At 38.2% G+C, this 69,741-nt stretch overlaps 1 protein-coding gene across 1 annotated transcript; it reads right to left on the bottom strand.

The window, feature by feature from the left end:
* Nucleotides 1–391: 391 nt before the first annotated feature.
* RAB21 (RAB21, member RAS oncogene family) lies at nt 392–44,307 on the bottom strand. The gene is made up of 7 exons (XM_058742029.1): nt 43,920–44,307; nt 31,344–31,403; nt 30,483–30,590; nt 26,720–26,783; nt 19,532–19,586; nt 18,978–19,066; nt 392–3,398 (listed from the first exon to the last, which is right to left on the bottom strand). Exons 1-7 carry the CDS (start codon nt 44,067–44,069, stop codon nt 3,256–3,258), a joined length of 669 nt encoding a protein of 222 aa, XP_058598012.1. The 5' UTR covers nt 44,070–44,307; the 3' UTR covers nt 392–3,255.
* Nucleotides 44,308–69,741: the final 25,434 nt, after the last annotated feature.

Consider the following 69,741-nt stretch of genomic DNA (forward strand, 5'->3'; position numbering starts at 1 on the left):
GAAAATTGCAAATCATATTAAATAGTATGCCAATTCATTTTGTGTATGTTCTAAATATTTGGTACAATGCATAACTTGCCTTATTTAGAAATGATAATGTATTTCAAAACAATTATAAAAATGTCAGGTTGTAGAGTTTCATATCTACCTGACTTCTAGTCTACTCCTCACTAACCTCCTGTCATATATCCCAAATTTTATCTTTTCTTGCTGAAAACCTAAATCATTCTTCTTTCTTACTCTAATGCCAAATAAAGTGTAATCATTAATAACATATAGCTAATATTAAAAACAAACAAAAAAAAAAGGACTTCAATTTAGCTATAACAGCCATAGCTTTAGGGTGTTTTCAGGTGATTTCCCCAGAACAAAACAAATTCAAACACTCATATTTCATACAATCACATGATGCTTTTTTTTTTGAGATTGCTGTTTACCCCCAAATTGTTGCAATATACATTTTTAAAAACAATGATCTTCCTCTATAATCACAAAGCAAAACGAGATGCAGAATACTCATCATCATTACAGAAACGATTGTATACTTTTAACATAATATTCAGGTATTTTTAATGACTATCTTATACCAATTTTTAATTATATATACTAAATGTATACACTTACTAGTTGAAAAATATATTGGTTCTACCTACCTACTACTTTTAATATACAATACAACAACTCATGTCTTCTTCCTAATAGTACAATTCATAAGGACAGGAACACAAAAGATATGTTAAAGAAGTGAAGAAAGTATCAGAGAAATTTGCTCAGCCTTAGTTTCTCATCTCTTTATCGCTCCTTTATGCACATACTGCAATTGGCTGGTCCTCTTTCATTCCTCCTTCATCCCACCTAAAGAACTCTCAGACTTTAGAGCAAGGACAGGTATTCCCTATTATTTATTGTTGCTACTGAATTAGCTTAAATTACAAGGTGAAAAACAGAATGAAATGCTTAAGGTTAAGAATGATACACAAAAACTAAGGGAGAGAAAAGAAAAAAATATATGGAGAGTGGTTGTACCCCATCAATAATTATCTGGCAACTTTGGAGCAGAGGTTCTTATCTGGACTTAATATCATTAATATAGGGTCAAAAATTGAGAGTACAACTCTTCAATTATCAGGCTTTATGATTTTACTTTTTGAAATCAAGCTCAATTTCATCTCTCATTAGTTTAAAAAACAGTTCACTGTGAACAAGAGCTTCTTTCCCATCTGCACGTATGATAGTAGAAATGGCAAGGCTTTCTTAACTACCTGTGGAAGAACCAGAAGAGCAAAACAATTTTTCCTGCATTTATACTCATGATTCCTCTGGTCTCCCATGATGCCCTGCATAAACACAAACTTCATAGGAAACTGAGAGACTATACAATCAACAAAACAAAACAAAACAAAATAAAACAAATGTTAGCTTATCTCTCTGACTCTTCCCATACCATCCTCCCCAAACACACACAACAGAGAGAACAGTCTGTTGAGTTTGGGAAGGAGAGTAACCAAAGAAGATAAAGTGAGGGCTCACAGAACCCTTAATACTAAGTTAAAATTTTAACAGCATAGCATAAAGGTGTCAATCCATTCAACTTTAAACCCATTTGGGAAACCTTAAGCTCTTAACTTAAAAATATGGTAGTACTTCTTTAGTAACTATAACCTCTTTACATCCTCTTAATTGCTCATGCCAACGACTTTATTGCGTACTGCTTCTTGTAAGAAGTAAATCCAGGAACCATTCCATTTTATCTTAGACATAACATTTACTAGTTTTCCAAGCATGACAGAAATGGAAAAATATATATATTAGAACAAGAACAATGTATGTTAATTTCCACAATTTGTAATCCTTCTGTGAGCACTGTCTGATTCTATTAAAATTAACAAATTTAAGTTCAGTCCTATGCTTAGGAAAAAAAAAAAACCTAATGAGACTAATTTACAAAGTATACAAGAATATAATTTTATAATAAATCTTTCCAGTGTTTGCTATAACCACATTACATGAAATGTTTCCCTTCACAGAAACTCAGGACAGCTCTTATAAAATGGAACAAACTTTTCTGTGTTCATCTCTGGCAAGCAATGAACAAATACAATTTGCTCACAAAGGATTTAAAAGTGCTGCCCCAGGAGCAAGAACTACCCATTAACATGCTGTATGAATGAGTCTTGGTGAGTGGCAACTGTCTGGTACCTCTTCCTCTCTTCTGACACCAGTGAACCCATCTCATATAAAGCCTAAGAGAAAACTAAAGCCATTGCAGAAGTGAAATTCAGCATGCTCCACTCAAATACTTCTAAGGTAACCACTCTAAAACAAAATCAGCAGAATTCATCTCTTTTATCCAAAAAAATCCCCCCCAAACAAAAATAAAAACAAACAAAAAAAGCCCCCCCAAACCCCAACAAACCAAAGGGCAAATGCTGTTGTTCAATCATCAGAAAGACTTACAGAGGCAAAAATATGACAACAGCAATAATTCAAGTAAAGTATATGTGAAAATTGAAACACGCCACTTTCAAGTTAAGACAAAAGTGAAGGGGAGCTATGATCTTTATGTCAGAGTCAAAAAGCTTAGGCATTATCACCAAATGTTAATTCACTTTATAGTCATCAATGAGACTACTGTATGTAGTTTTGCACCTTGCGCTTGTAAAAGCAGATAAAATATTTAATATGTAATTTTACAATGTATTTTACCAGCTCAGCATACAGGTTGTATATAGATTATATCAAAGTAGTAGACAGTTAAGGGGCCTGTGCAAACCCTGCAAAAATAGTACTTCAGGTATCTGCTAATTTAAAAACAAAAAAAACAAAAAAAACAAAAAACAGTTTGCTGTTTAGAAGTGATACAATTCAAACTACCACAAAATACAAAGGGCTGCAAAAATGTATACCATTCCAACAACATATATAAGTTATTAAATAAAGATCTGATTTAAAAGAATATAAATGAAGCCTTTAAGTAGGTCTTTTCTACATGCATATTATTCCTTATTAAAGAAAAAAATATGTAAAAAGGCCATTGGTAATTGCTTTGTTAACATTTGTAGAAAAATGCCAATTCTCTGGTCACAAACTCCACTAAGTTTAGCACTTAAGGTCTCTGCAATGTTATAAACGTAATTTAAAATACTATTAATTCTATAATTCCATTGGTAAAATAATGTGACTTGGAATATGGCAGTCTTCATGTTGAGGGCAATGATCCACAGTTTGTTTGTTTAATCTCTTAAGTGTGATCAGTTATCCAGAAGAACAGCACCCTCCGCCACCGCTCTGGGCTTGAGGTTCATCATCAATAATCTGTACACCCCGCCTTGTGGCTCCTGGTTGACTGGAGCCATTGCCTTTTGCTCTCTCATCCACTTGTGCTGTTTCTATCATCCCTAAGAGAAGGAGAAAACAGAAATTTAAGACCACAATCTATGAATTTTCTCTCTCTATAATTTCAGTATGCCACCACAATAGCCATTTCTGACTTCCAACCAACAGGAAAACTAAATATAATGAACATTTTGTCAGCTCACTGAATAGCTTTTCCTGCAAGTTTAAAAAACTTAATAGCAACTGCATTTGTCCAGTTGCATAATGGCCACAGTGACATCAAGAGAGAGAAAAAGGTTTTACTTTGAACAAATGTCTGTATACAAGTAATACCCTCAAGATTTTCTAATATACTTGGCGATATGTCAAAGTTTGTATTATTTAGGGGTGCCTGGGTGACTCAATCAGTTTAGCACCTGCTTCAGCTCAGGTCATGATCTCATCATGGTTCATGAGTTTGAGCCCCGCATCGGGCTCTATGCTGACAATGCAGAGCCTGCTTGGGATTCTCTCTCTCCCATCTCTCTCTGCCCCTCCCTCATCACACCCTCTCTATCTCAAAGAAAAAAAAAAAAACTAAAAGAAAAAATTAATTAAAAAAAATAGTTCATATTATTCTAAGTACAACTGATATTTAGGGAACAAGATTTACTTGTCAACAAATAATGTAATACTTTTATGCAAATAATATTTGAAAGAATGAAAGAGTTTAAGATGAGGGAGGAAGAACAGAGCTGGAACACTCATACTATCTAACTTAAAGATATAGTACATAGTTACCCCAGTGGAGAGTGAGATATTGGTGAAAGGAGAGCTCTAAAGATCATGGAGCAGAGTCTGGAAATAGACCCCCACATATATACTCACTTGATTTTTTTTTTTTTTTAGTAAAAAAAAATTTTTTTTAACATTTATTCATTTTTGAGAGACCGAGAGAGACAGAGCACAAGAGGGGTGGTGGGGCAGAGAGAGAGGCAGACACAGAATCCAAAGCAGGCTCCAGGCTCTGAGCTGTCAGCACAGAGCCTGATGTGAGTGAGGCTCAAAGTCATGAACCATGAGATCATGACCTGAGCCAAAGTCAGAAACTTAACTGACTGAGCCACCCAGGCGCCCCTGGTCACTTGATTTTTGATGTACATGCCAAGATTATTCAATGAAGAAAGAATAATCTTTTCAAGAAACAGTATTAGAACTGAACATTTACATATAAAAAATAAACCTTGATCTATCTGTACCTCTGACCATATTCAAAAATTAAAAAATGAATTATGAACCTAGATGTAAAACATAAGGTGTGCACAGTTATCCAGAAATATCTAGAAAAAAAACATAGGAGGAAATCTCTGTAGGAAAAAAATCTTTGTGATTCTGATTTGGGCAAAGATTTCTCATATAAGACACAAAAACCACAAATCATAAAGAAAAAATGACAAATAAGACCTTATTAAAATTTAGAACTTCTGCTCTGAAGACACAGTTAAAAAATGAAAATATAAGGCACAGATTAGAAGTAAATATTCACAAAATACATAGCGGGAAAAACGAAGAAAGAAAAGAGGGAGTCCTTAGAACAATGGTTTCCAAATTTAGTTGTACAGGAAAATCCAACGAGATGAAATTAGAAAACATTACAAATTCTAACTTCTACTTATTTTTCTTCAACCTTTCAAAATCTCTATTTTTTGTTTTACAAAAATGTGTAAAATATATTAGTATTTCTGTATGTTCAATAGTTTTTAAACAAGCATATTAGAAATACTCAAATTTTTTTCTAGGAAGATATATGAAATTTATAACACTTCTAAGCTATAGAGCTAAAACCGTGGTACTCACAGTATGGTCTGGGGACCAGCATCATCGCCACACGGGTGCCTGTTACAAATGAAAAGCTCAGGCCCACACCAAACCGACTCTATCAAATATGTATTTTAACAAGATCCCCAAGCGATTGATATGTATACACAAGCAGCAAGAATACAAATAAACTCTCAAATTTCAGTGTGCATCACAATCATATGGAAAAATTGTTAAAACATAGATTTTAGGTACCACCTCCAGAGATTTTGAGTCAGTTGGTTTAGTAGGGCAAAAGAATCTTCATTTCTAAAAAATCTCAAGTGATACTGATGCTGTTGGTCAGGAGACCTCATTAGAGAATTAAAGCTCTACAAGAATTATGAATGACCTTCAGTTTTTTGTAAAACTGAAATTTACTCCAAAGTTTGTGTTTATGTCCATTTTTCTAGAGACAAAAACCATAGTTTCATCAAATTCTCAAGAGTGTGTGGTCCATAAATTAAGGAATATAATTTGACAAAATCATTTCAATCCAATATTCCACAGACTAGGGTTTTCCTAACTATGGTATACATTCTATTGGTGATAAACATTTTCCCTTCTCTCTTTTGAAAAACTTTTTAATCTGAAAAACTTCGAACATATATAAAAACAGAAAAAACAGCATAATGAAAATCCTTATGTCCATCATACAATTTCATCTATATTCAGCAAGCATCCCTAACACTATCTTTTTTTTTTTTTTTTTTTTTAACAATTTTTTTTTGAGAGACAGAATGAGACAGAGCACGAGCTGGGAGGGCCAGAGAGAGGGAGACCCAGAATCCGAAGCAGGCTCCAGGCTCTGAGCTTGTCAGCACAGAGCCCGACGCAGGGCTTGAATTTACAGCAGTTAAGATCATGACCTGAGCCGAAATCGAATGCTTAACTGACTGAGCCACCCAGGTGGCCCCCTACCACTATCTTGAATCAAATTCTAGACACATAATTTGATTTATAAATTATTTTAATAAGATCTCTAAAAAATAAGAACTCTTTTTTAAAAAGAACTTTTTTAGGGGTGCCTGGGTGGCTCAGTCGGTTGAGTGTCCGACTTCAGCTCAGGTCATGACCTCACAGCTCGTGAGTTCGAGCCCCGCGTCGGGCTCTGTTCTGACAGCTCAGAGCCTGGAGCCTGCTTCGGATTCTGTGTCTCCCTCTCTCTCTGCCCCTTACCCACTGGCATTCTGTCTCTGTCTCTCTCAAAAATAAATAAACATTAAAAAAAAAAATTTAAGTTAATATTCTGTAAAAAATAAATAAAATAAATAAAAAGAACTTTTTAAAAAAGCAGAATCACAATAACTATAATCACAACTTAAAATTTTTATAATTTTAAAAATAAAGAATAATTCAATTTACTTAAACTAAAAACAAACAAAACACTTCACCCATTTCTCCCCCCCCCCACCCCAAACCCCTGCCTCTCTGTTTTCTGTATCTATGAGATTGATTTTATTATTTACTTTTAGATTCTACATACAGGAGAGATCATGTTATTTATCTTTCTCTGACTTATTTCACTAGGATAATGCCCTCAAGGTCCATCCATGTTGTCACAAATGACAAGATGTTCATTCTTTTTTATGGCTAAATAACATTCCACTCTCTCTATATATACAGCACGTTTTCTTTATTCATTCACCCATTGATGGAAACTTAAGTTGTTTCCATATCTTGGCTATTGTAAATAATGCTGCAACGAATAAGGTTTATCTTCCCATGTTAATGTTTCTGTTTTCTTCCACTTACTATCCAGGAGTAGAACTGCTGAATCATGTCATAGTTCTATTTGTAATTTTTTTAAGAATTCCATACTGTTTTCCCTAGTGGCTGGACACATTTACATTCTACCAATAGTGCACAAGCGTTCTCTTTTCTTCACATCCTCACTAACACTTGTTTCTAGCCATTCATTCTAATAGGTATGAAGTATTATCTCATCTCATAAGTTTTGGTTTGTATTTCCCTGATAATTAATGATACAGAACATCTCTTCATGTACCTATTGGCCAACTCTGTGTCTTCTTTGGAAAAATGTTTATTCAGACCTTTGACCAATTTTTTAATTGGATTCTCTGTAAGGTTTTCTTTTTAATCTATTGAGTTGCAGGAGTTCTTTATATATTTTGGACATTAGCCCCTTATGAGACATGATTTGCAAACACTTGCTCCCATTTGGTAGGTTGCCTTTTTATTTTGCTGATGGTTTTCTTTGCTGGACAGAAGCCTTTTAGTTTGATGTAGTCTAATGTCTCTTTTTGCTCTTGTTGCATTTGCTCTTGCTGTCAGATTAAAAAAAATCATTGCTAAGACCTATGTCAAGGAGCTTACTGCCTATGTTTTCTTCTAGGAGTTTCAGGTCTTAGGCTTAACTCTTAAATTCATTTAAATTAATTTTTGTCTATGGTGTAGAATAGTGGTCCAGGTTCATTCATTTATATGGGACTGTCCAATTTCCCCAACACCATTTATTGAAGAGACAGTCCTTTCCTAGCTATATATTCTTGGCTCCTTTGTCGTAAGCTAATTGACCATATATGAATGAGTTTATTTCTGGGCTCTGCATTATTTCCCATTGATCTGTGTGTATTTTTCTGTCACTGTTTTACTATAGCTGTTTTACTATAGCTCTGTAATATAGTTGAAAATCAGGGAGTGTGATCCTCTAGCTTTGTTCCTCATCTCAAGATTTCTTTGGCTATTCAGGGTCCTTTATGGTTCTATACAAATTTTAGGGTTAGGTATTCTCCTTCTACGAAAAATGCCATTGTAATTTTTTTAAATGTTTATTTATTTTTGAAAGGGTGCAAGTGGGGGGAGGGGCAGAGAGAGAAGGGGACAGAGGATCTGAAGTGGGCTCTGTGCTGACAGCAGAGAGCCTAATGCAGGGCTTAAACTCACAAGCTGGGAGATCATGACCTGAGCTGAAGTCGACTGAGCTATCTAGGTGCCCCACCATTGTAATTTTGATAAGGACTGCACTGAATCTGTTTTGACTAGTATGGCATTTAATAATATTAATTCTTCTAGCCTATGAGCATGGAATATCTTTCCATTTATTTGTCTTCAATTTCTTTCTTTAATGTTTTATAGTTTTCAACATATAAGTCTTTCACCTCATTTTCATGAAATTCATTCCTATGCATTTTATCATTCTTTTAATGTTCATTTTTGAGAGAGAGAGAGAGAGACAGAGACAGAGACAGAGATAGAACGCAAGTTGGGGAGAGGCAGAGAGAGAGGGACACACAGAATACAAAATAGGCTCCAGGCTCTGAGCTGTCAGCACAGAGCCCGATGCAGGGCTCAAACTCAGAAACTGTGAGATCACCTGAGCTGAGGTCAGACACTTAACTGACTGAGCCACCCAGGCGCCTGTATTTTATCATTTCTGATGTAACTGCAAATGGGATTGTTTTCTTAATTTCTCTTTCTGATAGTTCATTATTAGTGTCTAGAAACACAACTGATTTTTGCTTATTGATTTCTTATATCCTACAATGAACTATATTTGCTTATTAGTTCTAACAGTTTTTTGATGGGAGTCTTTAAGGGTTTTCTATATATAATATTATCTGCAAATACTGACAGTTTTACTTCTTCCTTTCTAACCATATGCCTTTTGTTTCTTTTTCTTTGCCTAACTGCTCTGACTAGGACTTACAATACTATGTTGAATAAAAGTGGCAAAAGTGAGCATCCCTTGTCTTGTTCCTGATCTTAAAGGAAATGCTTTCAGTTTTTCTCCATTGAGTATGATGCTAGTTGTGGGTTTGTTGCATATGGCCTTTATTATGTTAAGGTACATTCCCTCTATACCCACTTGGTTAAGAAGTTTTTTTTATCATAAATGGATGCTGAATTTTGTCAAATACTTCTCTTGCATCTACTGAAATGATCATATGATTTTATCCTTCATTTTGTTAACATGGTGTAGCACAATGACTAAGTTATGGATGTTGAACCATCCTTGCATCCCTGGAATAAATCCCATTTGATCATGGTGTTATGATCTTTCCAGTGTATTGCTGAATTCAGTTTACTAATATTTTGTTGAGGGTTTTTGCATTTATGTTCATCAAGGATACTGGCCTGTAATTTTCTTTTCTTGTGGTGTCCCTGTCTGGCTTTGGTGTCAGGGTAATGCTTGCTTTGCAAAATGAGTTTGGAGGAGTTTCCTTCTTTTCTACTTTTTGGAAGAATTTGAGAAGGACTGGTATTCTTTGAATGTTTAGTAGAACATTCTTTGAATGTTTAGTAGAATTCACCAGTGAAGCCATCTGGTCCTGGATTTCTGTTTGTTGGGAGGTTTTTGATTACTGATTCAATCTCCTTACTAGTAATCAGTCTGTTCAGAATTTATATTTCATCATGATTCATTATTGGTAGGTTATATATTTCTAGGAATTTGTTGATGTCTTCTAGGTTGTCCAATTTATTGGCATATAATTGTTCACAGTAGTGTCTCGTGATCCTTTGTATTTCTGTGGTATCAGTTGTAAAGTGTCTGCTTTCACATCTTCCTCCCTCCCTCTCCTTCCTTCCTTCCTCCCCTCCTCCCTCGCTGCCTCCTTTCCTCCCCTTCCTTCCTGCTTCCCTCCCTCCCCTTCCTCCCTCCCTCCCCTCCTTCCTTAAACAAGGGGTTCGACATTCAATCCATCTGGGAAATGCTGGTTCTTCTCCTTTAATGTCTATTTATTTGGAGAGAGAAAGTGTGACTGGAGCAGGGGCAGAGAGAGAGGAGAGAGAGACAAAGAATCCCAAGCAGTCTCCATGCTGTCAGCACAGAGCCCTACATGGGTCTCAAACTCACGAACTGTGTATCATGATCTGAACTAAAATCAAGAGCTGGACACTTAATCAACTGAGCCACCCAGGCACCCATCCACTTTCATTTTTATTTATTTGAGCACTCTTTGTTTTTGGTGAGTCTAACTAAAGTTTTTAAAATTTTATCTTTAGGGGCGCCTGGGTGGCGCAGTCGGTTAAGCGTCCGACTTCAGCCAGGTCACGATCTCACGGTCCGTGAGTTCGAGCCCCGCGTCAGGCTCTGGGCTGATGGCTCGGAGCCTGGAGCCTGTCTCCGATTCTGTGTCTCCCTCTCTCTCTGTCCCTCCCCCGTTCATGCTCTGTCTCTCTCTGTCCCACAAATAAATAAACGTTGAAAAAAAAATTAAAAAAAAAAAATAAAATAAAATAAAATTTTATCTTTAAAGAACTAGCTCTTAGTTTCATTGATCTTTTTTCTTTCTTTTTTTTTTTTTTGTCTCTGCTTCATTTATTTCTACTCCAATTTTTGTTGTTCCCTTTCTTCCCCTAATTTTGGGCTTTGTTCTTCTTTTTCTAGTTCCTTGATATATAAAGTCATGTTGTTTCTTTGTGATTTTTTTAAAGTTTTATTTATTTATTTTTTGTAATATCTACTCCCAACATGGGGCTCAAACTCACAACGCTGAGACTGAGTCACATGCTCTTCCAACGGAGACAGCCAGGCATCCCTATATGAGACTCTTTTTGATTCCTGAGTTAGGTATCGCTATAAACTTCCCTCTTAGAACTGCTTTTCCTACATCTTATAAAGTTTGGTATGTTACATTTACATTTTTGTTTATCTAAAAGTATATTTTTATTTCTCTTGATTTCTTCTTCGCCTTGCTGGCTGTTCATTAGCATGCTGTTTATTCTCCACGTATTTGTGAAATTTTCAGTTTTCTTTGTGTAGCTAATTTCTAATTTTATACCATTGTGGTTGGAAAAGATGCTTGATATTTCAGTCCTCTTGAATTTATTAAGACTTGTTTTGTGGCATGATATACAATCTTGGAAAGTGTTCCAGGTGAACTTGGGAAAAATGTGCATTGTGTTGCTTTTGGATAGAATGTCCTCTAAAAACCTGTTAAGTACATCTGATTTAACATGTCATTTAAGGCCAATGTTTCCTTACTGCTTTTCTGTCTGCATATGTATCCATTGATGTAAATGGGGAATTAAAGTCCCCCACCATTATTTTTATTGTTATTTCTTTCTTTAGGTCTGTTGATATTTGCTTTATATATTTAGGTGCTCCTGTGTTGGGTGCACAAATATTACAAATGTCTTATCTTCTTGTTGGAATGATCCCTTTATCATTTATGCAATGCCACTGTCTCTTATTACAGTCTTTGTTTTAAATTCTATTTTGTCTGATATATGAATAGCTACTTCAACTTTCTTTTGGTTTCCGTTTACATGGAATGTCTTTTTTCATCCCTTCACTTTCAGTCTGTGTGTATCCTTACATCTAAACTGATACTAACAAACCGGATCCAACAATACATGAAAACAATTATTCACCATAATCAAGAGGGATTTATTCCTGGGATGCAGAGCTGGTTCAATATCTACAAATTAATCAATGTGATACACCACATTAAGAAAAAAAAAGGATAAGAACCACAATGATCCTCTCAATAGACGCAGAAAAAACCCTCAAGAAAGTAGGAATGGAAGGAACATTCCTCAACATCATAAAGGCCATATACAAAAGACCCACAGCTAACATCATCCTCAATGGGGAGAAACTGAGAGCTTTCCCCCTAAGGTCAGGGACACGACAGGGATGTCCACTCTCACTGCTGTTGCTCAACATAGTGTTGGAAGTCCTAGCCACAGCAATCAGACAACAAAAAGAAATAAAAGACATCCAAACTGGCAAGGAAGAAGTCAAACTTTCACTCTTTACAGATGATATGATACTCTATGTGGAAAACCCAAAAGACTCCACACAAAAAACTGCTAGAACTCATACATGAATTCAGCAAAGTTGCAGGATATAAAATACAGAAATTGGTTACATTTCCATACACCCATAATGAAGCAGCAGAAAGAGAAATCAAGGAATCTGTTCCATTTACAGTTGTGCCAAAAACCATAAAATACCTAGGAATAACCCTAACCAAAGTGGTAAAAGATCTACACACTGAAAAGTATAGAAAGCTTATGAAAGAAATTGAAGAAGACACAAAGAAATGGAAAAACATTCCACACTGATGGATTGGGAAAAAAAAAATATTGTTAAAATATTACCCATAATGGGGCGCCTGGATGGCGCAGTCGGTTAAGCGTCCGACTTCAGCCAGGTCACGATCTCGCGGTCCGTGAGTTCGAGCCCCGCGTCAGGCTCTGGGCTGATGGCTCGGAGCCTGGAGCCTGTTTCCGATTCTGTGTCTCCCTCTCTCTCTGCCCCTCCCCCGTTCATGCTCTGTCTCTCTCTGTCCCAAAAATAAAAAAATAAAAAACGTTGAAAAAAAAAAAAAATTTAAAAAAAAAAAAAATATTACCCATACTACCAAAGCAATCTACATATTCAATGCAATCCCTATCAAAATAATACCAGCATTCTTCACAGAACTAGAACAAACAGTCCTAAAATTCATATGGAACCAGAAAAGACCTTGAATAGCCAAAGGAATGTTGAAAAAAGAAAACCAAAGCTGAAGGCATCACAATTCCGGACTTCAAGCTACATTACAAAGCTGTAATCATCAAGACAGTATGGTACTGGCAAAAAAGCAGACACATTAGATCAATGGAACAGAATAGAGAACCCAGAAATGGGCCCACAAATATATGGCCAACTGATCTGCAACAAAGCAGGAAAGGATATCCAATGGGAAAAAGACAGTCTCATCAGCAAATGGTGTTGGGAAAACTGGACAGTGTGACATGCAGAATGAACCTGGACCACTTTCTTACACCATACACAAAAATAAACTCAAAATGGACAAAAGACCTAAACAAATGTAAGATAGGAAGTCATCAAAGTCCTAGAGGAGAAAATAGGCAACAACCTCTTGACCTCAGCCGCACCAACTTCTTACCTGACATGTCACCCACAGGCAAGGGAAGGAAACAAAAGCAAAAATGAACTATTAGGACCTTATCAAGATAAAAAGCCTTCATGCAGTGAAGGAAACAATCAGCAAAACTAAAAGGCAAATGACAGAATGGGAGAAGATATTTGCAAATGGCATACTAGATAAAGGGTTAGTATACAAAATCTGTAATGAACTCCTCAAAGTCAATACCCAAAAATAAATAATCCAGTGAAGAAATAGACAAAAGACATGACTAGACACTTTCCAAAGAAGACATCCAGATGACTAACAGACACATGAAAAAATGCTCAACATCACTCATCATCAGGGAAATACTAATCAAAACCACATTGAGATACCACCTCACACCTGTCAGAATGGCTAAAATTAACAACTCAGGCAACAACAGATGTTGGTGAGATGCAGAGAAAAGGGAACCCTTTTGCACTGCTGGTGGGAATGCAAACTGGTGCAGCCATTCTGGAAAACAGTATGGAGATTCCTCAAAACATTAAAAATAGAACTACCCTATGACCCAGCAATTGCACTACTAGGTATTTATCCAAAGGTTCCAAAAATACTGATTTGAAGGGCCACAGGCACCCCAATGTTTATAGCAGCACTATCGACCGCAGTCAAATCATGGAAAGAGCCCAAATGTCCATCAACTGATGAATGGATAAAGAAGATGTGGTGTATACACACACACACACACACAATGGAATACTGATCAAAAAGAATGAAATCTTGCCATTTGCAACAATGTGAATGGAAGAGTGTATTATGCTAAGTGAAATAAGTCAATCAGAGAAAAGCAGTATCATATTCCACTCAAATGTGGAATTTGAGAAACTCAACAGATGATCATAGGGGAAGGGAGGGAAAAGTAAGATAAAAACAGAGAGGGAGGCAAACCATAAGAAACTCTTAAATATAGAGAACAAACTGAGGTTTGGAGGGATGGTGGATGGAGGGATAGGCTAAATGGGTGAGAGTCATTAAAGACAGCACTTGTTGTGATGAGCACTAGGCGTTATATGTAAGTGATGAATCATGAATTTCTACTCCTGAAATTATTACACTGTATGTTAACTTGGATTTAAATTAAAAATAAGTAAAAATAAATAAATAAACCGAGTCTCTTATAGGCAGCATATACATGGGTCTGGTTTTTTTTTTTTTAAGACCTCTTTTTTTTTTTAAGTTTATTTATTTTGAGAGAGTGTGTGCCCACACGTGTGAGTGGGAGAGGGGCAAAGAGAGAGATAGAGAGAGAATCTCAAGCAGGTGCCACACTTTCAGTGCAGAGCCTAACCCATGCCTTGATCCCGTGAACCATGAGATCATGACCTGAGCTGAATCGAGTCAATGCTTAACCAACTGAGCCACCCAGGCACCCTGGTCTTGTTTTTTTTAATCCGCTCAAGCCATTCTATGTCTTTTGACTTGAGAACCTAGTCCATTTACATTTAAAGTAGTTATAGGTATGTTTACTGCCATTCTATTTTTTAGCTGTTTTTGTAATTCCTCTTTGTTTCTTTCTTCTTCTCTTGCTCTTTCCTTTGAGGTTTGATGACATACTTCAGTGGTATGCTCATATTCCTTTGTCTTTATCTTTTGTATATTTACTATAGGTTTTTGTTTTGTGGTTACAAAGAGGCTTACATATAACAGCTTGTGTCTATAATAATTTATTTTAAGTTGATAACATCTTAAAAAAAATTTTTTAATGTTTATTTATTTTTGAGAGAGGAAGAGACAGCATAAGCAGGAAGAGGCAGAGAGAGAGGGAGACAAAGAATACAAAGCAGGCTCCAGGCTCTGCGCTATCAGCACAGAGCCTTACGCAGGGCTCGAACTCATGAACCGTGAGATCATGATCTGAACCAAAGTCAGACACTTAACCAACTGAGCACCCAGGCACCCTGTTAAGTTGATAACATCTTAAACTTGATCCTACTGTAATGCTCAACATTATTACTCCCCTATGTTTCTGATGTCATGTTTTACATCTTTTCATCTTACGTATACCTCAACTAATTATCACAATTATGGTTATCTTTACTACTTTTGTCTTCTAACTTTCACACTAACTTTATAATCAGTTAATATACTACCTTTACTATTCACCTTCCAGTGAGATTTCATCTCTTATGTGTATTCCTGCTACTAATTAGCACCCTTCCTTTTCAGATATAAGAAGTCCCTTCAACATATCTTTAAGGCAAGTTTGGTGGTGATGAACGTTAGCTTTTGCTTGTCTGGAAAATCCTTTATCTCTCCTTCACTTCTGAATGATACTTTTGCCAGGTAGAGAATTTTTGGTTGGAAGGTTTTTTACTTACAGTATTTTGAACATATCATGCCACTCCTTCTGCCCTGTGAAACTGCTGCTGAAAAGTCTGCTGATAATCTTATGGGGATTGCCCTGTATGTAACAAGTTGTTTTTGTCTTGCCCCTTTTAATAGTCTCTCCTTGTCTTTTGACATTTTAATTATAATGTATCTTCAGTGTGGATCACTTTAGGTTTCTCTTATTTGGAACTCTCTGGGCTTCCTGCACTTGGATGTCTGTTTCCTTACCCAGGTTGGGAAGTTTTTAGCCATTATTTCCTCAAATAAGATTTCTGCCCCCCTTCTCTCTCTCTCTCTTCTTCTGGGATCCCTAGAATGCGAATGTTAGACTGCTTGATATTGTTCCATAAATGCCTTAAACTATCTTCACCTTTTTTCACGTTTTTTCTTTTTGCGGCTCTGACTGGGTGTCACTGCCTTGTCTTTGAGTTGACTGATCATTTCTTCTGCTTCATCTAGGCTGATGTTGAATACCTTTGGTGTATTTTTCAGTTCATTTACTGTTTTCTTCAGCTCTGACTTCTATTTGTTGTATCTTCCATCTCCTGTTGAAATTGTGAGGATCTTTATAACCATTACTCTGAATTCTTTGTAAGGTAAATTACTTACCTCTGTCTTATTCAGGTTTTTCCCTGAGGTTTTATCTTGTTCTTTCATTTGGAACATATTCCTGTTTCTTCATTTTGTGTGACTCTCCATGTTGCTTTCTGCATAGTAAATGGAACAGGCTGCTTCTCCAAGCAGCCTATTGTATTTTTAATAGCTCCCAGTAGTTGAGGATGTGCCAAGATGTATCAGTGTCCCAAATGGGAGGATCTCAGCACCTAGATTCAGGCTGACTGGAAGCCTGATCTTTAGGTATCAGCTTTTAAAAGTATGCAGATATACAGTCCTCTGGGACTGCAAGCAGAAGCCCCACTGGCTACCAGGGCCAGGTGATCTGGAAGTCTCCCCTGGGCAGTAGTCACTAAAATTAGGGCTCTAGACAAATGTATAAGCTCTTTCCTAGGTTATACTAGCAAGCCAGAACAAGGTAGAAGAAGAGCACAAAGATGGTGCCCACAGCCTACATTCCTTGAATGCAGTTCCACAGGCCACTAAATGTGTGCCAAACCTAAAACCTGCCCCTCAGGCCACAGTCATGACGATTAGCGAATGGGCCTCCTTCACAAAAAAATTGAGCTTGTGGATCTGTTGCTTCTTGCTGTGTCCTGTGGGTGGTGGCTGTTTAAGAGCTCTTTCTCTGTTGATTACAGTCCTGTGGGACCCACAGACATAGGCCCCACTAGCCACCAGAGCCAGGTAATATAGAAGGGTCCCCTGGCAGCAGTTACAAAAATTGGGGTGCCAGACAGGGGTATGAGCTCCTTTTTGAGTAACACCAATTATTATAGTCCAATAGGACTAAGAATATAAGCTCCCCTGGCCTTTAGGCCAGGTGATTAAGAGGTGTTTCCTGGGTGGCAGGTGCAAAAATTGGGGCACCAAATGTGTGCAAAAGCTCTCCTACCAGAGATACTGGTACTCTGGAGCACAGCAAAGTGGGAATGCAGCAAAGGAAAAGCATGAAGATGACACCCGCCAGCCTCCGTCCCAGGAGAGTACTCCACCAGCAGGCTCCTAGATGTGTGTGTTAGATTAGATGCCTGCCCTGCGGGCTGACACTTTTAAGCAGGTGAATCTCCTTCACTTTAAAACATTTTTTTTTTATTTGAGAGAACTAGAGCATAAACAGAGAAGGGGGCAGAGAGAGAGAGAGAGAGAGAGAGAGAGAGAGAGAGAGAGAGAGAGAATCTCAAGCAGGCTCCACACTCAGTGCTAAGCCTGACACAGGGCTTGATCCCATGACCCTGGGATCATGACCTGAGCTGAAATCAAGAGTTGGATGTTTAACTAACTAAACCACCCAGGTACCCTAAGCCTCCCTCACTTTAAGTTAGTGTGATCAGCTGCCACTGACCTAGGCCCTGGGGCAGGTGAGTCCAAGCACACAGCCCTTTAAGAACAGTTTTTCAGGGCACCCGAGCAGCTCAGTCGGTTAAGCAGCTGACTTTGGCTCAAGTCATGATCTCACTTTTCACTGAGTTCAAGTCCCGCACAGGGTGAGCTTGAGCCCTGCATTGGGTGAGCTTGAGTCCCGCCTTCTCTCTCTTTGCCCCTCACGGAATTCTCTCTGCCCCTTGCTCACTTGAGCCTTCTCTTCTCTATCTCAAAAAAAAAACAAACCCAAAAAACAGTTTTTCAGACTTTCAGTATTGTAGGTCTTGGGATGTGAGACACGCTGATTTTCAAAGTTAGATATTTGGGGGACTCATCTCATTAATGTCTTAAAAGTTGAGATGCCCACTGTGGGGTTCATAATCTTCACTCCTTACGGAGAAGCTATAGGTTTTGAGTTCCCTTTTAGTTGTGGGTCATCACACCAGGGATGTGGTTTATGGCAAGATTGTGTTTCAGCCTCTTCTACCTTCTTCAGTGTCATTTTCTTATTTGTCCAAGGTATAGTTGTCATTCAGTAAGACTTTATGTTTTTTAAAGAGGAAATTGTATCATATGTACCTTTAGACTCAGTGTATCAATGAGAAAAGGTAAGTTCAAGATCTTCTGATGTTACCATCTTGAAGCAAAACCTCAATAATTTCTTTCTTTTAATTTTTCTTTTTTTTTATATTTGAGAGAGCGTGAGGAAGGGGCAGAGAGAGAGGGAGCACTAGCAGCACAGAGCCTGATGTGAGGTTTTAACTCATGAACCGTGAGATCATGAACTGAGCTAAAACCAAGAGTCAGATGCTTAAACAACTGAACCACCCAGGCACCCATACTCAATGTGAGGCTTCAACTCACAACCTTGAGGTCAAAAGTCACATGCTCTACCAACTGAGCTAGCCAAACACCCCTTAATAATATCATCAAATATCCAGTGAGTATTCATATAGTCCCTATTGTTTAACAAATGTCCTTTTTCACTACTTTGTCGAATCAGGATCCAAATAAGGTCCATCCAGGGCACCTGGGTGGCGCAGTCGGTTAAGCGTCCGACTTCAGCCAGGTCACGATCTCGCGGTCCGTGAGTTCGAGCCCCGCGTCGGGCTCTGGGCTGATGGCTCGGAGCCTGGAGCCTGTTTCCGATTCTGTGTCTCCCTCTCTCTCTGCCCCTCCCCCGTTCATGCTCTGTCTCTCTCTGTCCCAAAAATAAATTAAAAACGTTGAAAAAAAAAAAAATTTTTAAAAAAACAAATAAGGTCCATCCAGTGCAACAGGTTGTTATATCTCTTAAATCTGTTTTAATCTGTATACTCTCCTCTATTTTTATTTTTGACAGTTATGTATTTATTTTAATGTGTATTTAGCACATATCATATCTGCTGATTTCATATCCATTAACTAGTGCTTGAAATAGAGCTAAATAGGTATTTAAGCTTTAAATAATGAGTTTAAGAAAAAAATATTAAGTAAATAATAGTGCTGTCAGATGTGATAAATCATCAGTGTGGTCATTAATTGAGACTATAAAACATCACTTAAAAAATATTACCAATATTTTTAAAAGAGCTATTTCTAAAATATACAAAGTCTGAATACACCTACTTTTACAAAGATCAAGAAAGAGTTCCTCAATTCCTTTGTTCTGTTTGGCTGAAGTATGATAATGTTTTGCTCCAACAGATTCTGCATACCTTAAAAAAAAAAGAGTAACGTCAGTGATTGATGCAAAAAATTTTTTCATGTTTTTGTCATGTTTTAAGTAGCAATTTTAGTGACTTATTACTAATTAACCCACATTTAGCGAAATTAAGATGCACTGAACCAAATTTTAATTAAGAACATGAGAATAACAACACTTGAAATATTTAAGTTAATTTGGAACCCAAATACAAGTTTTTGTGATTCACTATTTGCTGATAGTTTTCTTTCGCATCACTCTTTATATTTTTTACTGAAATCAAAAAGAGAAGTGAGAATGGAGTAACTTTAAATGTCAAAAGTCCAGAAATTACCAATGTAAATATGCTTCACTGATTCCAATAGCTCATTTTAGATTAAGAGGTTTCAGTATTACATAAATGGTAAAATACACTGTGCAAAGAAAAGGACTTCTACCAGGGAGTGACGGGAGGGAGGGAGAAAGGGTGATCACTTACGATTCTGCTTCTTGAATGGAAACATGTCTCTCCTTTTCCAAGTCTATTTTATTACCTAGTTTGAAAAGTAAAGATGCCAATTCTTAATATTGATTCATTTTTATAACAGAACTAAGTCAATTCTAAATACACAATTGCCATTTTAATCACCTGGAAAAATAATACAAATTCCCATCAAACTTCTACATGTCCTGAAACTATAAAGTTAAACCCTATAATATAAGGGCAGATCATGACTGTCAAGGTAAATGCCTCAACCTCCTTCAAATGGCTCAATGCAAATCCCTCCTGAAGCAGAGAAAATAACTTTTCCAAAGAGATGGGCACTATTCTTTGATTTAGGAGATAAGTGAGACAACATACACTTGGGAACCTATGATTCTTAGCCAAGTGTAAATGGTCCCCAGTCAACATAGAGACAGTCAATAATTAAGCAAGGCTATCTTACTATTCATGAAAGATATTAGGCTAACCTAAGGGTATTTGGTATTATGGCTCTTTAAGCATTTCACCACCACTGGAGAGGAAACTGCACTGTTTATTTAACATGAGAGAGCTTAATATATGCATATCATGAGAATTTAAAATTACTGAAAATAAGTTTAACTCTTCTTAAACAATGGGACGAAACCGAAATTATGCTAAAAAAGCCACCAGAATAAAAGTGAAGAAACTGCAAAATGCAGATTCCCTATTTAAATACAGAATAGAGGTTAAGGTGAGTTGGCTGGACAGACAACACTAAAGGAAGGATATTTCAAACAAATATCTTCTATTTTGACTTATAGAGGAAAAAAAGAAACTTTTGTAAATAAGGTCATCTTTTCTTGGGACATTAGAGAATCTAGATGATTTCAGATAAAGCACGATAAGCACCCAATGAAAGATGCTTACAACTGAGAAGTAGAAGCCCGGAGGTTCTGTACGTGGAGGACCTCAAATAAACTGAGCACCCAATTGTGGGCAGCTGCAAGTCACTATTTTACAACATAGCCAAAGCAGGAGAGGGAAACAGATTATACTAAAGCTCAGTGATTATCAACAAATTCTATAATGAACTGTTCCTTCTTTGGGGATTGTTTACCTTAGCAAGAAAACCATATTAATTCTGATTTTCTACATTCTACTTGTCAATAAAAATTTAAATTTGCTAAATATTACAGCCAATATAGCGGACAGTCACCAGAAGTTGTTTTATGCTATGAAGAAAGCAAAAAGCACCACCTAGTGGTCTGTGGTTCCAACAGAGGCACAAGACTGCCACGAGTCTCCGATCAAGAAGACTTTTGTCCCAATTACCTAAAACCCTATGAGCTGTTTTTCTCAATCTTTAATGCCTCTGTTTTCAAATTCCACCAGGATTATCAACATCTGTTCTTAAAAAATGAGGATACAGAAAGTAGAAAATTTGAGTACTGCCTCAAATGAATATTTGGGGGAAATTATTCAGACACTGCTATGATCTAATATTATCTAATAACATTTTAAACTTACCTAACTTTAATAAATCTGGTTATCATTAAAATAGCTATCTTAATAACCTAATTATTTTTTTAAACAAAAAATTTTTGTTTACTACTGGTTCTTTGAACAATCGGTATTCATAGGGAGTGACAGCACAGATTAAGTCAAAAAAAAAAACACATTGTGGTGACTGACATCCTTCCAAAACTCAAAATTTTTTTAGTGCCTACAGTTCTTTTAAAAGCAAGACATCTAGGGGAGCCTGGGTGGCTCAAATGGTTGAGCATCCAACTTTGGCTCAGGTCATGATCTCACAGTTCATGAGTTCGAGCCCTGCATCAGGCTCTGTGCTGACAGCTCAGAGCCTGGAGCCTGCTTCAAATTCTGTCTCCCTCTCTCTCTGCCCCTCCCCTGCTCATGCTCTGTCTCTCTCTCAAAAATAAAAACATTAAAAAAAAGCAAGACATCTAAAGGATTAAGGCTTTGAGGTTCGTATCTGTTTCAATATTACTATACAGCTATGTAGGGAACTTTCTAATAGACTTGAAACACCTGAAGAAAGATTACCAACAAGTGAAGTACAGTACTATAAAGATAAGGGGGAAAAATTGGCTGAAGCTATTGAAGAGGAAGGTGAAAAGCCACCCTGCTAAGAAGCAAAAACTTTTATTTTTTATAAAAACACATTTGAATTAAGATCATGGAAAGGATATACCCATTGCTAAGGGCAGATGGCCTAATAGCAATAAAGAGCTAGAAACCTGTTTTGCTGAGACCCAATGGTATGTGTCCTAATCAATCAAAGGAAGCCTTCAAAGGCTTTAACCCTGATAAAACTTGTTTTCCTGTCCTGGGTCACTTCATAACTATATAATTTGGGGAACATTACTAACCTCTTAGTATCACTTTGTACAAATGTAGCTAACGAACTTAGCACAGTTGATGTGAAAATACAATACATGTAAAAGGCCTAGTATGTAGTATATACTCAGTAATTAGCAGTTATTAATATCAGCCATATTCATCACAGTGAATGATCAAATGGAAAATTAACAGTGTTAGGAGAAAATTAAAGCCCATGATAGGCAACACACTTTTTACCACCACCCCACTAGCTTCATCTAGCTTATTTAGTTAATCCAACACTCTGGAAATCTTCCTTTAACATCCCCACCCCACCCCCCAAATTTAGTTAGGTTTGCTTTTGTGCTACCACAGCACTCTGTACTTCCCCTTTCATAGCATTTATTGTTAATATATAGTAATAGCTTGTTTTTCTCTCTCTTCCTACACATAAGCTCTGGGAAGACAAGGACCATATCTATTTTGTTCACTTATTCTTTTTTTTTATTTTTATTTTTTAAATTATTTTCTCACGTTTATTTTTGAGAGAGAGAGACAGACAGCACACGAGTGGGGGAGGGGCAGAGAGAGGGAGACACAGAATCCAAAGAAGGGTCCAGGCTCTGAGCTGTCAGTCCAGAGTCCAACACGGGGCTCGAACTCACAAACCATAAGATCTTGACCTAAGCTCAAGTCAGACACTTAACCAACTGAGTCACCCAGGCACCTTTGTTCACTTACTCTTGATGTAGCAGACAGACCTAAGTTAAAATCCCAGGTCTACCTCTAACTGGCTATGTACTTTGGAAGTATCAAGCTCTTAGCCCACTTCTCATGTGTGAAATGGAAATGGCAATGATACCTTCTTGTAGTATTGCCAGAAGACTTACTGAAATCATAAATGTGTAGTTCTTAGAACAGTACTTAGAACTTAATGGTAACTATTATTAAAAGTAACTATTTAATAAACATACAAATGTTAAGGACAGACTAGAAGCAAAATACTATCAAGCAAAGCAACCACAGCTAAGAATGCTAATCACTGAACTAACTAAAATTGAGAGGAAAAAGTCTTTGCTAGCCAAATATGGGGTTCTCCATTACTGGTTAATACATTGTAAGTGGTTTAGATAAGGACTATTTAATTTACATGAGAAAGCCAGGAGATGATATCATCAAACATAAAGATTCAGAAACATGATGAGTTGAAGTTCCTACACTTAAGTTTAAATAACTTAATTATACAACAACAAGATGGGAAAAGCTTGACAGAAGAGCGATACTTATAAAACAGTGATTCAGATTTTTGTTAACTATAATCTATGTAAAAGAAACACTGAATTGACATGGATGCTAATGCTAAAAAGTGTACGCAATCTTGGCCATTGTTGGTAGAATGATAACGGGAGAATTTTAAAGAGAGCTATGTAAGTATACACTGGCTCAACAATGTCTAGATTCTAGTGTTCAAGTGTAGAAAACACACTTATATACTGAAACAAACCTAGGAAAAAGGACTCAGGATGATGAGAATGCCTAGAAGTTAGACCAAATGAAAAACAAATGAAGACCTAGAGAAGTGAAGTGAAGACCTTCACTTCAGGTAAACCGTCCAAATATTTGAAGGACTGTGTTATGTAAAGGAAAAGGAACAAACATTTGTCAAATGCCTTCTCTATGCCAAGTGTTTATTATTCTTCACCACAATCCTGGGAAGTAGTGTTATTATTTTGAATTTAGTAATAAAACAGAAGAGAGAATAAACACTGAACTGCTATAAAAAATAGAATGAAAATCAATAGGGGATAAAAGAATGTAAATGGCTACCAGTAACAAAAGGATAAATTGTGGAATATTCATAAAGCACCAGAGAGCAAAGAATAAAATGAACTTGGGGCGCCTGGGTGGCGCAGTCGGTTAAGCGTCCGACTTCACCCAGGTCACGATCTCGCGGTCCATGAGTTCGAGCCCCGCGTCAGGCTCTGGGCTGATGGCTCGGAGCCTGGAGCCTGTTTCCGATTCTGTGTCTCCCTCTCTCTCTGCCCCTCCCCCGTTCATGCTCTGTCTCTCTCTGTCCCAAAATAAATAAAAAACGTTGGAAAAAAAAATTAAAAAAAAAAAAAAAGAATAAAATGAACTACAACTATATACAAGAACAGAGGGGAATCATGCAAACATAATGTAAAGCCAAAAAAACAAAAAACCAGATACAAGAGTTCATGCTATACGATTCCATTTATATAAAATTCAAATCAAAACTAGTCCATGCAGTAAAAAGTCAAGACAGTAAGTATCTGGAGGTGGGCGTTGGTGATGGAAAGGCAGCTGGGTTGGGATGAAAAAGAAACAGGTGAGCCCTCTAAGTTACTGTTTGAACAGATACATTGTGAAATTCTCCTTTTGTGGTAAGTGGGCTCTCAAAATTCTTTCATCACTGAATTACAACAAAATTCCATGTCACATTTGCCAACAGAAAAGGAGTGAGAGGTTTTTATACTTCATACCAATAATTATTAAACACTATATGATATTAAATGAGGATTATCTGATTCTACGAGGGGCAGTAAGCTACCAGATTTATTCCTAAACCTTCTTATAGTATGAACATGAACAATACACAGTTCAAATTATTCATAAGCTTTATTTATCCAGCTATTTTTTTAAATGTTTTTATTTATTTTTGAGAGACAGAGCGCAAGCAGGGGAGGGGCAGTGAGACAAGGAGACAGAATCTGAAGCAGGCTCCAGGCTCTGAGCTATCAGCACAGAGCCCAACAAGGGGCTCACAACTCACGAATCACGAGATCATGACCTGAGCTGAAGTTGGATGCTTAATCGACTGAGCCACCCAGGCGCCCCCTATCCAGCTATGTTTTAAAAAATGTTACTTTAGGGCTGCCTGGGTGGCTCAGTCAGTTAAGCATCCACTCTTGATTTTGGCTCAGGTCATGACTCCAGGGATCAAGCCCTGTATCGGGTTCTGTGCTGACAGTGTGGAGCCTGCTTGGGATTCTTTCTCTCTCTCTGCCCCTCCTGCTCATGTTCACACACTCTCTTTCTCAAAATAAATAAATAAAATTTAAAAAAGTAAAAAGTAAAAAAACAATACTTGTAACCTTGGTCAAATAACAAACTGGAGGCTTCTTTGACTTTATATGTTAGTCATTTTTTTCCCTCTTCTGAGAGATAACCAGAATCTCAAATAATCAAATCTTCAGTCATTCACCTACTGTGGCCACTTCCACTCCCAGTAAGTCCCAGTTACTAGACAAAGCCAGGCCAAACTCAGTAATGACTAGCTGCAGCTTTGGCCCAAACTCCCATGTAGTCTACTATTCCAGGGTTCTGTTCTGAAATACTCCTGCCATCTAGCCTACCATCTAGGCTTAAAAAACAGGCCAGATCATCCCTGTGTCCTCTTCCCCCAGACTTGCACCCTGAACTGGAACTGTAAAGTTTACCAATTTAATGGTGACACAATGTAAGAAATGTAAATTCTAGTTAAAAAAATATTCTTAAAAAAGCCAAACACACCCACATCAATCATTCCATTCTAAGTCCTCCACTAAACCCACCCTGGTTTTTCCGAGGCCATTTTTACCCTACCAGTCATGCAGAAAGAAAGCAAGCACTATGAAGTTATTCATCACAAGAATTAATAACAAAGCACAGGAGTCAGAATGATTTCAATTTGTACTCCATCTCTGATAGCTGCTTGATAATGGGCACATTATTAAATATCTCCAGGGATCAGCTTCCTCTATAAATCCCTCATAAGGTTATGAGGATTACATGAGATAATATCTACTAAGAACACAGGATAGTGTCTGGTATACTTTCCTGCTCAATAATTAGTTACTAGATCATAGAAATAATAAACTAAAGAAAAAGGGAACCAAAGAGAAATTCCAGAAGTCCAAGGATGAGTTCTACAGTTCCTTTATTTTTCCCATTAAGAATATTCCTCTGGGGCGCCTGGGTGGCTCAGTCGGTTAAGCGTCTGACTTCCGCTCAGGTCACGATCTCACGGTCTGCGAGTTCGAGCCCCGCGTCAGGCTCTGGGCTGATGGCTCAGAGCCTGGAGCCTGCTTCCGATTCTGTGTCTCCCTCTCTCTCTGCCCCTCCCCCGTTCATGCTCTGTCTCTCTGTCTCAAAAATAAATAAACGTTAAAAAAAAAAAAAAAATTGGGGGCGCCTGGGTGGCACAGTCGGTTAAGCGTCTGACTTCAGCCAGGTCACGATCTTGCGGTCCGTGAGTTCGAGCCCCGCGTCAGGCTCTGGGCTGATGGCTCGGAGCCTGGAGCCTGTTTCCGATTCTGTGTCTCCCTCTCTCTCTGCCCCTCCCCCGTTCATGCTCTGTCTCTCTCTGTCCCAAAAATAAATAAAAACGTTGAAAAAAAAAATTGAAAAAAAAAAATTTATAAAAAAAAAAAAAAAGAATATTCCTCTACACTAGTATCATAATCTACTCATATCCTTGGAGTCAAATTTGTCCTTAACTCAAAAATGTGCATAGTTAAATGTATAAAACAAGAATGCTTGCTGAATTCATTAGCTTTAATTTTATTTGAAATTAGATCCTAAACTCTTTTTTTCTAAAAAAAAAAATCTTACAGTGAAAAACTAAAGATCAAACTGAAGCAAGGCTGGCAGTTGAAGCCTTACATGATTAGTTTCCCGCCTGTTCCCCAAGGCCTTCCCTGAAGTTTGAATCTTCTGAAAGATCACTTCCAAATCCTAAATTATTCTAAAATATTTGAATATTAAAATGTCATTCTTCTTTTCTCACATAACTTTAAAAATGAGAATTACTTATTTGCTATTCTCTAATAAAACATCAGAAAATAGAGGACATATTTTTAAAAAAGTGATGATGCTTACCAACTATACATAAACAGATTTCATTTCCCAACATTTTCCGTAATTCTTTGACCCAGTTTTTTACCTGTGTATACAAAAGAGTATATATTAAAACAATTCCTGTTACAATGACCACCATTACAATATCCCAAGCCCCACCCTGTCAAAGTACCAAGAATTTGTCTAACAGCCCATATATTTAGGTGTTACTAGAAATGATTAATGTAGGATCATTTTTTGACAGATTATATTGCAAACTGCACACAAATATCCAATGGAACAATTTCTCTCTATATCTACATATAGTATAAACAGAGACACCTCTAATTATAAATTTTCATAAATCTTGCACAGATCCAAACAAAGCTAGTTACCCGAGCAAAAGCATGTCAACTCCAGCCTCTGATAATAACAGATGCTTGTAGAGTCACTTTGAACTTAAAAATATCAGGCTTAAAATTAAGTCCTTACTGGTTGGGGTGCCTGGGTAGCTCAGTCGGTTAAGTGTCCAACTCTTGATTTCGGCTCAGGTCATGATCTCACGGTTCCTGAGTTTGAGCCCCACATCAGGCTCTGTGTTGGCAGCATGCAGCCTGCTTGGGATTCTTTCTCTCTCTCCCTCTCTCTCTGCCCCTTCCCTGCTCATGCATGCGTGCTCTCTCAAAATAAATAAATAAACATCTAAAAATTTTTTTAAAAAGTCTTTATTGGTTCCAAATAGAGGGCACAGAGCTTCTGTATCACACACTTAAAAGGGGTAAAATGTATATGGACACCAAAAAGAGCGGCAAAATAAATTTTCATCCTTTAGTGTATGACAGTATTTTTCAACTTCAACAATACTGGTATTTTGGCTCAGATTAATTCTTTGTTGTGAGGGACTATCTTGTGCAGTGTATGATATTTAGCAGTATTCCTGGCCTCCTACCCACTAGATATCATTCAGTACTATCCTCCAGCTGTGACAACCAAAGATGTCTCCAGTCACTGTCACCTCCTGATAGAAAACCACGGGTGTACAAAGACTCCAGTAATAAATTCTTCACTATGGATGAAGCACAGCAGTAGGCACAGTTGAGAGTAAATTCAAATTAAGTAAATTAATCTTTTGAACTCATGATTTTAAATATATTGATTACAATAAAATAGGATAAAGAGCAAACTTGAATACCTCCTTTCATTTTTTATAATGCAATTTAATTTGTATGTAATCAAATCACACAGAACTTATACACTTTCCTAAAAAAAATTCACACACTTCTTTATATTATAAAAATTACATTAAATACGTGGTAAGTAAGCACTTATTGTGCATCTGGTCCTACAGTACAAATGTAACAGCTCCATACTCCTGCTCTCTGCAAGAATGCAGAGGAACTATCTTTAATAAACCCCAAACCTTTACAAAAGCAAAGGTAATCAATATTATCACCTTATCTTTCTCTTAGCACTGAACCATAGTTTTCTCAGTACAGCCACATCTTTTTGTTTCAATCACATTTGTATAAAATTTTCAGAGAAGCAATGAACTTCCATCCACAATTGATTTCACATAAGAAAAATTTAACAATATACAATGTACATCCTCATCATTTCAAAGGAACCATGCCAGAATCCAATTATGTATTACTCTACTCCCTCTACAGATATTACCACAATCTACTATATCTAACCAATTTTTTAAAAAAATTGTTACTCATCTGCAATTAGATCCCCTTCTGCAGGCATCTTATTCATTACCCCTATACATTCTGTGGTGAGTTAGAGATGGTCACAAATCCTTTATCTTCTTATCAAGAGACAGATTCTATTTCCCCTCTCTGTAAAGCAGGGCTAGACTTTTAACTTGCTTTGACCAAGAGAATGTGGCAGAAGTAATGCTATGCCAGCTTCGGACTTAAGAGGGCCTGGCAGCTACTCTTGGTATTCAGTTGTTATATAAGCAGCTTAGGCTAAAATATGGAATAATGAGAGAGCATGTGGAGAGAACACTGGAGGATAAGAAAACAGATGGAGTGGGGCGCCTGGGTGGCTCGGTCGGTTAAGCGTCCGACTTCGGCTCAGGTCATGATCTCACGGTCCGTGGGTTCGAGCCCCGCATCGGGCTCTGTGCTGACAGCTCAGAGCCTGGAGCCTGTTTCGGATTCTGTGTCTCCCTCTCTCTGTGACCCTCCCCCGTTCATGCTCTGTCTCTCTCTGTCTCAAAAATAAATAAACGTTAAAAAAAAAAAAAATTAAAAAAAGAAAAAAGAAAAAAAAAAGAAAACAGATGGAGTGAGAGGCCGTATGGGGGAGAACAGGCCTTCCTGGATGGTTTTTACCCAGCCAAACTCCAAGTTCAATGCAGCTGCATGAGTGCCACCACATGACCTGCCCAGTCAACCCACAAAATCATGAGATTAATAAATCATTGTTTTAAGCCACCAGGTTTTGGGGGTTTTGTTATACAGCAAGAGATAACTGGTCACTTTTCAACTTAAAAGACTCAACCTTCTCTTAATAAAACACTCAAACCATTTCTATTTATGCCAAAAGGTAGGAAGGGATAACAGATAACAGCCCCAAAATAAAATTTTCAAGTATCATTAAATCTACAAATTACTTATCATTTCATTTTTCTACTCCTTGAATTAAATTTTTCCACATGTAATAATCCAAAGACTAACTTGTATAGTTGCTTCATCTGTTAACTACTGGGAAACAAATGGAAAACACACACACACGCACACACACACACCTGAATGTATAACAGCAAGTAATTTCAACAGGAACAAACCTGAAACTTAAGGAAAGAAAACGTTCTGCCTTGGAAATTGCCCCTTTTAGTTCATACCCTTGAACATTTATTCTAAGAGGGGCTCTCAGAGAAAGGTTCAAATAAGCAATTAGTCACCATCCTGACGGTGATGAAAATTCAGAGGTAAGTTTAATGGTAACTTATTTTTGGTTCCAAACAACTTTAAAAATTCTACTTTTGTGGTGTATGTTTAAAAGAGGGGTAAAAAAAAAAAAAAAAAAAAAAAAAACTTTAAAATAAATACTACCTAGACTGTCCTTTAAAACTTGTATCTTCCAGGACACTTACTGAGAAGAAAGAGCTTAATTCGATTTAGTTCTTATCATCTTTCTTTTTTTTTTTTTTTTAATGTTTTATTTTTATTTTTGAGAGAGATATACAGAGTACAAAAAAAAATTTTTTTAAGGTGATTTAATGTTTACTTATTTTTGAGAGTGAGACAGAGCATGAGTGGGGTAGGGACAGACAGCGAGATGAAGACACAGAATCTGAAACAGGCTCCATGCTCTGAGCTGTCAGCACAGAACCTGATGCGGGGCTTGAACTCAGGAACAGCAAGATCATGACCTGAGCCAAAGTCGGACACTTAACCGACTGAGCCACCCAGATGCCCCTCTTCTTTTTTTGTCTTTACAATTAGAGAGCCCATGCAACCATACCAAGTATTCACATGCCTACTATATATGGAATCAAGAAATATACGTAATTTTTCTTTAACAGGGAGAAAAAAAGCCCTTCAATTTTTCTGGTTTTATTTCAAATTATTTCCCTTTCCTAAAATCTGAGAAAACATGTAATAAACTATTAATATCTCTGTTAATCAATTAAATACTGCATTAACAAATACTAGTGGTAATCATTTATATACAAACTATATTTTACTTTTAAAACCAAGATTAACCACATTAGTAAACAAAGGCATGTGAATGGAGACTTGAAAAATCAGTGTTGTTCTTCAAATCATCTACCTATAAGTAAATAGAATACCTTCTGAAAGGAATCTTCATCTGTTATATCATAAACTAAAATAGCTCCATTTGAATCTCTGTAGTAAATTGGACCCAATGCATGGAATCTCTCTTGACCTGCTGTATCCTAAATAAAGCAACAAATACTTATTAGATCAGAAGAAAAAAATAAATCTGCTATTGCAACTATAGTTAACTTTTAATTAACTGGAAAGTGGCGAAGTTACAGATAATCTCAAAGCACTGTTTAAAGGAAAAAGAACAGGTTACAAAAATTCTTTAGAAGTTATAACCAATAATGTTTTACCATTATACAAAGGTTACTTCTTCCCTCCCAACCCTCTTACTCCTCATCAATCTTCCCACACCCACTAAAAAAAAAAAAAAAAAAACAGTTCAATTGCCAGAGGATCAGAATGCCCAAGATGGCATTGTAAGCCAGAAACAGGCCTTGCCCTAAATTTAGGTTTCCCACAAAGGGAGAAAACAAGAAAGAGAGTATACACCAGGACCACTGGCCAAAAGGTAGTCTGATGCATTACCCTACTCTCTACTAGGCACTCCCTTGGAAAGCTGGAACATGAAAACACAGAGGGAAAATAGGACAGTCAGGCTGTTCACCCACCCTGTTCTTTCTCTGATATGGAATTCCTGAGTTTACTCTTCCCCCAACTCAAAGGTTATGATAAGCAATATTCGTGTATACAACTGTATAATTCTTAGCCTGATTTCATAAAAAAAAAAAGTTTATTAAAAAAAAGTTTCAGCTAAAGTTCACTTAAAAAAAGAAATTCAAATTCCTATTCTTTCAGCCAATTAGTTATTAAATTATCAAGAATAGCAAAAGACTTCACAAACTCAATTGAAAAGGTTAACTTACCCATATAGCAAGGTTTACTCTTTTCCCACCAATATTTAACTTCTTTGTCAAGAATGATGCCTAAGAAAAGAGATATACATTAAACAATATTTCATATGTTTCTTACCCTAAAAACTATAGATGGAAGAATAATCTCAATATGAAACAAGTTATCTGAGAGAAAGTAATCACTGATTTTTTATTAATGACTAAACATTACTTTCACTGAAGACAAAACATTAGTTATATCCTAATATAAAAAATAGTTTTTTGTTTTATGGACACAAGTTATGAAAAATAAGAAGAAAAAATGGTAATTAAACATTTTCCTAGATCTTCCCCATAAAAATTTCTCTTAGAGCATTGCATTTAATGTCACCTTACGCAATCACTGTAGAAAGAACTAAGAGATTTCTAAGTGAGATAAAACATATATTTACTGGTAGTTAACTGTATGAATACCAATATTACTTGAAATATTCCCGCAATCGGGGCGCCTGGGTGGCGCAGTCGGTTAAGCGTCCGACTTCAGCCAGGTCACGATCTCGCGGTCCGTGAGTTCGAGCCCCGCGTCAGGCTCTGGGCTGATGGCTCGGAGCCTGGAGCCTGTTTCCGATTCTGTGTCTCCCTCTCTCTCAGACCCTCCCCCGTTCATGCTCTGTCTCTCTCTGTCTCAAAAATAAATAAACGTTAAAAAAAAAAAAAAAAAAATTTAAAAAAAAAAAAAAAAAAAAGAAATATTCCCGCAATTATTTTATAATTCAATTATTTAATTCATATCTAATAATTATCTTAAGTACTAATGTCACAGAAATGAAAGGAAATGGTTCCAGCCTTCAAGGAGCTTACAGTCTATATACAGCAGAAATAAACATGTAAAGAAAAGTAGTATCATGTGACAATTGTTAAAATGGGAGGGTCTTGCCAAGTACACTCTAAAGACAGTACTGAGAAAGGAAATGTAAAGCCTGCCCGGATGAGGGAAGGCTTCAGAGAGAAGTTGATGGTCTCCCCTTTAGGAGTAGTATGGGTTTTCCCTGACAGATGGGTAAAGCCACCAAAGCCTGAAAAATGTAACTCCCTCCCCATGGAGAACTCCAAGGTAGTACGGTCAATGCCAGAGATGAGACTACAGAAAAAGACAAAGGCTGAACGAATTAAAAAAAAAAAAAAAAAGTGCTAGGGTTCCATGTCTAGATGTAGAGACTTTACTTTGTGGGTCTTAATAACACCTGTTCCAAGACTCTAGATGTCTTTTTTTTTAACGTATACTACAGTCAGATGTAATTGGGATATGCAGCACATTGCTCTGCATTCCCTCTGTACATTCATAATACACACTGGCACACTAAGATTCTGCCAAAAAACAAAAAAAAACTAACTGCATCTATACGAGCATTTCCCAAACTCATTTGACCTATTTTCCCCTAGAGAAATGCCTAATTCATCCTAAGGAATATGTGTTAAGAATAATATTGTTGATGATGGAGAATCATTGAAGGGATTTTAAGCACTGGGGCAGTATAAGATCTATATTTTAAGAGAATGACTCTGTGATAGGAGAGGAGGTTGGACTGGAAAGGACAGGACTGGACCTGGAAACAGGAGACTATTACAGAGTTGGGAGAGAAAAACAAAAAGGGCCTGAACCAAGTCCACAAAGATAGAAAAGAGAAAACAGAATCTAGAGTGATTGAAGAGGAAATATAATCAGAACCCAGAGTCAGGTGACATTTAAAAAAAGGAACAGAGAACCAAGTCCAAAGTTATGCAGAGACAGTCACATTTAGGTGTATCTATATAAAAGAAAGTACAGAGAAATAAGGTAAAACAGGTAAAAAGCTAAGATGGTGAATTATTACTGAAGGAGGAACCTAGATTTCAGGAAGTGCTTTCTGCTGTATGTATACCAAGGTAATTTAGAACTAAGAAAAAGCCAATGAATTTAGTGATTAACAAAGGAATACACAGATAGATACAAATGGCAGAGTGGAGATCAAATCCAGGAATGCCTTCCTTCAAAACCTTAACTACACTAAAGGTATTTTATTAAATGAAACAAAGATTACATAGAAAGGGGCATATATAAAATAAATGGCAAAATAACAAAAGAAATAACTTGGAAAATGAGAAGACCAAATACATATTTCCACAATGAATTTAAATAAAGGACCTCTCCCACTCATTAGAGCATAGGGGCTAAGAATATGAACTCTGAATCAGAACTGTGGATTTGAATCTTACCTTGCAACTTATTAGTTGTGTGACCTACTTGACATCAACCATTTTCATGGGTTCAACATTAATGCTATATGAAGAAACTCATAATCTGAATCCCACCCAAATATTTAATATATAGGTCAACTTAAATGCCTCTCTTGTCTCAAATATATTTAAAATTAAACTGATCTTCCTTACAAAATTGGCTTTCCATTCCAACTTCAGTATTTTGATCACATTCTCAAGTCACTGAGGTTTAGACTCTTAGAAATATTCTAAGTATTCTTCCTCCTCTGACATTCCATATTCCAAAAAACAAAAACAAAACTACCAAGACTTGTCTTCATATTTCTTCTGGAGTTCTCTGACAACCAATCTCATACTACTGTAACAACTTTGGTCTCACCTCACACTCTAGTCAACATGCCAAATTATCTTCCTAAAGTCTCCATGATTAAAAAAAATCTTACCATAACTCATTCAAGTATTCTAGTAAGATATCATTTTTAACAAGTTTGCTTGAACTATATCCCTGCTGGCAGCTAATATCAAAATAACTTTTTTGTCATGAGTTTTGTGAGGATTTCTCAATAGACAGGAATCAATTAGAGCTGATAAAGCTCCATCCTTTCCCTTTTTACCACTTCCTCGGAAACTTACCACCACCTTCCCATGGTGAGTTTAAGGGACAGTGTTGAGTCTCTCCTAAGGAACCCTGGATATACAATTTTATGGAAAGCTGCTCATCAATATTGATTATAAAAGAAAAAAGGAATAGCCTAAGTGTCCCTCAGTATGCAACTTTTAAAAGGTACACAGACAGCCCATCCATACAGTGAAACTCTACACTTTTATTTCTACTACTATTGCTAATACTAGCTAACAATTACCAAATGCTTACTTTCCACCAAGAACTGTGCTGAGTACTTTTTATAAGATCATTCATAAGCTTTTCCTTTATAAAAGTTAGGGAACCATAATCTACAACTAAAAATCTCTAAGTGTTATTTTTGTATCCAAGGGCCTCCACAATTGTCCATGTCCATAGCTTCTAGTATTTTTCCACTTACTTTCCAGCTTATATGGTTTATATACATTCCTCCAATTCTGCTTGTCCATAAAATTCCCCTCTAATTTGGATGTATTTTTTTCTCTATTTGAATCCCATCTATCCAAGTCCAGTTCATGACCCAAACTCCTCTTCCTTGAATTTTTTTTAAAGAGATTTTTTTTTTTTTTTTTTTTTTTTTTTTTTTTTTTGGGACAGAGAGAGACAGAGCATGAACGGGGGAGGGGCAGAGAGAGAGGGAGACACAGAATCGGAAACAGGCTCCAGGTTCCGAGCTGTCAGCACAGAACCCACAGAGCCCGACGCGGGGCTCGAACTCACGGACCGTGAGATCGTGACCTGGCTGAAGTCGGCCGCTTAACCGACTGCGCCACCCAGGTGCCCCATCCTCTTCCTTGAATTTTTAAGCTTTCTCATACCACCCATACAACCCACAATGAGTTTCTCTATCCTGAAGAATTACAGGGAACCTAATCTTTAATATATACCATATACTGCCTTGCTTATATTGTAAATTACCTTTTCATGGGTAGAAACATGTCAACTAGATTACACATTTTTATTTAACATGCTCATGAGGCTTACAATGAAATGGTCAGTATTCTAAGAGCTTTTCAATATTAACTCATTCAATGTCATAGTACGCTGAGTTAGATATAATTATCCAAATATTACAGATGTCGAAACTTAAGACACAGGAAGGGTATCTTGCCCAAGGTCACATAGGAAGTGACAGAGTAGGATTTGAAATCCAGGTAGGCTGGCTCCAGACACGACTCATAACCACTATGCTAGCATATCTTCCACACTGAGATCTGAGATAATACTTCTCTTATGGAAAAGGCAGAAGCCAGGGCTGACACACAAATACAACAGACATACAAATACTGTTATTACAGATAAACATATCTACAATGTACCTGGATAAATCGATGAAGGTAAAACTCAATTTATGAAGAGATGTGCTTCTAAAAGTTTCCTTGTAAATGTAATTATTTTATTTTGTATTTTTTAACTTTTTTAAAACATTATTTATTTATTTTTGAGAGACAGAGAGAGACGGAGCACCAGCAGGGGAGGGGCAGAGACAGAGGAGGAGACACAGAATCTGAAGCAGGCTCCAGGCTCTGAGCTGTCAGCACAGAGCCTGATGCGGGGCTCAAACCCACGAACCGTGAGATCATGACCTGAGCCAAAGTCACTGCTTAACTGACTGAGCCACCCAGGTGCCCCAAATCTAATTACTTTAACTCAAATATCTACTATATTATCCAAGGATCCTCACTAAATCTTTTTTTTCTCCTTCATAATGAACTACTTAAATCCCACTATATGGAAAATTCCTCGTGTAATATAAATTGTCCCATCCCATTTTATATATATTCTAAGTTTGTAATATGGTACAGACATTTTCTTAAAGAACAAATATCATCTGTTTTAAAAGCAAATACAATTAGATTGGAAAATAAAGGTGAAAGATTTTACATAATATCAAGATGGAATAGCAAAAAATTAAAAGGCTGACATTTGTCTTATCTTTTTTAACCACCTCTATGAGGCATACTTAATTTGGGCAGACCACTCAGATGCCACTTGTAGTTATACTTAATCTAGGGCAGCGGTTCTTAATTCTGTTACATGAAAGTGTAAGGGAGAAATGATCACGGGACTTCTTTGAGAATCTGATGAGAGCTATGAACTGATTTACTCCCAAGAAAACCGCTCACATACACATACCAAAAAACAATTTCACACACTTAACCCAAGGGATTTCTAAATCCCTGGCAACATCTCAGTGAAGAATCCCCAGTCTAGAAAGGGGAAGGGAAAGTGGCATTACAGTATCAATTCAAAAGGTTCTAGAAATATAGGAAGAAAATAAATAGTAAATATATACTGTGTGCCAAACACTAAGCTGGGCTTTCTCATTTACTCTTTGTAACAACCGTGTGAAGTAGCTATTTTACAGCCATTTTACAGTTGTGAACCCGAGATTTAAAGAAATACAGTGACTCACTCAAGGTCAGACAACTCATTTGGGTACTGCAGTGGGTAGAAGCCTGTCTGACTCCACAGTACTTTTTCCATTGCACAAAGCTGTTTATTCTAGAACATACACATTCCTAACCTGGCACTCCTCCACGTGGGACACTAAGTGTTCCTGGATACCAACTCAACTCACAAAAATATTCCCAGGGTAGGCACAAAGTAATGAGGATCAGAGTAATGGTAGATGTCCCACCTTATTCCTCCAAACCCTGAGTTACGGCACCACTACTTATAATTCCAATGACCTCATCTTCCAAACTTTAGGGGTATTAAATCAACAATTTCATTACCTGAGGCACACATCCGTCATTTGCACCTGATACTTATTTACCAGACATCTTATCCAAAAGCGTAGTGGATATTTTTTTTTTAAATCTCTATTAAAAAAAAAAAAAAGAATTATAGGGGCGCCTGGGTGGCTCAGTCGGTTAAGCGTCCAACTTCAGCCCGGGTCACGATCTCGCGGTCCGTGAGTTCGAGCCCCGCATCGGGCTCTGGGCTGATGGCTCAGAGCCTGGAGCCTGCTTCCGATTCTGTGTCTCCCTCTCTCTGCCCTTCCCCTGTTCATGCTCTGTCTCTCTCTGTCTCAAAAATAAATAAACATTAAAAAAAATTAAAAAGAAAAGAATTATAGAAAATAATAAGAAAAATTGTATCTGTCTTTTCATAACTTAATCATTTTTTGTATTTGTTGTTGTTATTAGCCAGATCACTTGCTGTGCTTCCTAATCGCTGGCAAAGTAATATACCTAAAGCAGCAAAGTAACTGAATTGTAGGCAAATACTTTCCTGTCTTTATTTATTATCTTTTAAGTTCAACATACCTTCATTAGTAAGTGTGTCTGTGTGTGTGCGTGTGTGTGTGTGTGTGTATGTGTGTGTGTATAAAACGAAACACTGACATTATTTTTGTTACAGTCACTAACACTGTTTCAGACTTAAGTGTTTAAAGTATCTATTACTTAATATGTAAGTACTAAAGGCATAAAAAGATTCAGGCAGATAATTTATAAAATAGTCCTCTGTAGCAAGGCAATAAAAATTAGCTATCAGAACACTAAGCTGCATTGCTACAATGGCAATCATTATCACAACATACAAATGTAACAAATTAACATGTTATGTCTTAAATTTATACAATGTTGTATGTCAAATGTATTTCAATTAAATAAAAGAAAGAAAACTAAGCTGGCTGCTTGAATACTTCATTCCTTGTCCTTAATTTCCATAAATACAAGAATCATAATCAGTTTACAGTCCAAGTGACTACTTTGAAAATAAGAGTCAAAAAGTTACTTCTCAGGAGTGGCTCAAAACACAAAACAGAAAATGGCAATCAGACATTATATATTAGGAACTTAAAACCAAAATTCAGAAAAACTATTTTAAGAAAAGAAAATCACCCACCCTCCATAACCTACATGTATCTAGTAAAATGCCAAGAGGGGGTGACATGAAGATTTCAACTATTGTTATTTTATAAAGATAATGTAGGGCGCTTGGGTGGCTCAGCCCATTAAGCGTCTGACTCTGGATTTCAGCCCAGGTCAAGATCTCACTCTCATGAGATCAAGCCCCCCATCAGCCGTTGAGCATAGAGCCTGATTAAGATTCTCTCTCTCTTCCCCCCCCCCCCCACCCCCGTCCCTCTCCAAAAGATAATGTAAATGAATTAACTGTTCAACACTGGTGTGGCTTCCAGAACTACTTGGAAGATGTTTCAGACATTCAAAACATTAATCTTACAAGTAAGCAAACCAAGATTCCTAGACTAGAGACTATGACGCCAAGTGTAAAATCAACTGCTAGAACCTGAATGCCAAGTTTTGCTCAGGAGGTTAAGGTGCATGGGGGATAAAAGTAGTAGACTTCAAGTTTAAGAAAACATGTACACCATTACCATTTGTGGGACCTCAGAAATTGAATACAAAGCTTAGTTTCTTCATTTGCCAAACTATCAGGATACTATCTGCCTAGCCAACCTTACAGCACTGCTTTGCTCATCAAGTGACAGCCACCTACCCGACTACACAAGGCAGACAGGCGGAATTCGAGTTAGGATTCTAAAACGGAAAATGACTGATCGTTCAGATTATAAAAATGTTACTTTTTATATAAGGGACTGGTGGAAAGTGCCAGAAAACACTCTAAGTCCACGATCTGAAAACACCTTCAAATAAGGGGGGGAAAGGGCATACAACGAAAGAAATGGAAGTGATTACCCAAGAGCACAGACATAAAAAGATATACCAAAGAGAAAAGGTAGTTACAATCAAAATGGCACAAACATTTAAGAATAAAATCAAGAAAGCTAAATGATGGTCAAAGTACCTTATTCTTTATATTCCCCAGCTATTACAATGTTTGATATTTAACATGTATGAAATAATCATTGACTTTAATTGCTTAGGTTAATCATGTAAGAGAGCTTGGGGACTCATTATATAAGATCAAGTTTCCTGAGCTAGGTAAAAGATTTTGAGTTCTTAGAGAGCTCACCTACAAGATTATGTCTTAATTATTAGTAACCTAGGAGGAGCTCTGCAAAAAAGGGAGCAGTGCTAAAACACTAAAGCATGGCCAATGTCACAATTTTCTAGAAAGAAGTTAATTTCCAGAAAAGCCAATCCCAGCCAAAACTCTAGAATGAATAAGCAAATATATATGTATATGTATAGTAATAATAAATGTATATAAAAAATAACATATATGTGTACATATATATGATTATATTAAGTATAAAATTATAAACAATTTTAAAAGACAATGTAGTGATCTTTCAGAGACAGCATGGGTTCTCAAAATAATTCATGCCAATTGTTCAGTAAGCACTGGCTGGCTTGTTCAGTAAGCACTGACTCTTGATGTCGGGACTGTAAGTTCAAGCCCCATACTGGGTGTAGTGATTACCTAAAAATAAAATCTTAAAAAAAAAAAAAAAAACTAAAATAAAATAAAAACCCTATAAGTGAGATTCTCCCATATTATAGATCAAGAGCCAGCTTACAAACGTTAGAATAACCTGCCAAGATCATAAAGGCTTATGAAGTAGGAGCCAAAATATGAAACCAAGTCTAACTTCAAAATCCTGTCCCTTTTTACCACATCATATGGCTTCCTAATGCAGAAACACAGTGTATCTTGTCTTCTGCAAGCATTTGACAAAGCATCTCATGATATCCCCTGTGGGCAAGACTGATGTAGCTAGGGCAAAAAGCTAGATTTATAATGCTGGAAGAACATTTTCATTAAAGGCTTTGTACCCACTAGTTAATAGCCCATAACAGTAAATCTCAGGCTGTTTTCTGTTTCCATTATCATTAATATGTACAACACTCCACCAGTAACTGTTTCTCACTCAAAGAGAAAGACTACGGCTCAAGCATAGTCTGAAAAAGCCCCACCCTAAGACTGCACAACTAAAGAAAAATACATCTCTGGTCACACATCACTGGACTATAATGAGACCTGCCGCAGAGCTTTGTCTCTCTTTCCCTCTGTCTCCCCTTTTCAAAGTCTTTATTAATGACCTGATGAAAACAATGAAGACATTCTTAGCAAATCTTCAGGTGACAAAGCTAAAATGAGTAGTTAACCCAGACAGTAGGGAACATAACCTTCTTTTTCTTTGCATGCCCAGAACCCAACCAAGTATCTGACCCACAGGAGCTCAACGTTTCTTGAACTTAAAATCAAACTTTAGAAGGACATTAACAGGCTTTAACCACTGGAGTAAATTTATCAAAGCCTATTTTAATGGTTCAAATACCTTAGGGACCCCCCAAAAAAAAAAAAAAAAGCTATAAAAGAAAAAAGATTTTGAGGGATGTAATGCCTTTTTGGGGAGGGGGATTAAGATTAAGACAGCAAGCCCAATATTAATAAATGTAGCAGCTGTCCACAAGCACATAGAATCTTTTCTATTTCAGTGTTGGAAAAGGATTCTCAATAGGGAAGGTGATAGCCTGTACTTTACTAAATTCAAAGCACACTTGGAATCATTTCTACAGCTCAAAGAATTACATTTTAAGGAAAGAGGACAATGATTAAATAGTGAAATGGTTTAGAAAGATGTCATAAGAGATTCCTTTAAAGGAACCAGAGCTGTTTACCCAAAAGATAAGACCAAGGGATATGACAGCTGTCCTCAACTATCAGAAGGGATATCTTATGTGATCAAGATTCAGAGGACAGAACTGGAAACTACAAGGAAAACAGATTTTGGCTTTATACACAGAAAAATTTATTGAAAATTAAAACTGTCCAAAAATGAAATGGGCCATCTTAGGACATAGTAAGTTTCCCACTTTCTGTACCAGTTCACCTCACCTCCAAGATGGTCAGACAAGAGTGAACAATCACTTGACTGAAATATTAAACAAAAGACTGAAACAGTGAACCATAAACTACCTTAGGTTTCCTTGGTCTCATAACTGTTTGAACATGATTCTAAGATAGTGTACCTTGCAAAACACAAAGTATGTCAAAAGATAGGTAGTAGGTATTCTGTTGAGAAAAAAAGAGGGACTCTTCCTCTGTTGTCTTCTGATGTTCTGATGCATGATTTCCTCTCCATTTAGAAATTAAAATTATACATGGTTGTTATTTAATAGGTCACAATTCTCTAAAAAAATTAAAATGAGAGGAACTGATATGTAAGAGAAAGAGATTAAATACTGCTTCCATACATTGGTATGCAACAAAATCCTCAATTCTACAATATAATCCAGACACTGTTTATGATAAGAGTTATATAAATACTAAAATCAGGACTGCTATGTTTTTGATACTGAAAATCTACCATAAACTTCATCCTTTCCAGTATAGTTGAAGTGGTCTCTAATATTTAAAAACCTTTAGGCTGCTTTTAGCTTCAAGGATGTTTTTGAAATGCATAATGAAGGTGCGATTTTTGGGTTGAAGGACTAAATTATCTTAAAGGGGGAGGCTCAATTATAATGATTTCCTCTTTTATGTAAGATTTGTAGCACAAAGATAACCACTAAAGGGGTGATTTACCAATATCCGGAGGCAGTGTGACTTACTTGCTCAAAATCCGAAGTCAGACCTGGGTTCAAATTTCAGCTTGGGTACCGTGCGTGACTTATGGCAAAATGACCGCCAGCAAATTATTCAACTTAACCAAGCCTGTTTCTTTGCCTGCAAAATGGGGCTAATAAAACTATCTACCACCTCAAAGGCTATAATAAGAATTAAATGACAGAAGAAAAGTACAGTACTCGGTACAGTAAGAATTCACTAAATGTTAACTATTGTTATTACTTTACCTAAATGAATTCCTAAGTTCCAAATAATCATAGGTATTTATCCTACAAATTCCCTTGATTTCACTAGCAACACAACAATAACAACTATTAAAATTGTGTAAGTGCTCTTGTACAAGGATGCAAAGAAAAAAAAAAAAAGGAGTTTCCTGACATTCAGTTTTTCAGATATTGTGCTTCACATAAGAGGAGTAAAAACAGGAGTAAAAATAGAACATGGAATCATCAGAGCATCCTTGTGAATTCTAGACTCAGTAGTTTAATAATAGCATCAAATATCAAATGTCACAACAATTAGGAGATTGTGTGTTCTATTAAATAGTGTCAATGTTCTTACACACTACACAATCACTAATGAAAGTCTACTGTGCAATTTGGGCCAGTAATAAAGATGGAGAGCTTACAACAGACCAAGTCCTAAGTGATTTTACGTATACTTGTCTTGACAACCTTATGAGCTAGGTTTTATTATTATGGCCATTTTAACAGACGAAGAAACTTAGGCTCAAACAGGTTAATTAACATGCCCAAGAACATACTAAATAGAGGGGCACCTGGGTGGCGCAGTCGGTTAAGCGTCCGACTTCAGCCAGGTCACGATCTCGCGGTCCGTGAGTTCGAGCCCCGCGTCGGGCTCTGGGCTGATGGCTCGGAGCCTGGAGCCTGTTTCCGATTCTGTGTCTCCCTCTCTCTCTGTCCCTCCCCCGTTCATGCTGTCTCTCTCTGTCCCAAAAAATAAACGTTGAAAAAAAAAATTAAAAAAAAAAAAAGAACATACTAAATAGATAACAGATCACAGAAAAATAGATGGAGGTGGAATATGAACCTGGACAATCAGGCTCAAAAGTACGCTCGATTTATGGGGCGCCTGGGTGGCTCAGTCAGTTAAGCATCTGACTTCAGCTCAGGCAGGAACTCACCGCTTGTGAGTTCCAGCCCCGCCTCAGGCTCTGTGCCGACAGCTCAGAGCCTGGAACTTGTTTGCGATTCTGTGTTTCCCTCTCTCTTCCCCCTCACACTCTGTCTCTTTCTTTCAAAAATAAATAAACATAAGGGGGAAAAACAGTACACTCGATTTTACTACCTGTAACTAAATGGAGAAAGTTAGATTAGTTGGGTATTTTTTTCTAACACGTGCAAACTGATTTCTTTGGAAGAGGGAGGAGGCTACAACTGCCTCAAAGGGCTGGCTTCACTCCCAATCTATGATTACATTTTAACACTTTTCCTACCAACCTTAAGGTAACTGCAGAAGAAAGCCGACCCTATGCTACAAGCAAAGAAAGTAAGTAGCAGCAGCTACGAAGCTGTTAGTTTGGGGACCAACTGTTGGCTAGTATTCACATGACGTTTCCCAGTGCATGTGGGTTGACCGACCTCACAGTATGACTGCCCCTTAAGTCAGACCCATGCAGGCAGCAAGGAAACTGCGTAACCCACGCCCGCAAGCGGTCATTTCAAAAACCCTCCAAAGATGACTCTTTCGCCAATCAGCAGGTTACTCGAAGCCAGGACAAAATGGAACTTGCGTAAACACTTAGTCATCAGTAAGCGCTGAAGTTACAAAGCACCTAGGTTCGCAAAATAAAATCCGCAGCTAAGTTCCTAATTCCGAAAGAAAGAAAAAGGGCAGACAGTCAGTGACTGTAGGGTGAAGGCACCTAGGGCACAAGCGGAAGTGAATCAAAGGGGAAAACTAGCCAAGCGATGGGGACTCCACAATATGCGCAGCCACACGGGGGACTTTTCAGGGCCCTTCCACTCCCTTCCCAACAGCCTGTCCTTAACGTCTACAGGATGCCCCGACCCCGCGTGTCCCTAGGACGCACTCAGAAAAGCATTCCGAAACGAAGACGACGGTGACAGGCCTGAGATCTGTAAGCCCAGATCCAGGGGACCATGGCAGCAAAGTCCTCATGGCCCCGGAGGGGTAGGGGCCCCAAGGCTCCACCTTCCGCTCCCTGGGGCCCGCACCTGCAGAGTGGTGATGTGCTTGTCGTTGAACTTGTTCTCGCAGTAGCGCAGCACCAGCGACGTCTTCCCCACGCAGCCTTCGCCCAGCAGCACCACCTTGAATGAGTAGGCTCTGCCCGCCGCCGCCCCTCCGCTGCCGGCCGCAGCCATCCCGTTTCCCCGCCGCCCGAGCCCTAGAGCTGCGCCGAGCTCCCCGCAGCCGCCGCAGCGCCTTCACAGCCGCGGCCGGCGCAGGCCCCTCCGCACCGACCCGTCAACCCGGGGCGCCGTCTCCACTCTCGCCTCCGGGCGAAGCCTGGAAGGGCCGAGGGAAGTCCGAGAATGAAGGGCCCCCCAGCCACCACGTCAGGCACCCGAGGAAAGGCGAAGAGCACTCCCTCTCCGCCTCCCTCTAATGGCGTCTCCTTCCTCCTACGTCACACTTCGGGTCACGTGACCGTGGCGGCCGCGGGCGGCCCCTGGGACTCGGCCCAGGAAAACGTGCCTGGACGTGGGTGGGGTTTCTGGAGCCTCTTCCCGGGGTGGAATTGGCTGTGACTGGCTCCGCGCAGTCTCCGGTTGAGTTAGGTTGTCTGCGGGTCACCACCACTCCGCAGTTGGTGGAAGTCTGCGGGATTAAGGGATAGATGACTTGAAGGAAGCCCAGCTCTGCTGGAATGTGGAAAGGCAGAACGTTATCGTTCGTGCCCAGGGAATGTCCACCAGGCTGATGACCCCTCACACCGGGGTCGCTGTAAGCCAAATCTACCAAGGTGCCCTTGAATCTCTTGACACTCTTGGTGGGATTCCAAATCATAGCTGTTGAACTTCTTTCAGTTCCGCAGACCGTCAGGGCTCCCCATTTTTCAGGTCTCAGTTTAAACCGAAAAGGCTCGCCTCACCGCCCATTCTTGTCCCTTTGTCCATCCCTCTCCTTCTCCCCCGGCCCCCACCCCTAATTAGGTATTTCATGACACCGGTGTACATACCTTCTTTAGCAACACTTCACGGAAATTACTTCGTTGAGTATTTGTCTCTCAGTAGGCTGTAGATTTGTTAAGGGCAAGAACTGTGTAAGACTGGCCCACCTTTGAATTTCTAACTCCTGTTCCAAGCACATAATAGGAATTCCAGAGATACTTGGGAATGAATGAATGATACATCTTAAGCCAGTATGTCTTGGCTCCCCAGTTTTTCTGTCTTCCATGAAGCTTCTGACATTCCATATTGATACCACCTTGAGAGAACTGACTTTTTGGATGATTGCTTATCTTTCCTGATCGGCCTCCCTCCTCTTTTATGAAACACACTCTTCTAAGAAACCACACAGGTGTTCTGAAATGTGGCAACTAGAAATCTAGTGTCACTCAAGCAAACATATTCTTTTTCATTAGACTCCTTTTGCACTTCAAACCTGATAGTCCATTCATTCAACAAATATTTGAAGGTGCCTACCATGTGCCAGGCACTGTACTGAACATGATACAACATCTCTATCATCAGGAGCTTACATTTTAGGGGTGCCTGGCTGGCTCAGTCTGTTGAGAATTCATCTCTTGATCTCAGGGTTCTGGGTTCAAGCCCCAAGTTGGGTGTAGAGATTGCTTAAAAAGAAAATCTTTTTTTTTTTTTTTAAAGCTTACATTTTAGCAGAAGACAAAAACAGTCAATTACATAATGAATGCTTTCATCTTGATAAAGCAGTTCAGAGTATCCTGCAAAGGTATATCAGGACTCAACCCATTTTGCATTCTAGAGTAATGCATGCATTTGGTTAGGAGTAATCTAGGCCAGAAGGGAGGATAGCTTTGCAAGTAGAGAGAACAGTATGTCCAACAGCGTTGACGTAGGAAGGAGCATCTAAAGTTCAGCAACTGAAAATGTGGTAAGAATGCAGAGAGGAAAAGAGCTCCAGATGAGACCTGTAAGGAAGCCAGGGGCCAATACTGAAAGAGCCTTTCAGCAATGAAGGATTTTAATCAAGGGGCTGACATAATCAGATTTAATTTAAAAAAAAATCACTCTGCCTATAATTTGAAAAATGGATTGGAAAGGATAACACTATAATCTGATGTGCTCTCTTCTGGGGGCTAGAACTGTGTCTTTCACATTTTTTAAATCTTCAGATCTTGGAATGTAATAAATAACATTTATTAATTACAACAAGTGAACACATAAATCTAAGCCTATAAAATACTAGGTTTGAGAAATGCTCTTGGACATATGGGGCTTTGTTAAACAGAATTGTCAAAACATTTTCCATTTTAAGCATCTAGTACTAGTAATTAACAATAGGAAGAGGGCACCTGGCGGGCTCAGTTGGAAGAGCATGGAACTCTTGACCTCAGGGTCATGAGTTCAAGCCCCATGTTGGGTATAGAGCTTACTTAAATAAAAAAAAAAAAAAACTTAAAAAACAAAAGGACAATAGAAAGAAAAAGTGTTCTCTCCTGTGAACTTGCTATAGACTAAACCCATTTGTTCCTCCATTTGCTCATTCAACAATCTTTGCAGAGTGTCATGCAAGATGTGTCTGCCTTCATGGAGCTTGATCGTATTTTAGTGTGGGAGGCAACACAGTTACAGTAATGTGTAGTGGCCATGTTTGATGCCAACCTGGCATCCATACCTCCTTCTGCTTTCAATCAGAATCTGGTCCTTGCTCAGGTATCCTCTCCTCTTGTGCAGCCCATATGCCCCTACCTTCTAGCTGGCTTTCTTCCCATTTTCCTGTGGTTCTTTCCAGCTTTCAGAGGCGACTATTCATGCATCTGAAGCAACAGTTCAGAGGCTTCGCCAAGGCAAACAAAACTGAGCTGTAATTGTAAGCACCGGCCACAATGGGGCACAAGCAGCTCAATGAAATTTACCAAGTTGGCTAGAGCACACCCAAGACTAACTCAGAAGTGCCTCAACATGAAAAAGAAAGAAACCATTGGGAGATTTTCTTCTGAGTTATAGAAAACGAGAATATTCCAAGAGACATGTAGTCTAGGAGAAGGGAGGAAGGGACAGTTTCCAAGGTGTTTATCCCTAAGGTGACAATATTAATGAAAAGTGTCTCCAAAAAAAAGTGTCTTGAGATATATATTTTTGTCAGAGAAGGAATTTAAGGGGCGCCTTGGTGGCTCAATCAGTTGAGCATCCGACTCTTGTTTTAGGCTCAGGTCATGATCCCAGGATCGTGATATTCATTCTCTCTCCCCACCCCCACCCCCCACCCCCGCCCTGCCCCTCTCCCCCTTTTGTGTGCAGTCCCTCTCTCTAAAATAAAAATTAAAAAAAAAACAAAACAAGAAGAAGAAGGAATCTAAGCCAAACTTCGAGATTCTTACAACTTACCAATTTCCACTAAAAACATACACTCTCAATAGTTAAAAAGGTAGGACAAGAAGCCACTTTGTTTACTTGTGATGTGTATTTTATTTTATTTAATGTTTATTTATTTGAGAGAGAGAGAGCAAGGGAAGGGCAGAAGGAGAGGGGGACAGAGGATCTGAAGCAGACTTTATGCTGACAGTGGGAAGCCCAATGTGGAACTCAAACTCACAAACAGAGAGATCATGACCTGAGCCGAAGTTGGATGATTAACTGACTGAGCCACCCAGGCTCCTTTGATGTTTATTTTATATTTACATTTATAAATTGTATTTTGAAATAACCAGAACATGAAGTTGTATCAGATGAAAGTGTTTGTTTGGCGTGATTGGCAATAGAATTGTGTACCAGCAATTTCTAAATTACTGAAAAGGTTCAGTTCGGAATGTTAGCAGTCTTGTTGAGTCAGGCCAGTATGCTTACTTCTTAAAACTAAATATCAGTAGTTATATAGAGCTGGAATTCTAAAGAGACTTGACCACTTCAACTAGGCCTGAATGACTATACTTTTCCATTTTCTTGAGTAATAAATCAGTATAGTGATGGAAAAGTCTCTTACCAGAGAAACTGTTTTGCCCTGGTGAAATAATTTGAGTGCTCTTATGAGAGATTTGTGATTTTGGAGGGCTTTCCAATGGCCATGGATGCTCTAATGGGAAGTTTGTAAGTATATATATACTGAGGATTATAACATTCAGTCCCACTTGCTTGAGTGTTTTCTCCTATTGGCTACTCACTCCTGCTTGGTAAGTTCTCATTTAAAATCTTGCCATTCCTCTATGCCACTTTCTAAGTACTTCCTAGCATATATCATTAAATATTACAATTACCTATTTATTTATCAGTATTACAGTCATAAACCCTATGGTAGTAAATATCTGTCTGCCTTGCTCACCATTCATTATACCCTGTGTCCAGAATAATGCCTAGAACATGGGAGATATAAAATAAATGAACAACCCTCCACAAATACCAGCTCTCTTATGCCTTCGTTTTCAATAAATCTTTATTTTTTCTTTTGTACAAACTTCCAATTCTTTGAGCCTCCATCTGCTGCTGACTCCCCAACCCTATTTGCGTATGTGTCCCTCCCTTGAATCATTTAGACTAAATTCCAGGTTGTGTGTAAACCCCATGAGGCTGAACCAAGAACAGCTGCTGAGGAAAGAACATTTACAGAGGAGCTATAATGCAGAAAATTCACCCCCATCCCCAGTCCATCTATCAGCCCTCTCTTGGTCTCTCCATCCCCCCTACTTCTAACTCCCTCATACCCTTGCCTTCCCTCATCACCAGGCTTGGCCTCCATATTGAGCAACTAAACTCTTCTTTTACCAACATGCTTTATTGTCTTATATCCTTATATTTCTACTGCATCATCACAGAACACCACCTTTCAAGTAAACTGGAAAAATTCTCTGAGCCACCTGGATTTTGTGCATCAATACAAATTCATAGTCATTAACTTCATTCTCAGGGCTACCTATCAGTTCCTTTTCTCTTCTGGCTTCAGCTTCCTCCCATACCCTTTTATCACTATTAGGCTTTCCTCATTCTACTTCTGGTTCTAATTTGAGGTCTTCATAATATTTCCTTATTATTCTTTAGTGTCGGTACGTCTGTACTGATCTTCCTTTTATTCCTGATATTGCTTATTATGTATTCTTTTTTTTTTCTTGGTCAGGCTCACTAGAGATTTCTCAATTTTATTTATGTTTTTTCTAAGAATTGGCTTTGATTTCATTGATTTTTCTCAATTATTTTTCAGTTCTCAATTTCATTGATTTCTACTCTTTATTATTTCCTGCCTTCCGCTTGCTTGGATTTAATTCGACCTTCTTTCTCCAGTTCCTTAAGGTGGGAGCTTAGATTACTGAATTGAGATCTTTATCCTTTTTTATTACAAGTATTTATAATGGCTGTATCCACAAATTTTAACACAATGTATTTTCATTACACACACACACACACACACACACATTTTACATTTCCCTTGAAGCTTTCTCTTCTTTGAGCAAATGCGGTTGTTGTGGAAGGCAAAATAACATCCCACTTTTCCTTCTCCCAGCCCGTAATTACTGGAACCTGTGAATATGTTAGGTTACACAACAAAGGGGCATTGCGGTTGCAGATGGCATTAATGTTGCTAATCATCTGACCTTTAAATAGTGAGATTATGTTGGATTATCCAGGCAGGCCCAGTGTAATCACAGGGATCCTTGAAAGTGGAAGCCAGAAGCAGAAAAGGAGATGTGACAACAAAAACAAGGTTAGAGTGATGATCCAGCATTGCTAGCTTTAAAGATATGGGAAGGGTATCATGAACTGAGTATGCAGATGGCACCTGGAAGCTGGAAAAGGCAAGTGGGGTCCCATGTTGTGTCTTACCTGTAGAACTGTAAGATAATAAATTTATTTTACTTTAAGCCATTAAAATTGTGGCAATGTGTTATAGCAACAATATAAAACTAATAGTTACTTATAAATGTGTCATTTAATTTCCAAATATTTGAGGATTTGCCATATCTTTCTGTTTTGGATTTATAATTTAATTGTCATCACTCAAGAACATCCTTCGTATGTTTGTTTAAATTTGTTTTAAATTGTCTTATGGTCAAGAATCTGGTCTTAGTGAACATTCTATTTATTTGAAAGGAATGTGCATTCTGTTGATGTTGGGACAAGTTTTTGTTTTGTTTTTTTTTTAATAAATATCAATTAGGTCAAGTGAATTGATAGAATTATTCAGATCTTCTCTATCTTTATATTGATTTTCTAATACTTCTATGACAAAGTCTCCAACCTCAATTGTGGATTTGTCTATTTCTCTTTTCAGCTCTATCAGTTTTTGTTTCGTCTATTTTTGAAGCTCTGTTATTAAGTGCATATACATTTACTACTGTTAGACCTTCTTGGAGAATTGACCCTCTATTATTATGTAATACCCCTCATTATTCCTGATGTCAGTCCTTGTTTTGAAGTCTACTGTGTCTGCTAGTAATATAGCTATTGCAGGAGCACCTGGCTGGCTCGAGTGGAGTGTGTGACTCTTGATCTGGGGTTGTGAGTTTAAGCCCCACATTGCATGTAGAGATTACTTAAAAATAAAATCTTAAAAAAAATAGCTATATAGCTGTTGTAATTCTTTTTAAACGCTGTATTGATTGTTGTTTGTATGGTATATCTTTTTCTGTCTTTCTACTTTTAATTTATGTTTATGGGTTTCTTGTAAACAGTATACGGTTGAGTCTTGTTTTTGTTTTGTTTTGTTTAAATCTAGTCTGACAACCTCTGGTTTTTAATTGGTATTCCTGGTCTTAATTAAACCTACAACAGGTACTCTCAGTAAATGACTCTGCTGAGATCACTAAAACTAGGTCAACAGGTATATTCTTCCTCAACTTCCAACTCTCCTACCTAATAATAAAAGCTACAATTATTCAGCATTTTCTATGTACCATACTTCTATTTACATGTATTTACTAATTTAATTCCATTAACAGTGCTATGAGGTGGGTACTATTAGTTTCTTTCCCAGTTTACAGAGAAGGAAGACCAAGATACAGAAAGGTTAAGTAACTTGACTGAGATCAGATTAAGAAACATTAGAGCCAAATTCCAAATGTAAACAGTATAGCTTTAGATAGTAATCTCACACTATATGGCCTCTCCATCTTTGAAGGAGTCTTCCACTTCAAATTCATTTTTAAATAAGATATCTTCATACATTATCTCCACTTTTTCAGTACTCAAACCACTCTATCTGTTTCCATAGCACTCCTCAGGTATAATTAAAAATGATCTCAATATTGCAAAATCCAGTAGACATGTCTTAGTTACCTGTTTGGCTCTCTCTACTGTATTTGACTTTATTAACCACTCCTATCTAAACTGGATTAGGAATCTCTTTTCACAATGCTCCCATAACGCCCTATATATATTCTTATTTTTGCAATTATATAATATATCGAAATTAAATGTTCAGGAGCTTGTCTACTTACTATCTCATAAGGCCCCTGACATCAGAGACTGTTTCTTATTTTTGTATGCCCAGTGCACACAAAATGCATACAATGTGCCTGGCACATTGTAGGCATTTAAAAATATTTAGTTAAATCAATGAATTAATGAAAACCATTTACTGATGAGTATATTATTTTTTGTCACTTCTATGCAAGCAAACAAAAAAACCTCTCAAAGGCACAGATTTTGTGAGCTACATTATTTATTAAGATCGACTAGAAAGGAGATGAAGCTTGGCTGAAACGCAACCATTCTTCTCTTCCCCAGTGGAATCCCTTAGGATGCTGGGGGTGGGGGGGGAGAAATTAACAAGATTTGTCTTCTTTATGTCCCTATAATGCCCCCCTAGTGTGGTTTTCATTAAAAAAACAACTTCCAGGGGCACCTGGGTGGCTCAGTCCGTTGAGCTTCTGACTCTCGATTTCTTCAAGTCACGATCCCAGGGCCATGGTATCAAGCCCTGCATCGGGCTGTGCAAGGGCTCTGTGCTGACAGCCTGGGGCCTGCTTGAGATTCTCTTTCTCTCTCCCTTTGCTCCTCTCCACCACTCACACTCTCTCTTTTTCTCTAAAAAAAAAAAAATTTTTTTAAATTTCCGGGAAACTGTGGATGTGACAGCATTAATAACATCTTTACTGCTTATATACCTAAGGTATTCAATAAAATACTTAGTAGAGTTAATAAGAGATTAGTAAAGCGGCTATGTATCAAAGCAATATACTAAATTCATTAGGTTTTTCAGTTTTCTGGCAACAAGCACCTAGAAATAATGAGAAAAATATTCCATGTTTTATTCATAATAGTGGAAAAATATAAAATGCTTAGGAAAAATATTGATTAAATATATGAAATCTATAAAATTTTATTGGTAGGCATAATAAAAAAAAAGTTAGACCTGAAGATATGGGAAGACACACTACATTCTTGGATGCGAAGTTAGCATTAAAATAACATTTTCCCCAAATGTAATATAAATATCTTTAAGTAAGCTCTATACCCAACATGGACCCCGAGACTCCATGACCCCGAGATCAAGAGTTGTATGCTCTACCAACTGAGTCAGCCAGGAGTCCCAGTAATGTATTAATTAGTTGTTACCCCGATTGTGTTTATTATAGAATTGGATAAAATATGCCTAACATATGGGAAGTTAAATGCTATATTTTAAACTTATTCTGGCTTCTTAAATTTTTTTTAATGTTTTTATTTATTTTTGAGACAGAGAGAGACAGAGTATGAGCAGGGGAGGGGCAGAGAGAGAGAGGGAGACACAGAAGTGAAGCAGGCTCCAGTCTCTGAGCTGTCAGCACAGAGCCTGATGCAGGGCTCGAACTCATGGGTGTGAGATCATGACCTGAGCTGAAGTCGGACACTCAACCGACTGAGCCACCCAGGCACCCCATAAACTTATTCTGGCTTCTTAAAATAAATTAGGAATCCTTCTAGTTTAAACAATAACTTTCTTTAAAAGGAACAGAATTACCTATTCTTTAGAAGTTGGGAATTCATCTGGTACTGGAGCCTTTTTCAAGTACTGAATTTTTTTTTTAAATCATCTTTACTATCTCTTTTATAAAGATTGTAATTTGCATACAGAGTGCACATATTTGGCAATTTATATTTTGCCAGAAAATTTTCCATTTCATCAAAGGCTTTCAGATTTGTTGTTATAGAATTGCTAGTCGTGTATTCTCATAATCCTTTTAATCTCTGCTGAATATGTTGTATGTCTTCTTTCTCATGTCCAATTGTGTCTATTTTTGCTCTCTCTCAATCAGACCCATGAGCTTATTTGTTTTTTTCTTAATATTTTTCTAGATGAGGCGTGTGAATGATCTATTCTCTGAATTACTGCACATTTTCTTTCTTTTTTTTTAAAGTCTATTTATTCTGAGAGAGAGAGAGAGAGCAGGGAAGGAGCAGAGAGAGAAGGAGATAGAATCCCAAGCAGGCTCCATGCTGTCAGTGCAGAGCCCCACACTGGGGTTCCATCTCATAAATCATGAGATCATGACCTGAGCCAAAATGAAAAGTAGGACACTTAACCAACTGAGCCACCCAGGCAGGCACCCCTGAATTACTGCACATTTTCCGTGATTGTTCTTTGGGGTGCCTGGGTGGCTCGGTTAAGCATCTGACTTCGGCTCAGGTCATGAACTAGGGTTTGTGAGTTCAAACCCTGCCTCCAGCTGCCTGCTACCAGAACAGAGCTTGTTTGAGATCCTTTGTTTCCTTCTCTCTCTGCTCCTCCCCTGCTCCCTCTCAAAAATAAATAAGCATTTAAAAAAAAGAAAAGGACTGTTCCTTCATTTGATGGGGCTAATTACATCATAGCTAAGTTAAAAATCTTGCCTTTTCCCATTGTAAAGATCCTATTCTACTGCCTTGAAGCTTCTGGAGTTAACAGTAAGTTCAATGCAAATCTGGTTCTTTTTTTCCTTTTCAGCAATTTGTTCTTTCTAAATGGTAGCAAATAATATTTTCTCTTTATTCATAGAGTTCAGGAATTTTTATCAGGTTGTGTATGTATATTTTCTTATCAATTCAGTCTACCCTGAATTCTGGGAGCCTTTTTAATTTACAAAATCAGATCTTTCAGCTCTCTTGAATGCTTCTTTTTGTCTGTCTAGAGTGCCTGTTGTTTATATGTTAGGTCTTTTGCCTTTCTGCTCTTAGTTGCTTGTTTGCCCTCTTGATTTCCATGTCTGCTTTTCTTTTGCACTTTGAGAGCATTCTTACACTTTACTTTCTAGGCCACTACAGTAACCAACCAATCTTTTTCAGTTTATCTACCAACATATTTAGTTGGAGATTTCTGTTTTATATGTTTCTAGTACTTTTTCTTTACTGCACTTGAATTTCATTAAGTAGTTTTAAAAAACAATGTGAGTTGTTCTCTTTGAAGAGATTATTTTCTGTTTATGACTCTTTTCCTGGTCTCACCTATATAGGGTGATTTTCTTCTCTTTTCTCTCTCTCTCTCTCTCTCTCTCTCTCTCTCTCTCTCTCTCTCTTTTTTTTTTTAATAACCTCTATGTGCAGTGTGGGGCTTGAACTCACAACCCAGAGATCAAGAGTCATATGCTCTACCAACTGAGCCAGCTAGGTACCCCCGGGGTGCTTTTGTTTTTCTTTCTTTTTTTCTTATTAGGGATCAGGTCTTGAAGGACTTGAAGTCTAATAAGTGGTTTTTTTGGAGGACTTGAAGTCCAATAAGTAGTTATTAGACTTGTACTGATAATGCAGAAAGCAGGCAGGTTATCACTTCTCTTCTGATTCCAAAAATGGAGACCTTATAACAAAGTAGATAAGAATGAAGACTTTGGAGCCAGATTGCCTCAGTTCAAATACAGCTCTGCTGTTTACTAATGATGTGGCCTTGGGCAAGTTACTCAAACTCTGAATTTCCTTGTTTATCCAGTGGGGAAAATAATCACAGCATTCTTGTGAGAATTCTAAGGGTCTACTTTTGTGAAATACTGAGAACACTTCCTGACAAGCATATTGGCTGTTTTTAAAAATTCCTTCTGAAAATGGATGAATATGTGGTGGAACAAAAACTGTTAAAACTTTGAGCTTTCTAGCTTTCCCTCCCAATTGTTCTCCTTTTGGACTACACATTTGAATCACCAAGAAGCTTGAGAAATTTTCTCGCTGTACCCCAGACTAATTAGATGAAATTTCTCAAAAGGGGAAACAAGGCAGTGGGAATTTTTAAAACTTCCCAGGGGATTCCACTCTGCAGCCAACAATGAGAGCCATTGCCTTAAACCCTACACCAAAGGCAATCCAGTGTTTGCTTCTTGAGCTACTCTTGTATTAGTCATTGTAGATATGATTTCTTCAGACAGGTTCTTTTGCTCTGCAGAGTACAGATCTTAAAGAGAAAAAGGTCTACAGAGTGAAGCTAAACGTCAGCTTCAAGGAACTTTGGAAGAACCTAGTTATTTTCCATTACACTAAGAGAGAACCCAAAGTCTGACAAGGCAAGGCTCTCTGGGGATCCAGTCCCTGTCTGCGCCTCTAGCCTCCTTACATCATTTCCCCTCTGCTCACTAGGTTCCAGCCTAGCCAGCCACCTTTGCATTTTTTTTTAATGTGTCAAGCTCTTCCTGTCTCAGGACTTTTCTTATACCTGGAATTGGCTATTCTTATACCAGGAATGCTCTCTACTCCCTACACTTTACCTGACCATTGCTTACTGTCACTTAGAAAAATATTTTGTGACCTTCCAATAAAATCAGTCCTTCTAGGGCCCACTATTCACCAACACTGAAGTTTCCTTCACAGAACCTACCACAATGTGTAATTATTTACTTGTGTGATTATTGGTGTAATGCCTGACTCCTAACTGGACTATAAGCTTTATGTTTATTTGGTTCTACTTCTTTATCTCAATACCTTATGGCTAATACTGTGCAATATACCCAAGAGCTCATAAATAAATATTTAATAAATCAATAAATGAAAAGGGGCGCCTGGGTGGCGCAGTCGGTTAAGCGTCCGACTTCAGCCAGGTCACGATCTCGCAGTCCGTGAGTTCGAGCCCCGCGTCAGGCTCTGGGCTGATGGCTCGGAGCCTGGAGCCTGTTTCCGATTCTGTGTCTCCCTCTCTCTCTGCCGCTCCCCCGTTCATGCTCTGTCTCTCTCTGTCCCAAAAATAAATAAAAAACGTTGAAAAAAAAAATTAAAAAAAAAAAATCAATAAATGAAAAGTGTTAGTTCTTGGGGCGCCTGGGTGGCTCAGTTGGTTGAGCGACTGACTTCAGCTCAGGTCATGATCTCACGGTTCATGAGTTCGAGCCCCACGTTGGGCTCTGTGCAGACAGCTCAGGGCCTGGAGACTGCTTTGAAATCTGTGTCTCCCTCTCCCTCTGCCCCTCCCACACTCACACCCTGTCTCTCTCTCTCTCTCTCTCAAAAATAAATAAATATTTAATAATGATAAAACAAAGTGTTAGTTCTTAATTCTGATCCATGATTAAAAGATTAAATTTTAGGGGTGCCTGGCTGGCTCAGTTGGAAGAATATGCAACTCTTGATCTTGGGGTCATGAGTTTGAGCCCCACTTGAATGTAGAGATTACTGGGGGAAAAAAAAAAAAAGCTTGAAATTTAGTCCTGAAAGGAGTTTTTGATCATCTGTTTCAAACAGTTTGTGATTTGAATGAAGAAACTGAAGTGTGTAAATGACTTGCCCAAGTATGTAAATGACTTGCCTAAAATCATTCAGCTAATTAGTGAGGGAATTAGGACTCATTCTCATTTCTTCCATTTCTAACTCTGATGAACTTTCTGGTACTAAGTGATTTGCTGCTGTAGATATAAAACAAGAAGCTCAAGAAAGTAATTTATATATATGGAATGAATGAAGATTTAATACACTCATCATTCAGAAAAATAATTTTTACTGAATGATAATATAAAGTAAGTGTTAGAAGATGTTGAAAACTGAACTGAGTGTTAGTTTTCAAATGAAAGAAGTGAATAAATAAAGACTTAGTTAAATCATTGTGAAAGGTTGTTTGCAATCCTTAGTCCAGATTAGATTACTATTTGGAATGTGTCCAGATTCTCAGAAAAGTGTGGCATCAACCAATAAAAAAGCAACCACTCATTAAACTCCTATACCTTGGCTAAGTGATTTGCATACACAAACCCCAAATAGCTACAACTTTGCAAAGTAGATATTATTATTCACAGATGAGAAAATGAGACTCATTATCACATAGTTCACAAATGGTTAACACTGACACCACATTGGTCCCACCTGACATGTAAAGAGCTTGGAAGTCATCACTTCCAACCTCCCAACAAGAAAAAAGCTGAACAAATTGAAACGCAACAACTTTTCTCAGATCTAGCAGAGAACTGAAGTCACAGGGCAAACTGCTGCCCTAAAAACTGAGAGACAGACAAATGGATACAGAGAATCACAGTTGACAGGGAGCAGAAGCCCAGGAGCAAAAACCAGCAGCTAGAGCCAGTATCAGTGAGAAAACTTTAAACTACAACTAAAAAGATTGTTGGAAACTCATTGCCGACTCACTTGAGAGTTTAAAACACCTAAGAGGCCCAGGATTAGGAAGGCCCTTACACTTTCCTAAATTTTACCATGAAGAGCTATACCAAATTTTCGCTGTAAGGAGCAGAGAAAAATCCCTTGAGGGACAGGAGGACAGTAATCATTTTTAGAGTGCTAAAGAGCTCTCAGTTCTCCTTCACAAAGTGGTCCTTCAAGGAAAACTGTTTTACTAAAGCCTAACTGACTGGGGTTTTCCCAAAGCCTAACCCACCTGGGGGAAGGGAAATACCCAACTCCAGCCTCCTCTAGCCTTTGACAAGGGGGAAAGGAAATACCCAACTCAAGCTCACCAGAAGATGGAGACTGAATTATAGGATTATATAACACTTCTCCCACACTTTGCCACCTCATCAAGAGGCCTTCTGAATAATAATAACTGGAGATTAAGGCTAAAAGAACTGCAAGACTCAGACTCTATTCTTAAATTCCTATTCTAGGAATACCCAAAGACAATAGGGGAGACAAAAACAAGGACCCTAGGGGAAATTTTAGTCTCCGACACCACAGCAAGCATTAAACATAGCCCAACTCCTAGCAGGTGAACATAAAAACTCACACCAAAGGCCCATACCTGGTATATCATGTGAGCTTTCAACAAAAAATTACAAGGCATGCTAACAGGTAAAAACCAACCTTAAGAGACAGCAAGCATCAGAACCAGATTCAGACATGGCAAAGATTTTGGAATTATGAGGCAAGGAATTTATTTTTTATTTTTTTAAGTTTATTTATTTTTGAGAGAAAGAGAGAGAGAGTGAATGGAGGAGGAGTAGAGATGGAGAATCCCAAGCAGGCCCTGCACTGTCAGTGGGGATTCTGACTCAGGGTTTGTACTCAGGAACTGTGAGCTCATGACCTCAGCCAAAATCAAGAGTCAGACACTTAACTGACTGACCCAGCCAGGCTCCACAAGACAAGGAATTTAAAATCAACTGATTAATATACTAAGTGCTTTAAAGAAAAAAGTGGACAATGTGGAAAATGTTGATGAGTTATATAAGCAGAGGGATGGAAATCCTAATAAAGAGTCAAAAGGAAAGGCTAGAAATAAAAAACACATAACAGAAATGAAGAACGCTTTTGATGGACTCATCAATAGACTGGAACCTGGGTGAGGGAAGAATTAGTAAGCTTGAAGATACGTGAGGCAAAAACTGATAGAATTGCAAGGAGAAATAGATATGTCCACTATTAGAGTTTGAGACTTCAGTAACTATCAGTAATTGACAGATGCAACAAGCAAAAAATCAGGAAGGATAGAGTAGAATTGAAGAGTGCTATCAATCAACTGGATGTAATTGACATTTATAGAATACTTCATCCAACAACAGCAAAATACACATTCTTCTTAAGTTCACATGAAACATGCACCAAGATAGACCACGTTCTGAGCCATAAAACACACCTTAACAAATTTAAAAGAATAGACATCATACAAAGTTTGCCCTTAGACCACAAGGTAATTAGAAATCAATAACAAAGATAGCTCGAAAATCCCAACATATTTGGAGATCAAACAATATACTTCTAAATAATACATGAGTCAGTGAATAAGTCTCAAAAGGAATTAAAAAATATTTTAAGGAGTGCCTGGTTGGCTCAGTCAGTAGAGCATGCAAGTCTTGATCTCAGAGTCATCAGTTCAAGCCCCACGTTAGGTATAGAACTTACTTCATAATAATAAAAATAATTTTTAAAATGTTTTATAATAAGTAAAAATTGAAATACAACCTGTCCAAAGTTGTGGGTTGCAGTGAAAGTTTATAACATTTATAACATTGAAATGCATTTTTCTTTTTAAGTAGGCTTTACATCCAGTGTGGGGCCCAATGTGGGGCTTGAACTCAAGACCCTGAAACCAAGACCTGAGGGGAAATCAAGAGTCGGACATTTAACTGACTGAGCCACCCAGGAATCCCTGCAATGCATTTTAGGGGGGAAAAAAGGTCAATCATCTGAGCTTTCAATTTAGGAAAGCTAGAAAAAGAAGAGCAAATTAAATCCAAAGCAAATTAAACCAGAGGAAAGGAAATACTAAAAATTAGAACAGAAATTAATGAATTTGAAAACAAAAACAACAGAGAAAATTAACAAAAAGTTGGTCCTTTGAAAGATCAATAAAACTGAAAAACCCCTAGTCAAGCTAACCAAGAAGAAAGGATAGAAATTAAAAAGAAAAAAAGAGGAGATACAAATTACCAATATCACAGAGGAAAGAGGTATCGTCACTACCAATCTCATGCACACTAAAAGGATAATAAAGGAATATTATAAACAACTATTCCCACAAAGTTGATAACTTAGATAAAGTCAACCAATTCCTTGAAAGACGCAATAAACTAAAACTCACACAAAAAGAAATATCTGTCTAGGCCTATGTATTAAAGAAACTGAATTGGTAATTAATAACTTTCCAAGACAGAAAGCACCAAACCCAGATGGTTTCACTGGTGAATTTATCAACCAATTAAGGAACAAATTTAAGGAACCAGTTCTCTACAATGATGTAAAAAGTAGAAGCAAAGGGAACACCTCCTAACCTACTCTATAAGGCCAACATTACTTAATACCAAATCAGAGACATTATCAAGAAAGGAAAACTATGGACTGATGTCTTTCATGAGCATAGTTTCTGTGGGTCAGGAATTCAGGAGCATCTTAGCTGGGTGGTTCTGGCTTAGAAACCCTCATGAGGGGCGCCTGGGTGGCGCAGTCGGTTAAGCGTCCGACTTCAGCCAGGTCACGATCTCGCGGTCCGTGAGTTCGAGCCCCGCGTCAGGCTCTGGGCTGATGGCTCGGAGCCTGGAGCCTGTTTCCGATTCTGTGTCTCCCTCTCTCTCTGCCCCTCCCCCGTTCATGCTCTGTCTCTCTCTGTCCCAAAAATAAATAAAAAACGTTGAAAAAAAAAATTAAAAAAAAAAAAAGAAACCCTCATGAAGCGGCAGTCAAGAATTTGGCCAAGTAGAAGACTTGACAGGAGGATTTATATCACATGGTGCTGGTTGTTGACAGAAGGCCTCAGTTTCTCCCCATGTGGGCCTCTCCACTGGTTGGTTAACTGTTTTCCTGACATGGAGGCTGGCTTTCCCCAGAATGAATGATCCAAAAGAAAGCAAGGTAGAAGCTGTAATGTCTTTTATGACCTCGCTTCAGAAGTCATATACATCATTTCCTCAATATCCTATTGGTTGCACAGACTAGCTCTATTCAGTATGGAAAGAGACTAAACCAAGAGCCATCTTAGAGGTTGTTTATGACAAGATACAATGGAATCCTTTTAGCAATGAGAAGAAATCACTAACACATACAACCATTTAGATGAAGCTCAGATATTATAATGAAAAAAAATGCCAGACACTAAAGAGTATGTACTGTACTCTATTTATATGATGTTCTAGAACAGACAAAACTAATCTATAGTTATTACCTCTGGGAAGGGGAGTGATTGACAGGAAATAACCAAGGGAATTTCTAGGGTGATAGAAATGTTCTGTATCTTGATAGGGTGTGCCTCACATGGGCGTATCGTTTGTCAGAGTTGTACAATTAAAAATACTTGTGTATTTCAATGTAGAAACATTTACCTCAAAAAATAGTCCCATAAGAAAATCAAGTGAGAATTGGGAATGAGTATACATGAATGTAGTATACATGGAACAAGAATGGCAGAATATTAATTATCGAAGCTGAGTGATAGATATTTCAGGGCTCATTATATTATTCTGTCTACTTTGTATGTGTTTCATCGTTACAAAATAAGTTTAAAAACTAAAGCCAAACTGTTTTGTGTAAAAGTTTATATTTTCTTTTGTTCTAAAATGCGAATTAAAGGGGCGCCTGGGTAGCTCAGTTGGTTAGACATCTGACTTTGGCTCAGGTCATGATCTCATGGCTTGTGAGTTTGAGCCCCGCGCCGGGCTCTGTGCTGACAGCTCAGAGCCTGGAGCCTGCTTCAGATTCTGTGTCTCCCTCTGTCTCTGCTCCTGCCCTGCTCATGCGCGCGCTCTCTCTCAAAAATGAATAAACATTTAACATAAAAATATATTTAAAAAATAAAAATAAATAAAATGCTAATTATAAGAGCATTTGTATCTTGTGAAGGCTGCATTTTGAATTGCATACCAACAAAGTCAGAGCACCTTAGTAACCCTGATTACGATTAGGTCACAAAAATCTGGTGGTGGAAGATGGGTAGTGAGAAAATCTTCCAGGAGCACATTTTTACCTGCTTTGTTAATTATGTAAAAATTGGTGAAACTCATTAAGCTCTTAGGGGAAGTAGGCCAGCAAACATGACATAAAGATAGCTAAGACCATGCTTCCTTTTCTCTTTTTTTAATTTTTAAAAAATGTTTATTTATTTTTGAGACAGAGAGACAGAGCATGAACGGGGGAGGGTCAGAAAGAGAGGGAGACACAGAATCTGAAGCAGGTTTCAGGCTTTGAGCTGTCAGTACAGAGCCTGACATGGGGCTCGAACTCACGGACCATGAGGTCATGACCTGAGCTGAAGTCAGATGCTTAACCGACCGAACCACCCAGGTGCCCCAAGACCATGCTTCATTTTAAGCCAATTTTTTCCCTTCTTCCACCCAAGGGAGGCTGAGCAGGGACAATGGTGATCTCAACATTTAGACAGCACCTACTACTTGTAATATTTCCTGTTTCTTTCCTCAAAGGCTTTAAGCGTATTTGGCTGTGGGTATGGGGATATGAATTAAGTGGAAGAGTAAAGGAATTTGTCAAGTGGACACAGAGATCATTTTACCATACTCCTATCACTTGAGGATCTAATTTTTAACATGAAAGTACATATGTCTACTTACAGATGCCAGTGAACCTCTGCCAGAACCCTCAAGTATGGAATAATGTGGAGATATGGGAAAGCATAGGATATATTCTAGGACTAGGAATAGTCTAGATGGCCTAGATACATGAAGGCCATGTTTGTAGGGGAATAACTATTGATAAGGCCAAAGAGCCTAGGGATCCTTATGCCTAATAGTAGGCACCCATTCTTCTCACTAGGAGAAAAATGGTACCAAAAGCTTAAGAATGAGGTTTTGGTTAAAATAGCGAAGTGTGAAAAAGAATATCTTTCTTGGGGCACCTGGGTGGCTCAGTTGGTTAAGCATCTGACTCTTAATTTTGGCTCAGGTCATGATCTCACAGTTTGTGAGTTAGAGCCCCGAGTTGGGCTCCGCACTGCTTGGGATTCTCTCTCTCCCTCTCTCTGCACCCCTCCTCTGCACCCCTCCTCTGCACATGTACGTGTGCATGCTCTCTCTCTCAAAATAAATAAATAAACTTAAAAAAATAGTATCTTTCTTATCTCTGGCGAAGTGAATTATATGGCACAGTTCATTTATATAATATTAGGAGTTATCTTTTTCATAGAATAATAGCAATAATAATAAATATAAAAGAGCAGAACTACCTTGCAGTTGCATGGCACTATAAACATGTCACATAGTAATGATAACACTGACTGCTTAATATATACTAGAGACTGTGCTAAATATGTTAGATGACTTAACTTACTTGATTCTCACAGCAACTTCATGCACTAGGTGCTGTTGATAGCCTCATTTTATGGATGAGGAACTTGAGATACAGAGGTCATGCAGCTACTGAGCAGAAGAACTAGGATTTGAATCCAGGGGACTGTTCTAGCTCCAGAGACTGTTGCTGCATTATTGCTGCATGTTCTATTAGTTTTCTGTGGGTGCTGAAACAAATTATCATAAACTTAACGGCTTAAAACAATACAAATTTATTGCCTCAGTGCTCTGTAGGGCAGAAGTCCTAAAATTAAGGTGTCAGCAGGGTTGCGTTCCTTTCTGGAGGCTCTAGGAAAGAACATGTTTCCTTGCCTTTTCCAGCTTCTACAGGCTGCCCACATTCCTTGACTTATAGCCTCCTTCCTCAATCTTCAAAACCAGGATCTCTCTGACTCTTCTTCTGTTGTCACATCTCTCTTTGACCACAGCCAGGAAAGGGTCTCTACTTTTAAGGGTTCATGTGATTCAATTGGACCCATTTGGACAATCCAGGATAATCTCTCCATCTCAAGGTTCTTAATCTTGAACACATCTGCAAGTCCTTTGTCATGTAAATAGGTTCTGAGGATTGGAACATGGACATCTTCTAGGGACTATTATTCTGCCTCCCCCACGTTTTCTCCAAAGGCTTTTCACATATATCACTCATGTGATATATGGCGGAATAGAACATATTCTGAACAATATGGCGGAATAGAAAATATTTATATAAGGTCATGTGGGTAGCTCAGTTGGCTAGGTGTCTGACTTGATTTTGGCTCAGGTCATGGTCCCAGGGTCATGAAATTGAGCCCCACATCGGGCTCTGTGCTGAGTGTGGAGACTGCTTGAGATTCTCTCTCTGTCCCTCTACCACTCTCCCTGGCTTGTGCTCTCTCTCTAGTGAAATAAGTAAATCAATAAATAATGTTTCTCTAAAACAAATAAATAAATAAGTAGATAGATAAATAAATGCATATCAATCTCATTTTTCCATATAGAGAGATGAATATTGTTTTTTGTCCCGAGATCGTAAAGCTAGTATTAGGGTCCTTTATGAATGGGTCACAATCTACCTCTTTGGCTTCATTGCCTTCCACCTAATCTCTAGTCTCAGTGAACTTTTTTTCCCCCCCTCAAAAAGTCATACCCCTTCAAAACTCAGTCTTTAAATGTGTTGTTACACTCTCTGGAGGGAGCATCTTGATTTGCCAAGCCTCCAAGACGACACGCAGCCGTCCATGGAGAACTTAACAACTTATTGCACATTTCCTGGGCTCCTCAGCCAGATCAGCATTATAAAGTGAGGCCAGAGAGGAGAAAGCTTCAGCAAGTAATGAAGAGTTTCTTTTCATTTTTTTTTTAAGTTTCTTTCTTTATTTTGAGAGAGAGAGCTTGTGAATGTATGTGACCAGGGGAGGCGCAGAGAGAGGGGGAGTGAGAGAATCCCAAGCAGGCTCCGAGCTGTCAGTGCAGAGCCCAATGTGGGGCTCGAACTCGTGAAACTGTGAGATCATGACCTGAGCTGAAATCAAGAGTCAGACACTTAAACCGACTGAGCCACCCAGGCACCCCCAAAGAGTTTCTTTAAAGTGAGTGGTAGCTGGACTGTGAATCCCACTTGGGGAGAAGACTTAAAGTGTACCTTTGGTGAGTGTTTCCTTTAGTTGGCACAGAGAGGACTAGTGCCCGAGTCATGCCTAAGAAAGTTAAAGCTGTGGGCGCCTGGGTGGCTCAGTTGGTAAAGCCCCACACTGGGCTCCGTCAGTGCAGGGACTGCTTGGGATTCTCTCTCCCTGTCTCTCTCTGTCCCTCCCCTCCCTCACTCCTCAAAATAAATGAATAAACATTTTTTTTAAAGGAAAGTTAAAGCTGACTATATCATCCTGGGGGCTGACTCTTGCCAGGGATTCCAAAAGGCAAGCAAATGCTTGACTGTCTTTGATGCTAAAGCCAGAGAGAGCCTGCTGCCCTGAAACTGGCCAGCAATTCCAGGCATGGTAAAAGCAAGACAGTTTTCCCAAGCAGCTTATGTAGGTCATCTGGTAAAACCCTATCATGAGGTTGTCTTGAATCCAGTGCAATAGGGGTGCCTGACAAGTGGGAATATCTCAGCAGAAAGAGCATGATGGCCAGGAGCTGAGGAAGTAAGAGTGGTAGAGTGTTAGAATAATGGCCCCCAGGGCATCACACCTCTCTATCATCTTTCTCCTCTACAGTGTAACTAATCCTTCCATGGAGCTGTGGGGTACATTTCCCCACCCCTTGAATTGTACTGGCCTTTGGACTTTTTTGACTAATGACTAGCAGAAATGACATCATGAGACTTTTGACGCCAGGCTTTAAGAGAACTTGCAGCTGCTACTTGTGCTTTCTTGGAACACTTGTGTCATCAGTGTAAAGAAACGCATACTGGAGGATGACAGACAGGTCACGTACAGAAGCCCAGCCAAGAGGCAAGTGCCATCCAGTGCCAGACATACAAATGAGGCCTTCCTGACTAGTACCTCAGCCTGTCAACTCTCTGCAAACCTGAGTGAGCCCAGCTGACATGTGGAACAGAATTTTCCGGCTGATCCTAACCCAAATTGCCAGCCACAAAACTAAATGCAAATAAATGGTTTTTGCTTTAACCCACTAGGTTTGGGATGGTTTGCATTAATAGATAACTGCTGCAGGCAGCCACTTGAACCAGAGATGCATCTGCTGCTTCAAGAACTGTCAAAAAGGGGCTCAGCAGGCAACCTCCAGATAGCCGACAAAAGCACCCCCCAAGCTAGCACCAGCCTTAATCTTCTATCTACCAAAATCATCCAATAACACCAGCTTAAGCCATCTGCCATGCCTAGACAACCAAACTCTTTACACACATCTCTTCTTCCTGCCTCTATCTCCCTTCCTACTTCCACACCAGTGCCTTAATCCGTTCAGACTCCTGTGAGAAAATAGCACTAGTCCCATTCATGAGCCTCCCCTCTCATGACCTAATCACTTCCCAAAGACTTCACCTCCTAATGCCATCACACTGGAGGTTAAGATTTCGATATGTGAATTTGGGGGACATACAAATATGCAGCCCATAACGAACAGTATCAGCAAACCTTCAATTTTGTCATTAGTCTCAGTTCAGCATTTAAAATAGCCATACCTGGCTTAAAAAACAAAAGCAAAAAAAAAAAAAATCAAATTTGACTTAGTCTTCTCAGCTTGGACCTGCTTCAAGCTAGAAGCCTGCTGTGGGAAAGGGGGACACAGTTCTCTATTCTCTCACAGCTCACCTACCTACTTCCCCACTAGTTTCTAAGAATAAGAGAAATGTCAAGGGTTTTCCAGAGTTTTTATAGAAGGTTATGGGAAGTTTTAAGGGGCACCAGAAGGCAAAAATAAAATCACTTAAAAAAAAATCATAGTAGACACACTGTATTTGATATTTGTTCATGGTGGTTAGTTACACACATTTGTCTCCCCCACTCTTATCAGATGGGCACTGTTCTTGTCTTATTCTTCTTTGATTCACCAACTTCAAACACAGTTCCTAAAGCATAGAGGTACCAAATGAATGTTTGTTTGACTGGAAGCTAAAACCCAGGTTTCCCTACTTTGGGATTAAACCCTCTATCACTGCTCAGGTGAGACAGGACATGAAATAGTGAGAAATATAAAACAGAATGGTATGCCTGGGACCAGACCCCTCAACAATCATGGTTTCCTCTACACCAAAATACACTCACAAAAGGATTTAGGTATTTTCTTTCCTTCTTTTTAAAGCAATAATCATCAAATAGAACATTCCATTTACTGTGATATTTATTTCATCTTTTTATTGAAATAATAAATGCATATAAATGTTTAGCTTGACACATTTCCACAAATGGATCACACTCATATAGACAAAACCCAGATCAAGAAACATGTTTTAGCACCTCAGAAGCTCCTCTCTTGAAACTTCCATTCATTCTCTATCCTCCAGGTAACCACTATCCCTGACCTCCTATAGCACAAATGAGTTTTACACATTTTTGTTCTTTATGTAAGTGAAATCCAAGTATGTATTTTTTAAACTTACTTTAGAGAGAACGAGCAAGTTGGGGTGAGGGGCAGAAGAGAGAGAGAGAGAGAGAGAGAGAGAGAGAGAGAGCAGGCTCCATGCTCAGTACAGAGCTTAACGTGGGGGTTGATCCCATGACCCTGGGATCAGGACCTGAGCTGAAATCAAGAGTCAGACACTCAACCAATTGAGCCAGCCAGGTGCCCTGAATCACAGTGTACATTTTTTTGTAAGTCTAATTTCTTTTGCTCAACTCATCTATACTCAGTGCAGGTGTAGCAGGTGTAGGCTGTTCATTTTCATTGTTTTTTTTTTCTTAATGTTTATTTTTTGAGAGAGAGAGAGAGAGAGAGAGAGAGCGCGCACAAGCAGGGGAGGGGCAGAGAGAGAGGGAGACACAGAATCCAAAGTAGGCTCTAGGTTCTGAGCTGCCCGCACAGAACCCGGCATGGGGCTTGAACTCACAAACCATGATGTCATGACCTGAGCTGAAGTCGGACGCTCGACCGACTGAGCCACCCAGGAGCCCCTTTTCATTCTCATTGTTATACAGCATCTCCATCCTGTGACCATTCCACAGTATATTAATCTGAGGTATGGCTGATGGGCATTTGGTAGTTTCCAGTTTGACCATTATGAAGGGAACTGGTATGAACATTTCTCTTGAGTATATGGCTAGGCATGGAATGAATGGGTCAAACTATGTATGTTCAACTTTAGTAGACGCTGCTGAATACTTACTTTCACAACATGGTTACACCAAATTTATATTCCCTCCAGCCCTATAAGAGTTGCAGCTATACTACATCTCCTTTAACATTTATTTTCTGTCATTTTTCATTTCAGCCATTTTGAGAGGCTGAGTGCCAGTGTCGGCTGTTCATTCTCATTGTTATAAACCATTTGCATCCTGTGACCATTCCACACTACAGTTTTTTTCCCTCCTCCCACCATCCAGTGTAGTTTTAATTTGCATTTTTCTGATGACCTAAAGAGGCACATACGCATATGTCTATTGTCCATGTGGATACTCTCTTTTATGGAGATGCTGTTCAACTCTTTTGCCTATACTTTATTTCTATACTTCATATTTCCATTTTCTATTTCCATTTTTCTTTTAAAAACTGATTTGCAGGTCATTGTTTTACATTCTAAATATGAACCTTTTGTTGGATACACATGGGCTGCTTTTCACTCTTAATAGTGTCTTGATGAACAGAAAGTTAATTTTAATATAGTCCAACTTTCTTTGTGGTTAGCACTTTTGTGTCCCATTTGAGAAATCATGATCCATGCTCCAGGGTCACAAAGTTCTTCTGTTTTTCTCAACACCTTTATTTAATCTTTCTCAGTTAGATCTGTAATACATCTGGAAGTGATTTTCTTTTTTTTTTTTTTTTAACATTTATTCATTTTTGAGACAGAGAGAGACACAGCATGAATGGGGGAGGGTCAGAGAGAGGGAGACACAGAATCTGAAACAGGCTCCAGGCTCTGAGCTGTCAGCACAGAGCCCGACGCAGGGCTCGAACTCACGGACCGTGAGATCATGACCTAAGCCGAAGTCGGACGCCCAACCGACTGAGCCACCCAAGTGCCCCTGGAAGTGATTTTCTATATGATATGAAGAAGGGGTCAAGATACTTTGTTTTCTTCATATGGATATTAAATAACCCAGCACCATTTACTGAAAAAACCATCATGTCCCCTCTGTACTGTATTGTGATAAATCAGGTGGCCATTTGCCTATTCCATCTCCCCCTTTAACAAAAAATACTTTATTAGTTAATTACAAAAACAGGAATACTCATTGTAGAGGATATAAAAAACATAGTTAAAATAAAGACAGTGTTAAAACTCTAATAATCCCACTTCCCAGGCATCATTAACAGTAAGGATGCATATACATCTTGACATTTTTTTGGTGGCTATATAGCTATGGATATTTTTAAACCAAAATGAAACCATACTGCCAGTTCTGGCTTTTAGACTACTTTTTACTTAATAGCCAATACAAATAACCCAAAACCCCCCAATAAGGAATTATAGATGGTGCTCTCTAAGCTGGAATATTTCCTGGCCATCAGAAACATATTCACATAATTTTTAATAGCAAGGCAGTGTTTACATTTTAGTGTTAAGTGATGATAGCAGGCTGTGAAATTGTATAGTGTGACCACAATTATGTAAAAAAACCCAAAAAACAAACAATCACACTCAGATTAAAGATGGGAAGAGCGCATATACTAAAATATTGTGCTTGCCTCTGGGCAAGATGTGAAATAAATCTTTTTTCCTTTCTACACCTTTTTCCTATTTTCTAAATTTTATATAATGGATATATTGCTTTAAAATCAAGAAAAAGGTTATTTCATTTATTTTTTTTAAGTTTATTTATTTTGAGAGTGCATGCACACATGCATGGGAGGAGCAGAGAGAATGAGAATGAATCCCAAGCAGGTTTCGTGCTGTCAGCATGGAGCTCCACACAAGGCTTGATCTCACCTGAGATCATGACCTGAGCTGAAATCAAGAGTCAGATACTCAACTGGCTGAGCCGCCCAGGCACCCCTATGCATGCTAGTTCTTAGCAATGAGAAGACTAGTAGTTTGAAGAAGGTTAAGTATTAATATAACGACTCAATAAATGTTTATTGTGTGATAACTGTTGTAGTTAAGTGTAGAATGTGTATGGGCATATCTAATTCAGCCTAGGAAGACTGTTAGAGGAAGTGCCACTAAGCCAGTTTTTGAAGGATCTATAAGGGAA

The sequence above is a fragment of the Neofelis nebulosa genome, chromosome 8 (assembly GCF_028018385.1).
Source record: "Neofelis nebulosa isolate mNeoNeb1 chromosome 8, mNeoNeb1.pri, whole genome shotgun sequence".
NCBI classification, from domain to species: domain Eukaryota; kingdom Metazoa; phylum Chordata; class Mammalia; order Carnivora; family Felidae; genus Neofelis; species Neofelis nebulosa.

Excerpts from the sequence above, each read along its gene's own strand:
- RAB21 (XM_058742029.1), bottom strand. The coding sequence starts at position 44,069 with ATGGCTGCGGCCGGCAGCGGAGGGGCGGCGGCGGGCAGAGCCTACTCA. Across the intron at positions 30,591-31,343 it reads GAGTAAACCTTGCTATATGG|GATACAGCAGGTCAAGAGAG; the intron begins GTAAGTTAACCT and ends TGCTTTATTTAG. Across the intron at positions 19,067-19,531 it reads TCCATTCAAGAAGCAGAATC|GTATGCAGAATCTGTTGGAG; the intron begins GTAAGTGATCAC and ends TTTTTTTTTAAG.